At 32.8% G+C, this 72,089-nt stretch overlaps 1 protein-coding gene and 2 long non-coding RNA genes across 3 annotated transcripts; 1 reads left to right on the top strand and 2 right to left on the bottom strand.

Moving 5' to 3' along the window:
* Positions 1-12,108: 12,108 nt before the first annotated feature.
* On the bottom strand, positions 12,109-18,020 carry LOC143083767 (uncharacterized). The gene is made up of 5 exons (XR_012980874.1): positions 16,056-18,020; positions 15,069-15,233; positions 14,720-14,774; positions 13,855-13,940; positions 12,109-13,207 (listed from the first exon to the last, which is right to left on the bottom strand). It is a non-coding gene; the product is annotated as an uncharacterized LOC143083767 (long non-coding RNA).
* A 15,829-nt stretch (positions 18,021-33,849) lies between these two features.
* Positions 33,850-39,225, bottom strand: LOC143083766 (uncharacterized). Its single transcript, XM_076260077.1, has 7 exons — positions 39,144-39,225; positions 38,415-38,509; positions 36,621-36,732; positions 36,088-36,203; positions 35,294-35,383; positions 34,429-34,695; positions 33,850-34,178 (listed from the first exon to the last, which is right to left on the bottom strand). Exons 2-7 carry the CDS (start codon positions 38,459-38,461, stop codon positions 33,920-33,922), a joined length of 891 nt encoding a protein of 296 aa, XP_076116192.1. The 5' UTR covers positions 38,462-38,509; positions 39,144-39,225; the 3' UTR covers positions 33,850-33,919.
* A 12-nt stretch (positions 39,226-39,237) lies between these two features.
* LOC143083765 (uncharacterized) lies at positions 39,238-40,377 on the top strand. Its single transcript, XR_012980873.1, has 2 exons — positions 39,238-39,927; positions 40,186-40,377. It is a non-coding gene; the product is annotated as an uncharacterized LOC143083765 (long non-coding RNA).
* Positions 40,378-72,089: the final 31,712 nt, after the last annotated feature.

Genomic DNA, 72,089 nt, shown 5'->3' with positions numbered 1-72,089 from the left:
TCGCCATTTTTTTTCAAAATTTTATAAAATAAACAGCATGTAACAGCTTTATCAAAAGGAACCAATGTTCGATTCTATGCTGCCTTAAGGTAAGACAAGGACTAAAAACCCGAGCATCCAACGGTTATTTGATTTTCAATGTAACAATCTTATAAAATATATTTTTACCAAGTCGGCCTACGCTGTCAATGAGGTCGCCATGCATCTTGAAAAATGATACCAGATTTTCTGAAAATGACTGATTTTCAAATCAATTTGGAAGGGACACAATAAAAAATTAAACTTTTGCATATACGATATTTCAAATATTTATGAATATAGTAATAAGCATATATTCCCACAATTATTCCATCTGTTTTGTTTAAATCGCAATTTTTATCGGAGTTGGATGATTAACAGTGTGAACTTATCGAGGCAACAAGACAAATTTTCAAAAGCATTTGAAAGGGAGAAGACCAAAATTTAAACTTTTTCAAAAGGCATAAATATATTTCTTAATATATGAGGAATTACTATCTATTCCCACACTTTTTGTATCATGAACTTAAAGTACTTTATTTTATCTATTCTTGAAAGCTCCTGTGCATTTCTATACATTTTACTTGGGCTTACTACGGGTTATGTGTGACGTCGTCAAAGTCACGTGATGACTGCTATAGTTGGATATGAAGAAAATTATCTTGTTATTCTTGTCAAAGTTGTATTGTTGGAAATTATAGCACCTGTATGAACGATGCACAATTGGGAACATATAATAAAATATAAATGGTGAAAGAATCGGAACATAATGACTCTGATGCCGATTCCGATAACGACGAAGGGGTTGATGACGAGACTAACATTTGTGACTTTGTTTCAAATGGAACAATTTTTGCAGTTAAGGCTGATGACACTGATTGTCCATATTATATTTTAAGAGCAAGCAAAGACTCAATAATTTTAAGAAAAACAGCTACCGACAAATGGGGTGCCTCGTATCATCAGGGAAATAAAGTTATACATGATTACTACTTTAACACTATTGATAATAACCCATTCAAATTGAAGTTATTAAAACGAATTCCGGCAATCGTTCCCGCACTTTCAGTTATATACATTTGTTCAGAGGTTGATATTGATTTAAATGAGTCTCTGCATGGCCGAATTCTGCGGTGCTTAGACCACGAATAAAATGTATTTATAAATAATGTTTCTTTTTTTGTCCATCGCCATTATGGAAATTATCCTTTCAATCATTCAAATATTTATTAACCTTCAAACCTTCAACAATTAATATAATTAAACAATAACACGCACATACAAAATCTATAATTTGTAAACTGCAATTTTTATTGACTCACAGTAGACACAAAAGAAAAAAAAACTTAAAAAAGATTTAGATGCAAACGTTGACACAGGCTTCAATAACGTTTTCTCAACGTTCCGTCGATGAACGTTTTCTGACGTTACAAACGTAGCACCAATGGTTTGAAGATGACAATTATTTTTATGGATAATGATTACAATGCACTAATGTGATACGGAACGGAAATGTATACTTTTGCTGAGTGTGTGATATCCCTTTATGAAAAACCATTACACCCCTGATCTGATGTCAGCAATAAAAGGTCCTGTTTGACAAATGTAAAACAATTAAACAAAAAAACAATGGCCTACTTAATGTACAAAATAATTAATAAACGAACAACAAAAATGTAACATAGCACAACAAATGACAACAACTGAAAACAGGCTCCTGACTTGGGAAAAGCACATACAGAATGTGGCGAGGTTAAACATGTCAGCAGGCCCCCAACCCTCCCCTAACATGGGACAGTGATGTATATAAAAAAGAAGATCTGGTATGACCGCCAATGCCAGGGACAACTATTCACAAGAGACCAAATGACACAGAAATAATCAACTATAGGCTACTGTGCGACCTTCGACAAGGAGCAAATTCCATACCGCAAAGTAACATATAAAAGGACCCAGGGAATGGGTCAATGGGACAATAAGGTTTATTTCAAATGGGGGTATCTAAATTGTTTTTGAATGCAGATCAATTTGAGATTGTAAGAAATTTTTTTTGTGCACTTGAAAACATGGGTTGATAAGATTTGTAGGTAACTATGCACTATCAAACTACAATGATTTTGATTTACAAGAACATCTAGCGGGATCTTTTCAAAATCTTATATCTGCCTCTTCAGTCACTTATACAGCCCGTAACAGAGAAGTGATCGAATTGATGTTTCTTTACCGTCAAAATTAGCTACGTTATCGACAAACTTAATTGAGTAGTGACCGAACTATTGGTACTTTAACGTTAAAAAGATTGACAATGCTGACAAACTTTCATGTGTCGATAATCAAGTTTAATACCGATAATATTGAAAATAATTCTAATCATATGAAACAAAATATGTCCATGCACCATTTCGATTGGGCGAAAACTAGTCATTTCTTCAAAGTCAGAACAGAAAAAAAAGATTTATGGAAGGACGTCTTGATAGTATTATTTCCTTTACAATTTTACCCAAAACTAAAAGAAATATAGTGGTAAACAACTAAAAAGGTGTTTGATAGGAATGAAGTCCTTTATTTTTACGGACTACAATGTGTACCGTATGTGTGATGGATTTGAATTCAATCAATAACTTTGATATGTTTTCTCATATGTATACACAAAAGGGAGGACTGGTATTTGTACTTCTGTTAGAATATGTCTTCGTCCGTTTCACATGCCAAACTTTTTTGGTCTGAAGCTTTATCAAGGTGAATCGTACCGTGTCTCCCCTTTTCAGGTCTGTCATTCGTCTACTTCCTGTTTGGCGGGGGCATCTGTGTCTCAGACACATTTTCTCTATTTTCTATTACAGTTTATGCAGGAAAATTTTGTTGACAATTTTTTTTTTTCATATGACAAAATATTGAGGCAGCAGATTTTTTAAGTCAAAATCAGGGTCAGAATATTGTTTTCTAAAAACTACCAGGCCCCTTCCTCCATGAAAATTAAATGGTCCGTGGCAAAAATAAAAAATTCCCACATGTTCAACTTCAAAATTTGATCAGATTCTATTCTTAACTGTCGGATAATATACTAGGATAACACAAAAAAATGTCCTGTATGGGACGATTCTGTACTCATACTTCATGCGTAGTTGAGTACAAGTGTCCTCGTAGTGAACGCACCCGACTACGCGTGCAGTAAAAAGTGTACTCTTACGTCGGATACCGGGCAGTTTCTTTGTTATATCTGTACTTTATCAAATACATGTACATGTTAATATTTACTTAGTATTAAATAGGTAAAAATTATTGCTGAAAGCCTGTTCAGGGTTTCTTTCTTGTGTATGATTATATAATTTTTCACATGCCTGAACTCATTGACGATAATGTAAGGTGCTCTATTAGAAAAAAAAAAATGATTTCTAGTTCGGGTTTGAAAAAGAAATTTCGCCTTTTCTTGAGCCTGTTTTGTACATTTAGTTTAACAGATATGATCCAATGGAAATTTTCACATGGAACCTTCGGTAAATAGGAAAATGAAAAGATATGGGGTAATTTACAGAGAGACCACACTCCATCCATGAGAAAAACGGAGGGAATTTAAAAATCTAGAAGTCTTCACAAGGCTTTCAACAAGGCTGGAATCTCACTACATACGTTTGGTCATCAAAAGATTCTGGTTTCTCTTTTTGTGTGTCATAAACATTCAATTCGGATTTGAATTTAATTTACCGAAACATTTCCGTACATTAAATCTTAGGACGGTCAGAACATGTTAAGGACGCAACAGATCGAAGTAAAATTTTAAGTAGTACATAGATGTGCAATAATTCAGCTTCCTGTACATGTTCATGAAGTTCTAAATCTTGAATGTTGATTTCTTTAAAAAACACCATTTTTTTACAATAAAAAATCTCAAAATGTCCGTTAACCATGAAAAAGTTTGACCAAGAAAAATCACACATCTAAGAAAAGCAGTCGTTTAATTGATTATAAGAAAGTTTCAGTATATCATGTCAAATTTCTTTAATTTGAGAGTTTTCCTTTAGTTACAAATGTAGCTCCATGTCTGATGGTGAAATAAAAATGAATGTCTCAGAAAGTGGTGAATTAGTTTCCATAAATGACAGATGAATCGGGCCAAGCTTAGTAAGTTACAGTAAACAGACTACTGTAACATTGACGCACTCGTCGAACTGTTTAAAAGATTTGTGTTTATGACCAAAAATTTATATACAACTTAATTTATAAATTAATCTGAATTTCATAGCGCGTCGTCACAATAATGAAAGTTATAAAAAAAATCTATAACCAGCAGATCTATACTTCTATAAAGAAAGTATTCTTGTACAAAAGGGTATTTATTATAAAATGGTCCTAACTATAGAATAGATAGTTTACTACAGAAATCTTAAACGGAAGTTTCGACAATTTTAAACAGATGAGATTTCAAAATAGATTTAACTTTAAATAAACACTGAAATAATTTTAATACCTCGAAGGTGTAAAGAATAAACCAACAATCTCAATTTTTAAAAGTGTCTTCATTGCGCTAACCGTCGACGAGTTCATGTTTACAGTAGAAACAGTTGATGTTACTCCAATAAATTCATTATATAAAAAAGAAGATGTGGTATGATTGCCAATGAGACAACTATCCACAAAAGACTAAAACGACACAAACATTAACAACTATAGGTCACCGTACGGCCTTCAACAATGAGCAAAGCCCATACCGCATAGTCAGCTATAAAAGGCCCCGATAAGACAATGTAAAACAATTCAAACGAGAAAACTAACGGCCTCATTGTAGTCATGAATATTTATCGCTTATATTAAATTGATAAAGATTTTATGGAGGTCGCACCAACTGTTTCTACAGCTAAGATCGGTTACATGTAACATGATCTCGTCGATTCGCACGACGAAGCCATTATTTATGACAGAACACACATTCTAGATTATGTATTTTTGTTTCCGTCAGTTCGAAAGTATTTGATCATTTCAACTCCTTTGTATTTCATAATATGTGTCATGAACAAAGACATATGTTCGATTGAATAATGATTTCCTCGTAACAAATGATAGAAATTTCGGAGATCCCGTATTTGATCCTTTACCGTTAAAATGAAAATGCCAATGACAGAGGTTGATTATAAAAAATGTTTTACTGTGTTAAAAAAAACTTCGACTTAAACAATGAAAACTTACACTTTGGACATGAAATATTTTGTCGATGAAGAAAATTAAATTATGTCACTTCTGAAATAAGTTTGTCGATAACGTAACTTTTTCTGACGGTAAAGAAACGCGAATTCGATCACTACTCTGTTACGGGCTGTAGATCCTAGCTGCTAAAATTGCTTCATAGTGTACAGATTTTGAAAAGATCCACTAGTTGTTCTTGTAAATCAAAAGCTATAGTCTGAAGCAATTCTGTGCAGTATCTGTAAGTGACTGAAGAGGCAGATACAAGAAAGCCACTGTTTGCCAATGAACAGATATTGAAAAGTTATTTAAACAACTTAAAAATCGTAGCTTAAACATTGCAACGTTAAAAATAAAAGGTCACCACACTTAAATTGTGAAGGACTGAAAGACCTTTAAACGTATGCCCTACCTATCATATTTTATCCTTCCAATCCTGCAGTTAAGTTTTGTTATACCACTTTTGCGTGTACTTGTTTTTAGAAATGTATAGCTGACATTTTAATACATTTCTCACTAAATGTATCTTCTATATGCCACAAATCATTTACTAGTATGAAGATTTGTCATTTGATGTAGCTGCTTCGTGTGCAGCGACAAATATATCAATCATAATACAACAGATTGTTTATGTGTTGCAAAACATTGCTTTAGTCAATTTGAAATTCCAGTTAATAGATTCTTAAAGGTATTCAAAAAGAAGTTTTAATTGATGAAGCTGCTGCATGTCCAGCGACAAATATATCAGTCATAGTACAATAAGGTAGTAAGCATGTATGTGTTGCAAAACATTGCTTCAGTCATTCTAGTTAATAGATTCGGGTTTACCAAACCAAAAATTGGTGTAGAAAACGTCTGAAATACACAATGATTGATTTTATTGATATTTTGGTGTTTAATGCCACTTTCATCACTATTGGCTTTTTCATTGCGGATAGTTTTTATTAGTGGAAAATACAAACAAATTAAAAAAAAAAAAATGGTAGCATCAGTCAAATGAATTGTTAACTCTGTCTATTCAAAAAACTTAAAAAAAAAAAAAACAAAAAAAAACAAAGCTTCAAATTTGCAATTTCTTTAATGAAAAATGCACGAAAAAAAATAAAACTACCCATAACACTTCGGTTTTGTACATTTCATGAGCAGAAGATTTTATGGTTGAGTCAAATACAAACTTTTAACCCAATCAAAGTATCATAATTTACATAAATTTTAAGAAAAACAACCAAAAACTGACCAAAAAAAGACTCATTTTATCTCCCCTTCCTATGTTAATTTCCATAGGAAATTAGAAATGCTGTTTTTGAGTTTTCCTCAAGTTAGTTTTTATGGGACTTTTTTTCAGTGTATATTAAGGGCATAATGCTATAGATTAGAACTAAAACTTTTCTGTTGCAATTAGCTTGAGGTTAAATCTTAATCTGAAAGAAATCGTATCCTGAAAATCGGAAAGCAATCGTTTCCCACAGAATGACGCTACAGGTAAACAATTTGAAAGACCGCGCTTCCTGTGATTTTTTTCGAAGAGCATTTATGGTTAGATTTTATGAATTTCGAAAAACGAAGACTATAAATGAAAGGAGAATAAATAGAGGACTGGAAACCCGAGTTAATTCTTAATGTATTTAATAGTTTCAGATGACAGAAATACCTTCCTGTGTTCAAAAACACGAAAACGAAAACATTTCTAGTGTTCCGTGAGATACAAGAGGGAATACAGTTACCATCAGATTAAAGTATTGTGAATTCCAAAGTCGTGTCTCCTGCTTCTTCGTCAATATAAATCTGAAAGAAAGTGTAATGTGTATTGGAAAGCAAGCGTTACTGCCGACTGAATCGGAAAGCAAGCGTTCGACTATATACCGTGTGTCAGGAGTCGATAAGAATGCAGTAATGATTTTTTGTTAGAGTATTTCCATGTAATCTAGCCCAATTTCAAAAGAAAACCTTATGCATTTCTCCTTTCTGTCACTTTAAAAAGAAGACACGGAAGCCCCGTACATTGTACCATGTGTAAAGTCAAAGAATATTTTTAACGCTCACTATATTATTTTGTGCGCACAATATGATTTAGTCAATTTAGTATTCATATTGGCTCGTTTTGTTGAAGACATGGCATATGGCTATTAATTGGTCGGGTCTTTGACATATTCCCCACTTCAATTCTCAATGATTCTCAATCTTATATTCCTTTTCTCTATGATATGCAACATTTTTTTGAAAATCGTCATCGGAGTTTCGAAGACAGTTATACTTGTGCGTTAGTGTATGGATCTCTCCGAAATTGTGTACACTGCAAGGTTCCATATCACAAAGAGAATTTAATCCTAGCCCCGACCTTAAATGAATCTTAATTCTGTAAGGCCCCTACTGACAATTTCGGTCATGTCTCATTTACAATGTATCTTGCCATGCTGATGATTTTCGCTGTTTACAGTTTTAATCTACAATGGTTCCAAAAAATACACAAAAATGGTTTAAAACTCGTCTTTCAAAGGCAATTAATTACATCTATAACAAGTGGACTGATAGACACCAAATGAAAAAAGAAAAGCTCACCTCGTCATTTCAGATAAACAAATTACATGACATAAAGCAAGAAAATGACGGACAGAAATTCATACCACAAATCCTTGAATAAAAAAAAGAAAAAAAAAAGAAAAATGATCATCAGATTAGCATACTTATGTCTTGCCACTCTCACATTTGATATACATAAATCTATAACTGCTTCAATTCTAATAATTTTATCCTGATCGAAAGTCGTCTCATTTGCAATCATACCACATCGCCTCTTTTTTTTTCGGTAAAAGCAAGTATACATAGTAATCTTCGAGATTTGTACACCCGTCTTTTTTTTCAAGACTACGAGTCTTCCAACCGACCTATACTCTGTTCTCCAGTGTTATTACACCACTTGTTAAGGTTAGAGGGAGGATTGCGCACTCTCAAACATATTCAACCCCTCTGCAAACTCTACATGTCTGTCCCAAGTTGGGAGCCTACTATAGTGGTTTTCAGAGGCGGATTTAGGGGGAGGCACAGGGTCCCCCTTTTGAGGAAAACATTTGGTTGTTATATAAGAGAACCACTGAAGCATGACGAGAGCGGGCCCCTTATTAGGCAGTCAGTGGGCCCAACTTATGAAAATTTCTGGATCCGCCACTGGTTTTGTTGGTTGCTGTCTGTCGCATTTCAGGTTTTTTGATAATTATTGAAACATGCGTCACTGATGAGTCTTATGTAGACGAAACGCACGTCTGGCGTACTAAATTATAATCCTGGTACCTTTGATAACAATTTACACCACTGGGTCGATGCCACTGCTGGTGGACGTTTCGTCCCCGAGGGTATCACCAGCCCAGTAGTCAGCACTTCGATGTTGACATGAATATCAATTATGTAGTCATTTTTATAAATTTCCTGTTAACAAAACTTTGAATTTTTCGAAAAACTAAGGATTTTCTTATCCCAGGCATAGATTACCTTAGCTGTATTTGGCACAACTTTTTGGAATTTTGGATCCTCAATGCTCTTCAACTTTGTACTTCATGCTTGTTTGGCTTATATAACTATTTTGATATGAGCGTCACTGATGAGTCTTATGTAGACGAAACGCGCGTCTGGCGTACTAAATTACAATCCTGGTACCTTTGATAACTATTGAAACATGAATAAGGCTCTCCTTTTAATTGTATTAATCAAACATTATCTAACTATATTGTAGAGGTTTTACTCATTATTGAAGGCATTACAGTTACATGAAACTATTCACACCCTTGTCCTTTGGAATTATTGGTAGTTGTTTCATAACCATATCAAATCTCCATATTCTTCTATTTCTTTTTAACTATATCAAGAAGAATAAAAATCCGACATGTTTAGTCAAATTAGTTTTTTTAAACATTATTATCCTGCTCAGGAAAACCAGAGAGCACATGCTGAAATGCCTGCTTTAAAAATAAGATTCATCATTTATTTTATGCTGATGGTTTATCTGAACATGAATCAAAACTTAGAAAGACACATTACACTCATTACAACACCAAATATAGTTGACATACAAGAAACATACCAAATCATAATTACTTCGATATTGATAAAAAAAAAACAACGAAAATGAGGAAATCTGCCAGATATGTACACCTTACAATCTTTCTATACATAATTTACACTGATGTAAAAGAATTATTTGTTTTTTATTTATGTACAACTTTTCAGTATGTTCATTTCTTTTAATTGGGCTTGACTGCAATCATCTAACTATGTATTCCACTCAAACCGCCGATAGGTGTCATCTTAAATTTGCAGTGCAAGTGGGGCAATTTGTTTGCTCTGTGTTGAAAGCCTCACTCCGACAATAACAGCTCTTTTCCTTTGTTTTCCCAGTTTAGGAGAGGATTGAGCCCTTGTTAACCCTGTCAAATTCTTAAGTGTATTTGACGAAGCCAGGAACCTGTAGTTATGACTGTCGTTGGTTCATATCTTGTAATTGTTTTTCACAAATAGTTTTGTTATAAACTAGGTCGTTCGAATTCATAGTTTTCATGTCGGGTCTATTAAAGCAGACTACAGTATTGGGTTTTCTAACTGCTGAAGGCTGTTCTGTTGCTTATAATACTTAAATCCACTTCATTTGAATTAAAGTGGATAAAAGTTGTCTCATTGGCAATCATACCACATCTCCTTATTTTCATATTAACCAGGAAAAACTGACATTCAGACGATGAAAATGAGGCCAAAGTCAGATAATAGCTGCCACTGACATGTACACCTTACAATCATTTCATACACCAAACTTAAGGCTATGTGCATATCGAACAAAGGACACAGATGGATTCATGCCAAATTGTATTTTGGTGTTGATGATGTGTTTGTAGTCTAGATCTTACTTTACTGAACATTCTTGCTGCTCACAATTATCTCCATCTATAACATGTATAATGAACTTGGCCCAGAAGTGACAGTGGAAAATATTTTGTAAAAATTTTCAAAAATTCCAAAAAACTTAGTCCGTTTCTGTGTGTTACATTTTAATGTTGTGTCGTTGTTCTCCTCTTATACTTAATGCGTTTCCCTCAGTTTTAGTTTGTTACCCCGATTTTGTTTTTTGTCCATGGATTTATGAGTTTTGAACAGCGGTACACTACTGTTGCCTTTATTTGAAAATTGTTAAATTGACTATAAAGGGCAATAACTCCTTAAGAGGTCAATTGACCATTTTGGTCATGTTGACTTATTTGTAGTTCATTCTTTCCTCTACATTATTACTGTTTACAGTTTATCTCTATCTATAATAATATTCAAGATAACTAAAGGCTGCAAAATGTTTTGAAAATTATCAATTCAGGGGCAGCAACCCAAAAACAAGATGCCCGATCAGTCTGAAAATTTCAAGGGCAGATAGATGTTGACCTAATGAACAATAAATGCCATTAGATTTGCTCTAAATGCTTTGGTTTCAGAGATATGAACCTAATGATGATTGTGGACAAGTTTGGTTAAATTCCTCCCTGCAGTTTCAGAGAAGATCTTTGTAAAATATTACAAAAGTTTACGAAAGATTGTTAAAAATTGACTATAAAGGGCAATAACTCATTAAGGGTCAACTGACCATTTTGGTCATGTTGGCTTATTTGTAGATCTTAATTTGCTGAACATTATTGCTGTTTACAGTTAATCTCCATCTATAATTATATTCAAGATAACCAAAAACGGCAAATTTTTCTTAAAATTACTAATTCAGGGGCAGCAACCCAACAATGGGTTGTCCTATTCAACTGAAAGTTTCATGGCAGATAGAACGGACATATTTTTAAACTAGATACCCAAATGATGATTGTGGCCAAGTATGGTTTAATTTGGCCCTGTAGTTTGAGAAGATTTTTGTAAAAGTCAACGAAGGACGACAGACGAAGGACGCCAGACGCAAAGTGATGTGAAAAGCCTCAAGTCCTTCGGGCCAGGTGAGCTTAAAAAGATGAATGTCTGCTTACATTGTCAGGGAAGCAGATCCAATCATGTAACTTTCACCTTGATTAATGAGTTTGAGGTCAGGTGAACCCTGCCTAAAGAACATATAGACATTGCAATGACCCATAAATCAAATACTATTACCCATCATTGAGAATTTTAAATAAAAAAAAATTTTTTTCAAGCAGTTGCTGAACCATGAAAATGAGATCAAGGACAAACGACATGTGACAGACAGAAACTTCCAAACATGGCTTCTGTCTGTATTAATGGTATGCATCCTCCAAGCCTATCAATTTCTGAAATATATAGCTTAACACAAGTAGGTTCTATTGCCGCCAGATTCATATGTCTTGCATTCTGAAGTGTTCGTGGCATGCGAGACAAAAACATTTTTAATAACAGTGAATAACAAGAAAAATTCACCTTTTTTTAAATTACTGATAGGAAATTTAATTGTTAAAAGAGACATTCAAAATCACAATATAGCAAAATTAAAGACACTGTTACACAGTATACAGAGATGATAGGTTTTATTTCAAAACATCTAAAATCGGAAGAAGAATTCTACTCCCATTTAACCATTCAAACTTTAAGGAAATTTAAGAATTCAAAATATATCTACTTTTTACACCACCCTTAATGTTTATGGTCTAGAACTCTGTTTACAATTTTGTTTCCATATTAATTTTTGTTATTTTTATTTTTCTACATTTTTTTTTTTTTTTTACAGAGTTCTATATAATAAACATATTGGATGTCCAAGGCTATAAGCAAAGACATTCGAAATAAGAATATTGCAAATTTAAGACACTGTTTTAGTTTAATATATGGGGAAGATGGAGAGGTTTTGTCTTCAATATCTAATATTAAAAGAATTCTACTTCCGATTAAACATGTAAACTTTAAAGCCACTTTCAATACATAAGAAAAATGTACAGGTTGCCAAACAATTTAATATAACTAATGAAAGGAAAAATCTTATCGAACACAAATCATTCACAATAATATATGTTGTATTTAATTTCATAAATATATTTGGGGTGGGGTTGGGTGTGAATTTTGAAGCATACTCACTATTTACACCATCCTTAATGTTTATTATCTAGAACTCTGTTTACAATTTTTATTTCATTTTTATTTTTTTTAACATTTTTTTTTATACAGAGTTCTAGGCAATAAAAATATTGGATGTCTAAGGTTCAAGGTATAAGCAAGGATAAGTTTTAAATTTCATAAATATATTGGTGAAAAAAAAGAAAATTTTAAATATGCCCACTTTTTACACCACCCTTACTGTTTATGATCTAGAACTCTGTTTGAATTTTGTTTTCATGTTATTTTTCACATTGTTTTTCAACAGAGCTCTAGATAATAAAAATATCAGATGTCTAAGGTTAGACACATCAACGCAAGCCATGTGTTTTGGTTGAAGACAAATTTACAAAAGTTGCAATATTTGTTTCATCTCTCATCATTATAAATGTTCTCCCTCTCCCTCTCTGACCATTCTATATCTTTCTCTCTCTCCCGCTGACCATATACTATTATGAAAATTCATTCATATATTTTAATTGACAAGAATATAAGTCTTGGATGTGTTGATTGTTTTTCTATGCTGTTAATATGTTAAAGTTTGTTCTATGTTCATCAGTTGAGTCAGCTCTAACCTCTAAGTTGGTGATAAGGTAGCTGCTATGTTGATTGTTTCTCTTGTTAATTTCAGTATTTTTCTAATATCATCTACCCTTTAGTCTACAAGTTCATTTTTCTCTTCCTTATTCCATGTGTTCTGTTATTCTCATATTGTATAACCTTCAGATGTTTATATGATCATCCGTTGAGACTGTCAGAGACCTAACCTCTGTCTGTATTGTCTGTATTGGTGATTATTTATCTTGTTAATTTCAGAGTGTTGCTAGTTTCTTTTTCAATTTACTCTTATGATTTAATCTGTCTCTTTCCTTATGCTATGTGGTCTGTTTTTCTTTCTTTCATATATTTGTAAGTTCATCAGTTCAATTGTTCCTCCTCACTACAAACAACAATTTTTTTAATTAGTTAATTCAATTGGATAATAAAAATTTAAAAGGAGAATGGATGCATAACTTGAACCTTGAAAAAAAAGTTTTACAGCAATCATGATCAGTACAGTACTGTTCTGAAGACTTAATTACAACACCATAGAAATATTTCCCCTGATTTTGTCCCCTAAAAGCAGGCTTAGTACATCATAGTCTCAATAAAGCCATGCAGATATGAATACAACGTGAGGTGTACGAGAAAATATTTAATGCAGTTGATACCTCCAGTTGGAGTAATGTTACCATTATTGAATATTTACTGTTCAAGTTGACCATAGGGTTCATAGTTCATAGCTGAAAACACTGCAGCAACTATCTGTTATAATGAAGAACAACAACAAAAATACATTTACTTTAATCAACAGGTTATTTTCCAGTACATCATATTCACAAGTTGAACAAGTCAAACAGCTAGTTTATAAGCAGCTCTGTCTTATTGGCACCATGAAATATATAGTAGCTAACTTCTACATTATTTGGTCTCTTGGTAGTGAGTCGTCTCATCAGCATCCATACCACATCATCTTATTTTTATTAGAACATTGTGACATCAGATGGACGGATAATTAATTTCCTAAGGAAGTTAAAGAATACCAACCTTGTATGAAGTAAGATTCAGTGCTATGTTTTACTCCCATCAGTTTATTTTGCTGGTTTGAACTTGTAGCACAATTTGTTGTACATCTGAAACATGGAAAATATTTCATAGTTTTGGGGATGATTTGCATGAATAGTATTTATATATAATTTATACCTTTGAGAATTTTACAGTTCTTTGTAATAGTGAGAATACCTTTATAAAACTGATCACTTTGAGCTCATAATTTGGTCCCAATACATATCACAATTACCCAGAAAAATATTTCTATCAATTTGTTAAAATTTACCAGACTTGTGACAGATTTACAAGATATTTCTAGGAATTTTGGAATAGACTTCAGACTCGGACTTCTCTTGAACTGAATTTTAATGTACGTATTGTTATGCGTTTACTTTTCTACATTGGTTAGAGGTATAGGGGGAGGGTTGAGATCTCACAAACATGTTTAACCCCGCCGCATTTTTGCGCCTGTCCCAAGTCAGGAGCCTCTGGCCTTTGTTAGTCTTGTATTATTTTAATTTTAGTTTCTTGTGTACAATTTGGAAATTAGTATGGCGTTCATTATCACTGAACTAGTATATATTTGTTTAGGGGCCAGCTGAAGGACGCCTCCGGGTGCGGGAATTTCTCGCTACATTGAAGACCTGTTGGTGACCTTCTGCTGTTGTTTTTTATTTGGTCGGGTTGTTGTCTCTTTGACACATTCCCCATTTCCATTCTCAATTTTATTGAATTAAATATTGGAAAGAGTATGCTGAATTCTATTGTAGTGCTGTAAAATTGTTTTATTTATGTATTTATTCAGGCATTATGCATAAGTGACCACAATCAAACCACTGGATTACTTCATGTAAACACTTACCATTAATTAATCAGAATATTGTCCATCCTCTTTAGATATTCAATGCTGCATTAATCTGAAGAACAAAATGGCATCTGATTAAAGTGATCATTATCAAAGACAGAATCATTATCAACCTTTAATATCCGAGCATGAAAAGATTATTTGTTGGCATTTTAAGGAAATTTCATTTTGTTCGATTGAATAATATGAAAATGCTGAACCTCAAAAAAAAGTTTCTAGGTAAAAGGTGTTGTTTGGCAATACTTGTTTTTGTACGAAATAATTCATTTTCTACCCCTTTTCAACATTGATAAAAAAAAAATTATTTCTCAATAAATAGTATGTGTTTAAAGTAATGTGTTTATACCTAGATTATATAATCTTATACTCCAAAGTCCTAGGATTTTCTTTAGAACAAGTTGTGGAACAGGAAATCTGAAGTCATCAAGTTTGCAAAGAATCCTCAATTCATGATCTCCACCAGCTTAAATTTCACATATTTCTCCTTTCAGGAAGAATATGAACAATTAATCTGCAATAAAATATTTCACCTTTTATGAATGGCATGTCTGAACAATTAATTGAAATAATCTGCAAGTGTAACTGTTCAAATTAGCTTTTTGTAGTGTTGTTTTTTTAATTCTTTAGCTTTTTGTAGTGTTTTTTTTTCTCAATTCTATAAGAAATTTAAGAGATCATCAAACTAATTGATTTGATGTGGTCACTGAAGTAAAGTTGTCTTAATTGGCAAATTCATACCACATCTCATATTTTCATAATTGAGATGGTATTTGTTTTATACATTTCTGTTGTCTATGTTATTTCTCTCCATCAGTGTTAATTATTCTTCTCATTGATCAAAGAATTCCTTCAAATTTGGCCATGATCTATAACTTGTAATTAGATGAAAGCTTACAGCTTCCACTCAAAGTTGTTACTTTTTGTGTTACTAGGAATATTTTTTTCATGATTTGATAAATTATTTCTCTTTGTTTGCATTCAATAATTTTTTTTAAGTTTGTAAAATAAAAAATCATGTGAATCTTGCAAAAAACAAAAACAAAAAAAACAACCGCTGTCTTATGTCTTACAATTAACTCAGATAAAATATATAGATTTCATAAACAGGACAATGAAAAGTCAAAAAGCATTTATCAGAAGTAATATATAGTGTAACTTTGCTTCCCGTTGAACCAGTTATAAAATTCAACAATACAAAAATATATTTTCAAGCATACATATAACCAAAACAAGAACATCATAAAATAAATCCAGACTAACAGGTTTGATCCTTGAAATTCAAAATTCATATTCAGTGAAAATAACACACTATTTACAGACTATTTATTAATACCTTAGTTTTTTCTCAAGAAAACATCAGAATATGAAATGGAGAGCTGAAAATCTGACCAGCTATGTGTTCTGGATACTTCATTGTAAAAGGAATCTGTCTGTCTTCTGAATACTCCGTGCAACTTAGGAACATCTGTCTGTGCTATATAACATCTGTGTTCACTATAGAGATTTTGTAGGAACATATCTTCTCTTTAGCACATTATGTAGAAGCATTTCTTCTTTATAGAACATAAATGTTATTATACAAGTCCTTTATTTTATTTTAAAAGCTATACTTATAGCATGAGTGTGCCAGTTGTCCGACTGTTCATGCAATTAATCCACCAATCTCATAGAAAACTTCATTTTGAGCTTTTAGTATTTCTCAGTCTTTCATCTCTTTAGATATCATTGAACACTTTTGTTGGATATTTCTTTATATAAAAAAGTCAGTTTCTTCATAGCAATATTCTATTGTCCTCCATTGCCATGACAATCATTGAAGACTGAATATATACATCCAATATAAAAACAGTTCCAAAGTTTCACAATTTTTCCAATACTTCACAATAAAATTTTTTACAAACTATACAGTGCACTATACATAATAATAAACATAATTTTAAATATGCCTACTTTTAATTAAAACCACCCTCAATGTTTATTATTTAGAACTCTGTTATTATTATTTTTTGTTATTTTTTTATTTTCACATATTTTTTTTTCTTTTTTTACAGAGCTCTAGATAATAAAAATATCAGATGTTTAATATCATAGGTTTAAACAAAGTCATTCAAAATCAAATTATTGCAAAATTTTAAGACAATGTTAGCATTTAATATTTGGAGAAGATAAATGTGGTCTCCAAATTATTAAAATCAAAAGAATCCTCCTTCCAATTAAATATTCCAACTTTTAAGACATTTTTCGATATCATACAAAATGTACAGCCTGAAAAATTAACAAGTTTATGTATATTCTAATGAAAGCAAAAACCTAAATATATTGAATAAAAAGAAATTTTAAATATGCCTACTTTTTATTCCACCTTCAATGTTTATTAACTAGAATTTTGTTTACAATTTTGCTTTCATATTATTTTTTGTAATTTTACTTTTTTTTCACATATATATATATATTTTTTTTTACAGAGCTCTAGATAATAAAAATATCAGATGTTAAATGTTATAGGTTTAAACAAAGTCATTCAAAATCAAAAAAATATTGCAACATTTTAAGACAATGTTAGCGTTATTTTTTTAAAAGATAGATGTTGTCTTCAAATAACCAAAATTAAAAGAATTAACACTGGACACTTTAAATTTGCAAAACACTCATTTGCAAATCCGCCGCCGCCTCAAATAAGAGCTACAGAGTCATGTATATAACCAAAATGTGCGGAATTACATGGGATTCAATAATTTCATTGGTTTTCTACTGTGACTTTTATATTTATTTTGCTATTTGATTTATAAAAACATGGGATTTTCAATATCCCATGGGACAGGGCAAAATCCCATGGGATTGACCATTATCCCATGGGATTTTGGTTAAATCCCATGGGATTTTTTTTGGTCCCATGGGATAATTGTAGTCCCATGGGATATTTGTTGTCCCATGGGACAGAAAAAATCCCATGGGACTATAATTATCCCATGGGATTTTTAATATCCCATGGGACAAAATAAAATCCTATGGGATTCAAATTATAAATATATAGATATAAATATACAGTTATGTGTATGTTACAATGAATGCTGTTTGGTAGTAAAAAGTTTTAAATGTATACAAGTTTTTTATTTTTTTTATATATATTTATATATAAATTAAATTTTCTATTTCATTTGTCACAAACATGTTTTTTATTTGTTTATATGACAATAAAGGTTATTCTTATTTTGGAATGTATAATAATATTTATGGTCAAAGAGTAAAGTCCTTAACTGAAACAAAGTGATGACATGTCTAAATAAAAGAAAAAGTATTGTTTTGAAATCTTTGTTTTGTTTATTTTATTATGAAAATAGAACTGAAAAATATATATTTCATATTCTGACTGAATAGTTTACTCTTTTCATGAGGTAAGGTTTTCTTTGTTATAGTTTCATTGCAATTCATGAATATGCAAACAATTTGAATTATATACCTTTGTGGTGTACATAATATTATGCTTATATTTACAAATTAATAATATAAACACTTTTTCTGTTAAAGTTTTAGTTTTCTTTTTTCACTGCTTACTATATACAATTATTCAGTCCACTATATAAGAGTCAAGTCAATAAATTATTTCATCCACTAGAATATTCCTGCAATCTTGGACAAAACATTTTTTCAATCTGTTCTTCAAAGATCTTCCTCCGTACATCTTTATTGGATGGAGCTATTCAAATGAGAAGACAAAGCAATTTTATTTGAACAACAACATACTAATAATTTTTTTCATCGTTCCTCCTTTCAATTGATAATTGCATTGTTGCATTTACATGATCAAGTTCCAGTGCATCTATGATAATGATGATATGACGCCTTTTTGTTTATAGTCGTTATGTTGAAATTTCCTTTTTCTAATAACTGTAGGAAAAAACACATTCCATTTCAAATTAATAAAAAAAGTCGCACTATGGAGAAAAATATCAACTTTAAGTTTTCTGTTCATTATTGATCTGTTGAATGATGACCTTGAAAACTGAGATGTCTGACCTACAAATACACAAAACTCAAAAATTATCAATGAAAAGAAATACAGCAATAAAATGGCTATTTTATCATGTTTATGAACATTTTGATAAACTTTCATTTGAATATTCATTGTTAGTACTCTTATTGCAGTGCTTTGTGTCTATGATTTACATATTACCGGTTGATGTTTGGTTCCTTGTTGCAGTCTTTTGAGTTAAGCCCATTGCAACAAATGTTTACAATTCGTTCAAATGTTGTGCTGTTATTTAAACCACTGTCGGGAAAAGGGTTTGTTCATTGTCAAAGGCTGTACAGTGAACCATTTTTGTTAAATTAAAGGGGCTCACAGGTCTAAATCAAATTTTTTTCTTAATATAGGATTTCACTATATTTTTCTATAAATGAACTTTATCTTATACTTAATAGAAAAATAAAATTTAAAAAATGGGGTCACCGTTCATTTACGCTCACAATCCGCTTTCAAAAGAAGCATACATTTTTGTAAAGGTACTTTTTTTCTGTTGAACTAATCATGCTAATAGGAGAAATAGATGTAATATCGAAATAAAAAAAGAACTAAATTACAGAAATCGCTTAAATTTTACAATAGTTAAGTACAGCTTATTTGAAAATGATAATAAAAAATATAGGTCACTGATGAGTTCAAAAAGATATAACAATTCTAATGCCAAAAAATGGCATTTTTGCACCAAAGGGAGATAATTTGGAGCTTTTTCAATGATATATACATTTTTAAAGTCATCTTGGCCAAAACGAATTGATTGTTTTGAATGATTTTTGTACCATATGATAAAGTAACAACTAATGAAGTTATAAATTAAATTAGTTATGAAAAACAAAAATATGTAATATTTTTTTTAAATTTTTATACCCTTAAGCCCCCTTAAATGTCATTTGATCTCTATTGGAGAAAAGTCTCATTGGAAATCAGACTGCTTCTTATTTTTATATCAACCCAGCCATATTATGCCTGTCTAATATCAGGAGCTTGTACAAAGTTCAGTGGTTTATGTTGGTTCATATCCGTCATTTTTGTTTTTCATAATTTTTTGTTGTTATAAATTAGTCTGGTATATTTGAAGTTTGAATTGATGCTTTGTTTCAAATTTTGTTAGTGTTGTCTTTTATAGATTACTATATCATGTATAGGGTATGGGTTTTCTCATTACTTACAGGTCATTTATATTGGCCTCTAATAAGTAATTACAATTCTTACATCCACTGAATTGAACTCTGATGGATAGTTTTCTCATTTATCATACCACATCTTATTTTAATAAATATTTAATAGTATTCAAGGGCAAAAACTTTTTATAACAGTAGACTTACCATTTAGGCTTTGTTGACCTCTGTAAATCTATTTTTGTTGATAATTTCTTCTGTTTATAGTTTCCCTTTATCTTTAATATTCTTGCCCTACACATAAAAGGGTAAACATTATCATTTAATGACAAAAATAACTACTATTACATAATTAGTGGGTAACTGAAAATTTTGCCTCATTTGTATAACGTTGACTTGCTCATCATTCTTGCTGTTTAATATTATCATTATTCTATGAAAATGAGGTCACAGTAAAATTAACCTTGGCAGACAGACATCTTCTTATTTATATATGACACCTTACATTCATTTCGTACAACAACAAGTAGACCTATGCTTAATAATATCTGATAAAATGACAAAACCAAGAAAACTTAGCATTGAACAAAGAACCATAAAATGGGGTCATGGTTATATAAATCTGCCAGACAGACATGCACACCTTACAATTGTTACATATCCACCAAATATAATCTACCTGTAACTTTAAGCATATGATAAACTGACAAAACAATGCAGTGTTTCATAAAAATGAACCATGAAAATGAGGTCAAGGTCATATAAAATATGGCAGAGAGACATGTACATCTTACAATCATTCCATTCACTAAATAAAGGGGCATTACTACGTACAGTATCCGGAAAATATACCAAACCACAAAAACTAAACATTTTCATAGTTCCTTATACCCTGCCACATTCGTTATGTATAAATATATATATGTACCAAGTCCGGAGCCTATAATTTAGTGATTGTCGTTTGTTTATATGTAACCTATATGTTTTTCCATATTTTTTTTACGTTAGGTTGTTAGTTTTCTTGTTTGAATTATTTCACATTGTCATTTCTGAACTTTTTATAGCTGACTATGCAGTATGGCCTTGTTCATTGTTGAAGGCTGTACAGTGACCTTGAGTTGTTAATTTCTGTTTCATTTTGTCTCTTGTGGAGAGTTGTCGAATCATACCCCATCTTCTTTTTTCATATTGTCCAATGTACTATGAAAATAAAGTAAGATGAAACTTCTCAGTCAGACATATGCACCTAGTTGACCTTTTGTTAATTTGAAAATAAGAAAATAGAAAAACTGGCCAAAATAACAAAAAGGTAACATTAAGCAATGAACCACAAAAATGAGGTCATGATTGACTAAAACATGCCAGACTAACATGTACATCCCTAATAATTTGTATACTACAAATATACAGGGTTCCAACCCCTGGACCCCCCCCCCCCCCCTTTTGGATCCGCCACTGATAATAGAAATTAAGGATACTAAAAAACCTTAACTTTTTTTCGATGCTATCACTTAGCCATGAAATGAGGTCACTCAAGGTCAATGAACTTATGACAGATGTAAACTTCATAACTTAAGGCATGTATATATATATATAAAAAGTATGAATGGTCCAGGTCTTCTGCCTTCTTAATATTAGGCTTTAATTAAGAAGTAAGTTAACACTTTATCACTAGTTTTTTGAGGTTCGTGAGGATAGAAAACCAGATAAATTGACACAAATCCCTGTGGTATGACAATATGTGCCATAATATTAGTCCAAATGATAATGACGTCTTGCATGGCTATTTTTCTGGGACGCCGTCATGGTAAAAAAAAGCCATGCAAGACGTCATAATTGTTTGTATTACAAAAATAAGTAACCTAATTCTTACTTGTTAGTTGTTAGGGGCTAGCAAAATTCACATTGTCATTTATTTAAATTCAGTTATACATATATAACAATACAACATAAGCTCTGCAGAGCTTTTATCCGACATACATATATGACAAGCACAATACATAATACATAAAGCTCATCACTGAGATAGTAGTCTCAGATACTGGTCTCGGGAGACTGGGCAACCAAACCCCTATTCAATCTGTCAAAGAGGCTTGGTACTTAAATGGCTTCAATTTGCCAATAAATATATATATATCCTTTGCATGATTAAAATCTTATACATTTTCATTTATCAAAGTTTATGAGCAATAATTCCTTAAATTAAAAAAGAATATATGTAATTAAAAGAAAATATTTCAAAATCTTTTTCATTTATATTCAAACAATTGTCAAAAATTGTTTCTGACTTTTTGTCCTGTGACTTTTTGTCCTAGCTAGGCCTATCAAATTTGTGACTTTTTGTCCTGTGACTTTCTGTCCGTTTACCTTCCATCTAAATCAGTGAAATGAATAATTGCTTTTGCAGTAGTCCGGGTAACGAGTCGATATCTGTTATTAATCATGAAAATTGAGAGTCAACACTTACACAATACCTTTTTTAGAATGTCAGCAAAACAAAGAATCACTCGTGATAGGGGAGTGTAACCGATGAATTGATCCTGAATCAAATTCTAACAGAACTGTAACTTAATGATATATCAAGTTCCAGCACCTCACCCACATCCTGGCCCAGCACACTGAGTTAGCAAACTGGCGTATGTCAGTCTTATAATATAAAACTGCGTAGGTTCATATTGTTTGATTCGACGTTTGTTAGGATATTTTTTTAGGATCGTTGTAAAATTATATCTTAATCTTTTTTACAATACGATTTCATTTCTATTTCATAATTTTGTCAAAGTGTACTTTTTAAAGTTAAAAATTTTTAAAGATAAAATGAATATTCCATTTTAATTTGAGGAAAATCTGTTTGAACTGTAATGACATGGTCGGTCAACTGATTTGTTGCAACGCTGATTACAGGTAATTATATAACTTACAGTAATTTTCCATTACGACAGTGCGTGTATTCTCGGGTGTGTATAACGTATAGTTTTCTAGAGAACATCCTGTCTACGTGTAATACAGATTGATGACATTACACAAAATTTCTTTTGTTAAATTGCTTAGGTATCTGTGTCCATTCCCTATTTCAACACCACAAATTTTTCAAAGAAAAAAAATTAAAAAATCATTTATATGAAATAAAAAAGAATAGTGGCAAATATAAACTTCAGTAACTGCGCATTGAGTAAACATAATTTCAATATTGCATGAACCACAGGCCCGTACCCAGAAATTTTCAAGGGGGTGGCGGGGGGGGGGGGTGTTATTTGGACTCACGAACTCGACTTTAACAGTCACAATTCGAACAGAACGTTGACTTTAACAGTGCTTATTTGTTTTCAAGGGGTTTCGGTTCGTCCGAACCCACCCTAGCTACGGGTATATGAACCAACCCATGAGAAAACGTATACATGTATGTAGATGTGTTTGAAAAGACCAATTCCCATTGACTTTATTTCACACTAGGACCTTAGATAACTAGAACTAAGCAATGGTTGATCCAGAATTTTCATAAATAGGGAAAAAGTAAAAACACAAAAATACTGAACTCCCAGGAAAATTCAAAAAGGAAAATCAAAAATCAAAAGGCAAAATCAAAAGTCCAAACACATCAAACGAATGGATAACAACTGTCATATTCCTGACTTGGTACAGGTTTTCTCTTTCGTATGTAATAAATGAAGACGTTTTGAAATATAAAAAATCTTCTCATAGTTGGAAAATTTTCAATTCAAGCAAGGATTTGTATAGTAAGATCTTACTATACAAATCCTTGATTCAAGTAATATCATTAAAACGGGAGCGTCTAAACACCACCTAGGCCGCCTTGGTGACATAAGCTCATGAAACTGCACTAAGCGCATGATTGGATGGTGCTATGAATGAATAAAACATACCATCGGACGTAGTTTTTCATGAAGATAATGTATCTGAATTTTTTAGTCATTAAAAATTGTAGTTACGTCGTAATTTGATTTTTTCTGTCATCAAAGGTTTTGTCCGACGGCACGTGCCAGTAATTAACCAGGTATTAAAATCACTGATCCATGAAGAAATAAAGAAACATAACAATTACACGGCTTATATATAATTACACCTACAGAGGCGGATTTGGGAAAAAATTTGGTTGCTTATATAGGGAATCACTGAAGCGTGCCTGGAGCGGCCCCTCTTAGGTCAGTCAGTGGGCCCCCACTTATGAAAATTCCTGGATCCGCCACTGACCTATTTGTTTATCGTGTTATATATTTTGTTTATTTTTTGTAATTTTATTTTTTTTTTTTCACATGTATTTTTTTTTTTACAGAGCTCTAGATAATAAAAATATTAGATGTTAAATTTTATAGGTTTAAACAAAGTCATTCAAAATCAAAAAAATATTGCAACATTTTAAGACAATGTTAGCGTTATTTTTTGAAAAGATAGATCTGTCTTCAAATAACTAAAATTAAAAAAAAATGCACTTCCAAATAAATATTCCAACTTTAAAACAATTTTTCAATACCAGTCAAAATGTATAGCTAGACAAAATAAGTCAATATATACAAATGAAAGAAAAAACCTGTTCAGTACAAAAAGTTCACCAATAAGTAATGAGTTGTAATCATAAATTAATTGAATAAAAAGAAATTTTAAAATATGCCTTCTTTTTATTCCACCTTCAATGTTTATTAACTAGAACTCTGTTTACAATTTTGCTTTCATATTATTTTTTGTAATTTTTATTTTTTTTTTCACATATATTTTTTTTTTTTTTTTACAGAGCTCTAGATAATAAAAATATCAGATGTTAAAGGTGACATGTATAAACAAAGTCTTTCAACATCAGAATAATGTAAAATTTTAAGTCAATTTTAGAGTAAAAAATGTTGATAGGTTTTGACTAGAAATAGCTCAAGTTAAAAGAATTGTACTTCTAAATGTATATTCCAACTTCGGAGCCATTTTAAACCCCCGAAAACATGAAGATTTTTTTTTTCATTTTGCCATGTTGTTGACATTCTTATACTTTTACCTCAATCTTTCCCCCCCCCCCCCCGAAAAAACAAAACATCTTTTTTAATCTTTAGTGACCCCGCATATAATCAACAGATAATCAAATAATTTTACAAAAAAATAAATTCGATGTGAAAATTTTCACCTATGGGTATACTGAAAATAGTTTTCTAATATTCTATTTGTTGTGTTTTATTTTTGGTAAACCCATGGCCAAATATTTTGATTTCTTTTTTATCTTTTTGATTCGATATGTCAAAACAGAGAAAAAATGAATACTTGAATAATTCATTGTTTCAATTATGCCCAGTTGCAAATATCTCATGTATATTCTGAGAACTAGAAAAAAATGTATGTTATATCCGTTAATTCAGTTGTCTTTTATCGCTGTCCTTCATTTATTTTCCAAGGACTGATTTCATCACAAATAAGGCTGTTGATTTGATTCCATTGAATAGATTGTTATCTCCAATTAAGCCTCTTACTGCTAACCTATATTGGATTTTCTCATTGATGAAGTCCTTCAGAAACCTATTTTTAACATCAACATTTTTTGGTCTCTGTAGAATAGTTCTCTTACATCTCTTTATTCCATATAACATCAATTTTAAGTGTGCAGAAGATGATGTTAAGGGAAATTTCAACTGCCAACTGAGAGGAATTTAGCCTTGCTTTAGCCCACCTACTGACCCTCAAAAGAGTTGTAGCTTAAGGGTTCTTTTATATGCAGAGTGCAAACATGATAATTTTAGAAGACTTACAGCCAAGGCGTCATAAAATTATTAAAATAATCAACATTTGCACCACCCTCAATGTGAAAACCCTGTATCACAGTAACATACAATTAAATAGACTGGAGAAGTCTTGATTACAATATCCATATTGCTTTTTCCCTTTCAGCACTATTGGATCTTGAGTCACACCAGCTCTAGATGTTTGATGGAGTCGGAGTATTTGGAGGTGTTAAGAATTGCACATGAGGTGTTCCCTCTACCGCTCTATATGTAGAAAATGTATCTGCTGTTGTGACGTTCTTATTTCTAAGCCTTTATTTATGCCTGTTACAAGGCCCTTAGGGAGGAAATAGTGGCAAATATTACTACACCCTCAAATGGACTGTAGAAGTCCAGATTACAATAATGGTACTTTCAGCACCATTGCGCGGTTCGGTTGTCTTGCCCAGCTCTTAATTGTCCAAAATGCTGTACAATGGATTATGTTTTAAAAATTGAAGATAAAAGATTAAGAGGCCGTGCCAATAAGTATAGAGCTTCATACTGTACAAACATGGAATGTGCAAAAATTTAGATTTTGTTTAAAGTGCTCTGAATTGATTTGTTATACCATAAAAAACATGTTAGAGAAAATTTTTTTTTTCGATCACATCATTACATCTCGTATCTAAGGAAAATGTTTCCTTAGTTACGAGTCCAAAAAGCGTACCAAAATTAGACAAAAATCAACACATTTGCAGGCTTCCTAGAGCAAAGGTGTGACTAGGAGTGTGTTTGTTGTTAAAAGTAAAAAGTAAGGTTACCACTGCAAATCATATAACACATTTTTATCAGTGATGATGTTTTTGTAATACGTTGCTATGGCAACAGGAAAATGCAAAGGAATTTAAATTGGAAATATTAAGGAATACGACCTGATTTGTATCATATAAATACAAATTTCTGGACAAACAGTGATATGATGTATTATGTAATCCTAATATTAAATATCTATACTGTTAATCAAAAAATAAAATCGGGTAGACTCTCAAAGAGATTTTTTCTGCTGACGGTTTCAAAAATGCCTTTTTCCCGATTTTTTCTGAGGTTTCTGAAGTGTGCAAGATATGGGGTGAAGACTTGAGATGACCTGGCGTCACCCTACTGCTAATCTAATAACATTATTACACTGTTTTGTTTCATGATATAACTGTTTATAGATGGAATATGCCAATTATCAAGTACTGGGGACTAATAAAGGTGGATTCAGGGTTTGAAAAAAAAGGGGGGTTTTGAAATTGGTTTAAAATGTATAAAAATTTTACCATATTAATGGGCATCTAAAATTCACAATTTTAACCCTGTTTTATTTCACCAACCCTGGTTATATATGCCCCTCTAATGTAATACTAAGTCCTGAATTTCATAAATGATTTTGATTTTTTTAAATATCATGTTAATTCATACCAGAACTTTCACGATCGTCTCTCAATACTTGACCACCGTTAGATATTCTTTCACGATCATTTCTCTCGATAAACCGAATGACACCCGTGTATTTGACCTCGTTACCTGATCACCTTTATGTACATTGTTATGCATCATTAGTTCTATTGTTAAAGACAAGCTAAGGACACCTCATCAAAGGTAACAAACCTGTAATCAGTGAATGATTTATGGCTTCAATATAACTTATTGAAGGGATAATTGTTTGACAGCTTGTTGTTATTTAAATAAAAGTAAACGTGTTTTTTCTACTTTATATTGATGTACACAAGCTAAAGACTAAGCCGTACAGTTATGTACCCAGAGAATTAGACTAACTGAGACACTTCAAAGAATCTTAAATATAATGCATCTGTTGTAATAAACCCAATTATGACCGAAATATCTGTGTGAAATAGTATGCCCAAGCGGACATGTCAAAAACCCAAACGGACATTTTTAATGATCGATAGTTGGTCAAAATTGAAATGACCGTTTTATGAAAAATGCCTTGAATAACAAAAAGTGGCAAACCAATTCTATTTGTCCGTTTGAGGCTGAAAGCAGTCGGACTTTTTATGAAAGTTTCGGTCATGTCCGGAATATATGACCGTTTTGGAAGCCTTGATTTTTTTCCCTACTGATTACAAGTTATACCACTCATCTATAAGTAGACTTAATAAATAAATAACATAAGGAATGATTTCAACAATGAAGCAAAGAGAAAATTTCCAAAATATAAAACAAAATATTTTCCTATCACAGATAAATAAACTCTATTTCTGATCATTCCTGATTGTATGGTCAGGACCATCTATATTTTAACTTTTACCATGTTTACAGCTGTGTTTAAACTTTCAATAAAAGCATTGCCAGATGTAAATATTACATCTTTTCCATTTTTTCAAAGGAGAATAATTTGCATGTGCGTATATGTATACATATCTAACAACAATGAGTAAAAGAAAAGACAAAAAATATGAGTAAATGCTTAAACAGCTAAATAAATAATAAATATGCAGATAAATAGAAAAATAGTGAATAAATAAATCATATCACATTCTTTGTAAAATCACAGTGTAAGAACTGAAGCACTTCACCCCAAGTTATAGCACAATTCATAATTTGGAAAAAATTAGCACTATATTCAAGTGACTCATATGCGAGCTATTAATGGAAAACTAGATGCGTCAAAGCGACATGAATGGCCCCGTCCCAAAAAATTGAAAATCTGCAATTTCAATATAAACACATGTGGACACAAACATGATGGTAGTCTCACATATCAAAAATGAGCTAAAAATCTGGAGGCGTATAGAAAAAAAAACCTTTGATTTTCAATAATTTATCAAAGTACAAAGCCCGTAATTTCGACAAAAATGTAGAGCGGGACAAAACTTAAACTTGACCTGTAACTCATCATGGTTAACTCACATACCAAAAATCAGCCCAATATCTGAAGGCGTTTAGAAAAAAACTCCGTATAATGGTTTTTTGTGGAATGATGGAATGACGGAATGACGGAATTTCAGAAAAGGGTAAAACTATATGGCAACAACAACTTCGTTGCTGGGCCATAAAAACCTTTGCACACCTATTCATCTGTTTCAGTGTTTGTACAACAATTAAACATTTTGAAAACCTTAGATCAGACACCCAACAATTCCATACAGTGAAATAATTCACACAACTTTATATTGTAGAGGATTATTGCAAATTTGATTAATTAGTGTTCAATGGTCAGAGTGACACATCGGACTATAATGTAATAAAAAAACAGACAACAACTAGAATTGCCATTGCAAGCAATAGCGGATGTCACCCTTCCCCCCATTGCCACTAAGCCGCAGCCATTCAAAACAACTTAACAGTGAATGCAGATCATTGAATTGCGATATATCTTTCTGTTAATTTTCAGTAAAATAAGAGCATTGTTAAAAGTTTCACATTTCTGCTGTTTCCATGGCAACGGCAGCCATTTTGAAAATTCCAAAGTCAAAAGTCTCATCTATACATGCCAGTTTACAATAATATTGAGTTTGGTTAAGTTTGGAGCATTTCCGAAATATTTGACATTTTTCCAGTTTCCATGGCAACGGTGGCCATTTTGGATATTCCAACTTCAAAAGTCTCATCTAGACTTGACAGTCTACAATCATATTAAGTTTCATCAAATTTGGAGCATTTTGAAATTTTTGAAATTTTTGACATTTGTGATGGTTCCTATGGCAACAGAGACCATTCCCAAAATTTAATGGCATATACCACATTGGTACATGGGAGGGACCATACCATCAAAGTTTCGATCCATTTGACCTACCATTTTAAGAAAGTAAATGCCACTTTAAGGTTTTTGGACCATTTTGACCTGTTTTGCATCGTTTCCATGGTAACGGCAGACATTTTCGAAATTCCAACGCCAAATTCCACCTCTACCAATGTTGCTCATCGTTACTGTGAAGTTTTACAAAATTTGGAGCATTTCCATATTTTGGAAATTTTTGGTGTAGTATCCATGGCAACATAGCTGTTCCAATGATTGCCAAAATCATCCCAAAGCAGTATATAGTGGGCACCTACATTGTATTAAAATCTAAAGATTTTAAGGTTAAGCATTCTCAAACAATTCACCTAACTCCAAAATTATATTTTTTCACCATTTTTCCGTTTCCATGGTGATGGCAGCCATTTTTTTAGTTCCAATACCGGAAAGCAACAGGAAAGTCAGGGTTCCTTGTTATAGTGCACCATCATTCAGATTGGTTCCTTTGGCTCTGAGAAAGCGGGCGGACAAAATTAGGTGGAAGAAAAATAATAATAACTAGAATTGCCATTGCAAGCAATAGCGGATGTCACCCTTCCCCTCATTGCCACTAAGCGGCACCCATTTTAAAACAACTTAACAGTGAATGCAGATCTATGAATTGCGATATATCTTTCTGTAAATTTTCAATACAATAACAGCATTGTCAAAAGTTTCACATTTCTGCTGTTTCCATGGCAACGGCAGCCATTTTGAAAATTCCGAAGTCAAAAGTCTCATCTATACATGCCAGTAAACAATAATATTAAGTTTCATTAAGTTTGGAGCATTTTGAAAATATTTGACATTTCTGCAGTTTCCATGGCAACGGTAGCCATTTTGGAAATTCCAACTTCAAAAGTCTCATGCAGACTAGACAGTCAACAAATATATTAAGTTTCATCAAGTTTGAAGAATTTTGAAATTTTTTGAAATTTTGGACATTTTGGCTGGTTTCTATGGTAACACAGACCATTCCAAATTTCTAATGGCAGATACTCCATTGGTACATGGGAGGGAACATACCATCAAAGTTTCAATGGATTTGACCTACCATTTTAAGAAAGTAAATGCCACTTTTTAAGGTTTTTAAAGCGTTTTGACCTTTTTTGCCTCGTTTCCATGGTAACACAAGACATTTTCGAAATTCCAAAGCCAAATTGCACATCTTCCAATGTTGCTCATCATTACTGTGAAGTTTCATCAAATTTGGAGCATTTTGATATTTTGGAAATTTTTGGTGTAGTATCCATGGCAACATAGTAGTTCCAATGAATGCCAAAAATCATCCAAAACAAGTATATGCCCGGCACCTACATTGTATCAAAATATAATGATTCTAAGTTAAAGCATCTCAAAATAATTCCCCAAAACCAAAAAGTGGAATTTTTCACATTTGTTCCGTTTCCATGGTAACGGCAGCCATTTTTAATGGTCCTATGACCTACTGCAACCCGAAATTTTGTGTTCCTCATTATAGTTGACTATCACTAAGATTGGTTCCATTGCCTTCAAAAAATCTGCCGGACAAAAATCATTGGAAGAATAAGAAGAATAATAATAACAAAGAAACGGAGGAAAAGCAATATGTCACCCGACATTGTCGATCGGGTGACATAATAACTAGATTTGCCATTGCAAGCAATAGCGGATGTCACCCTTCCCCCCATAGCCACTAAGCGGCAGCCATTTCAAAAACTTTTAACAGTGAATGCACATATTTGCATGGCTATACATTTTTCTGTAAATTTTCAGTACATTTAGATCATTTTTAAAAACATGACTTTTTGCTGTTTCCATGGCAACGGCAGCCATTTTGAAATTTTCTAAGTCAAAAGTCTCATCTATACATGCCAGTTTACAATAATATTAAGTTTCATTAAGTTTGGAGCATTTTGAAAATATTTGACATTTTTCCAGTTTCCATGGCAACGGTAGCCATTTTGGAAATTCCAACTTCAAAAGTCTCATGCAGACTTGACAGTCAACAATCATAGTAAGTTTCATTTTTTTTTTAGCATTTTGAAATTTTTGAAATTTTTGACATTTTGGCTAATTTCTATGGTTACACAGACCATTCAAAATTTCTAATGGTAGATACCACATTGGTACATGGAAGGGAACATACCATCAGAGTTTCAATGGATTTGACCTACCCTTTTAAGAAAGTAAATGCCACTTTTAGGTGTTTTTTGGACCATTTTGACCTGTTTTGTATTGTTTCCATGGTAACGGCAGACATTTTCAAAATTCCAACGCCAAATTCCACATCTTACAATGTTGCTCATCGTTTCTGTGAAGTTTTATTAAATTTGGAGCATTTCCATATTTTGGAAATTTTTGGTGTGGTATCCATGGCAACATAGCAGTTCCAATGATTGCCAAAATCATCCCAAAGCAGTATATAGTGGGCACCTACATTGTATTAAAATCTAAAGATTTTAAGCCTAAGCATTCTCAAACAATTCCCTTAACTCTAAAATTATATTTTTTCACCATTTTTTCGTTTCCATGGTGATGGCAGCCATTTTTTTAGTTCCAATACCTGAAAGAAACAGGCAAGTCAGGGTTCCTTGTTATAGTGCACTATCATTGAGATTGGTTCCTTTGGCTCTGAGAAAACTGCCGGACAAAATTAGGTGGAAGAAAAATAATAATAATAATAATAATAATAATAATAATAATAATAATAATAGGGAAAAAGAAACAGAGGAAAAGCAATATGTCACCCGACTTTGTCGATCGGGTGACATAATAATACGGAAAAAGAAACAGAGGAAAAGCAATATGTCACCCGACATTGTCGATCGGGTGACATAATAATAGACAACAGAAGACAACTAACAATCCCTATGTTACCACTCTACTACACACAAAAACTTCATTACCATTGAGAAATATAGTCTTAAATTATAAGTAAGCAAACTGAGTAGATGGGGGTATCTCTCAACCTGTCTTATTCACATGAGAGAGAACACAGTTGTACACTATTGTAATAATGGGTGAAATGCTTCCTATTTTTGACATGGACCACCAATGTCATGTAATTATAAACTAATCACAGACAATATCTATTGTGAAAACAAATATAACAGACATGATTCCTTGTGACGGTAGGATGAATATATATCTTCTAAACTTAGACAACATGATTACTGAAATAATGAAAAATATTGACATGTACCATACTAAAACAGATCTGCACCAATTAGTAGATTAAAGTATGATTTAGTATCTAAATGAACAAGAGTGCACACGCTGAAATGTCTCGCCTTCTATACTAATCATTGATATTATGTTGATAGTCCTAAGTATAAAGCTAAGCTTTAATACAACTGTCACATAAACTTAACATTAACCAAGATAACTAAACAAAGACCAATGAACCTTGAAAATGAGGTCAAGGTCAGATGAACCATGCCAGGCAGACATGTACAGCTAACAATGCTTCTATACAACATATATAGTTGACCTATTACTTATAGTTTAAGAAAAATAGACCAAAACACAAAAACTTAACACTGTGCAATGAACCGAGAAAATGAGGTCACGGTCAAATAAAACCTGTGCGACTGACATAAAGATCATAAAATATTTCCATACACCAAATATAGATGACCTATGGCATATAGTATTAGATAAAAAGTCCAAAACTCAAAAACTTAACTTTGACCACTGAACCATGAAAATGAGGTCAAGGTCACATGACATCTGCCCGCTAGATAGGTACACCTTACAATCATTCCATACAAGAAATATAGTAGACCTATTGCATATAGTATGAGAACAAAAGACCAAAACACAAAAATTTAACTATAACCACTAAACCATGAAAATGAGGTCAAGGTCAGATGACACCTGCCAGTTGGACATGTACACCTTACAGTCCTTCCATACACCGAATATACTAGCCCTATTGCTTGTAGTATCTGAGATATGGACTTGACCACCAAAACTTAACCTTGTTCACTGATCCATAAAATGAGGTCGAGGTCAAGTGAAAATTGTCTGACAGACATGAGGACCTTTCAAGGTACGCACATATCAAATATAGTTATCCTATTACTTATAATAAGAGAGAATTCAACATTACAAAAACTCTGAACTTTTTTTTCAAGTGGTCACTGAACCATGAAAATGAGGTCAAGGACATTGGACATGTGACTGACGGAAACTTCGTAACATGAGGCATCTATATACAAAGTATGAAGCATCCAGGTCTTCCACCTTCTAAAATATAAAGCTTTTAAGAAGTTAGCTAACACCGCCGCCGCCGCCGCCGCCGGATCACTATCCCTATGTCGAGCTTTCTGCAACAAAAGTTGCAGGCTCGACAAAAATGTTCTCTTTAAATGCATACTTTGCTAAAGTAATCGGTGAATTAAAAAGATCAGAAAGGGTGTTTTTTTCAAATTCTCTTCCTTCTTATATTACCCTTCCATAATATGCATGAAAAATGTATGTATAGTAATTCTTGGCACTTAACGTAAATGAAAAACCTGATCTTCAATGAAAAAACTATTACAGGTAATGCTGACATTTTTGCATGATATTTTTAGTAATCACATTTAAGACTTAAGTTTTCCTGGGCGTTGATTTCATAGTAGGATTGGTTGGTGATGATTCACTGTTTATTGCAATGGTGCTGTTGAAAGACATGTCACTACATACAGAATTGTCTGGTGAAGTCTCAAAGGTAACTCCAGGGCTAGCCAGATCTTTAATGACTCGTCTAGGTAATTCCCTGAAGCCACATCTGGCCAACATGGCCTGTGCTTGTGTTTGTGATTGGGCAATGATTTCATTAATGGCTTCCATTCTGGATTTGTATCGTCTAGAAAAACAAGAGGTGAGAAATGCTCGTAAATTCAACCAAATATTATATTACAGATTGTATTCATGTAGCATGAACATCTCAAAAAGTTCCGTCAAATATAACTGATTTCTATAAACTTTTATAAAAAAAAATTATTTGAATCTGATTTGATCTGAATTCCAAATTTGCTGTGAAGTAAAAATCATCACATAGATTCAAAAAACATAAGATCTTGAAAAATGGAGTAAAAGATAAAGATGACATTTACTTGTCTGAAGTTGAATTATTGCGTTTCCTCATTGCCTGGCACTGTTGTCTGAGCCTCACACAGTCCTCCTCTAAACTCTGCAATGAAGAGGCTGTGATCTTGTGTAGAGCTCTTTCAGTCTGTAGCTCTGTGTTCAGGTCATGGATATGTTTTTTGTACCGCTGTGCCACCTTTGCGTCCTGATCTTTACTGTCGCTGGTCTTTTGTGACTCTAAATGCATTGACATCTGTTGACTCATCTCATGTATCATCTTGTTCATGTCATGCCTGAAATGTCAAATGTACAATTAAGTAAAACTCTTTAAAAGATGTCAGTTTTCAAACATGCATATCATTAGTTACAGTGTGCAATTGTCCTTATACGAAATTTTTATTGGGTTAATAAAGCCAAACCCCATATGAATTTTATTGACAGGATAAATTGCGTATTAGGACAATTGCACACTGTGTAACGAATTTATCCTGATTTAATTATATTACATATTATTATATACAAATTCAATTATTAGGACATAAAAACCAAATTTATTTAGATATTTAATCTAAAACTGTGAAAAATGAAAAATAAAGACTATAAAGCAACTCAAAAAAATATTGTTTTTATTAGTTCAATGGTATAAGGGAGATAATTTTAATTGACGAAATAAAAAATTGTGCTGAAATTTATTACGACAATATCAGCCAATCAAATTACGAGAAATAACTTAAAAGTAGGATATCAACAAATATTTCCTTTAATAGCTTAAATACTACAAAATAATTTGGCATTTTTTCTTTATTGCTAATCTAATCTATATGAGTACAGCATTCATGGCAATATTTAAGGAGGTTCAGTATGTTAAATGAGTTATACTATAAATATTACCATGCCGACTTCTCTGCCTCTCCTGCCTCCTCGGCTTTCTTAGTCAGGAAGTTCCTCACTCGTTTTAGTTCATCTTCCTGATCGTCCAATCTAAATAACACAAAATATATCACATTACAACAATTTAATTAAGGAATGACTGTAATATTTTTTCTGTCTATGAAGAAATAACATAAAAAATTTGATGCACACTGAATAACGCGTGTAGCGGGTTATTTAACAGTGTGCACTACATTTTTTATGCTATTTCGAATAGACAGAAAAAATATTACAGTCATTTCTTATAATTTAATTCTAAATTCCATTTTAAACCGTAGAAAACCATCTAAACGTTGATGACGTCACGGTCACTTGACTAAATTATGTCTATGGGCTCGTAACAAAATAACGGCAGCCAATCAGAAGACGCGTTACATCCAAAATTAAATAATATGACAATAAAGTATGCTTCTTTTAAAAAGCTCTTTTCTGGATTTACCAGATAAGGACTCAAAGGCCAAATAAACTTTTTTTTAACAAGTGTTTGTTATAAATAGGTGATCAAGATCTGATCTACCTTTTGTCAAAACATAAGTCAATCCCTTGGATTGTTTGATAGGAATACTATAATTCCACTGCAACCTTTGGCTCATTGGTATTGCGAAAGGGCGAACCTTTGGAATACACATAGTAGGTACAGTTAATAAAGAATTTAACACAGAAAAAACTTATTGCACCTGAACATTACATGAAAACCATATAATACAAAGACAAGGCAAGAAAGTCATGAGGAGGTAATAAACAATATGACTTACTTCTTTTGTAATTTAGATTGGAGTTCTTCTTCTGTTTTCTTTGCCTCATCTGAATGTTTTAATTTAAAGGACAATTCCTTCACTTGTTCTTGTAGCTGTAGCATATCTTCTTGTAACTGGAAATAAATAATAACATAAACAGTAAAAATAGGCTTTAAAATGAATCAATCAAATTAAACTCCATTAACTTACTAACATATAACAATCAATAAAACATGAATATTATTCTGAAGAACACACTTTGGAATGTCACTGCAACATCAACAATACATGGCTGGTTCTTTGTTTTATGATCAAATATGAATACTTCACAGTATGCTGTACACAAAATTACTGTTGTAAATACTTTTTTCATGTTGAGCCTCTTACATTTAGCTCTCTATTTTTTTTTCAAATGTCATGGTTATTCAGTTTAGTTTATGTTTTCATAAAAAAGATGCCCAAATTTATATTTTAGTGGCAATTTATATTCACTTTATTTTTGCTTTACCAAAACTGATGAAAATACAAATCCAAAATAAAAGATTACCAACCTTGAGATTTTCCTTGTTCTTGATTTGAACTATCTCACGAAATTTCTCCAGGTCAGTAAATAGCTGTGTATTCTGTTGTGACACCTTGTTCCTGTCTGATTCTATCAACTCCCTAAAAAGGTAAAAACATATATAATATAGGATATAATAAAACACACTAATTAATACATGTAAAATGATGAAGATAAAATGTTTTCTATTGTTATAATATAGAGCAGGGTACACAAATTCAATCAGAAATCTGATAGCTGGGTAAAACAGTAGGTTTTCAATTACTATCAATTCTAACATTTTAAAATACATTTAGAGAAAAACTTACTATTTTCAAGATACTTATCTCCTAGGTTAAGATTGTAACCCCTCTAACACCAACAGCAAATTAAATGTAATTTATAGCAGTGGCAGATCCAGCCATTTTAAAAAGGGGGGGGGGTCCCAACCCAGAGTAAAGGGGGGGGGGTTCCAACTATATGCTCCCATTCAAATGCATTGATAGGTAAAAAAAAAGGGGGGTTCCAACCCCCGGAACCCCCCCCCCCCCTTGGATCCGCCACTGTATAGATATACATTAAACCAAAAAATGAATAATCATTGCACCTAAAATAAATGAACAGGTACGACAGGATGGACATAGATATAACTTGTATACTCCTTGTTGTACAGTCAAACACAAGGCAGACAGTCAGGATTCTACTTTGTCAAAATTATCTCCCCATTACGCCAGTTCATTTTCACAATCGTAGAAATAGAAGCCATTGTAGGGATGACGTGCTGCCAATTTTGCTCTTGGAAAGCGATAAATTTATCCACATAGCACCATTACGATCCTTATATGTCAGTTGTATTTAAAAGAAAAATGTATCAACTAGCTAATGAGCACCAGTTAATGATCGTGTCTATATTGATTCAACTTAAAACTATTGTCTGATCGGTTGGTTATCAGGTGGAATTTTCGAAAATTCTTAAACATCTAAAAAAATTCTAATTAAATACTTCGTGGAAGGGCAGACTAGATTTTTTTAGTGGTTGAAGATTTTAAACCCTAGTTATCACACACATAAAATTTTTATTTTTTGAAGATATGCATTTTCATCATCCAACTTGTCGTCAAGTACTTTTAGTAAAAAAAATAGCTACTCTGTTTTTTGTGATTCATTAGATAGGTATTTCACTTGACCCATATATTTCATCTTTTAGTTCTGTGATTTTTTTATGTTATAAAGTCAACCTGTAGCTTTGATATATAAAAATGATAGAATCTGAAGCAATACGATGTATGTAATATTCTTGCTTTGTACGATATCAAAACAAAATATTCAACTCAAACACGCCTTAACCTAAAAAGGTGCACTTGATTTCCTCTTTTCAATACAATGTACCCATTTTTTGGAATTTTTTCTTGAGTCAAATAATAGAAGGGTTGACACGAAAATTACTGAACTAATAGATTGATATGTTCTCCGTCCGGGGAGGTTATGCATTTTCTACATCCAACTTGATTGAAATCCATGTTGTCAGCTTGATATCTAATTGTTCTGCATTACTATGTAATAGATAAATTGAAAACTTATGCAAATGGTGTTTTTAAAAAAAAAAACCACTTCATAATTGAGAAGAAAATTGTCGTTTTATTTGTTTCTATTAACTTTTAAAAATTTTGTTACTATAGTAAGCATTACAGTATACATTTATCGCCTTCTCTAACAAAGAGCTTCGATTCTTTTGTTCTATTTCAACTGGGTCCCCACCTGCAGATTTGTAATTCCTTTAATATATTCTGGTATGTATACTTACATCTGTTGTGATAAATCCTTGGCAGATTTCTTAAGTTTAGAATTCATCTGAACCTTCTGAGTTTCAAGTATCTGTTTTAACTTGCCAACCTCATTCTGAAAATAGAGAGGTCATCATACATATGTACTCTCATTCAGAAATTAAATTTAACTAGTCTTGGGCTATTTCTGGAAAGTGTTTGCATTATTTCATGGATTTTTAAGTCTGCTTATAACATAAAATAGAAGATGTGGTATGATTGCCAATGAGAAAACTCTCCCCACAAGAGACCTAGAAGCCTATATTGCTTCATTGAACATCTAAATTTGTGGTAAACCCACATTATGTATACCATGACATCAAAATTGTTCAGTGGTTGTTTGTTGGTGTAGTTCACATGTGATTCTTGTTAACTTATATAGATTAACCCGCTGGTTTTCCTGTTTTATAGTCATTTTGGTGCCTTTATAGCTTGCTGTTTAGTGTAAGCAAGGGCTCAACATTGATGGCCTTATTTTGGACTACGGATCTGAATGTTTTCCTTTTTTTATATAACTTGTCACTTTGATGGAGAGTTGTCTCATTGGCACTTATTCTACATCTTCTCTTTTAAACATTACAATGTGTATTCCATGAATAATAATAAATCCTTAATAGCTCATTTGGTGCAATATAGCATATAGTTATTTTCAATGCCAAAATAGACCAGTCATGTACTCTATATGACGATCAGTGGACCTTACTGCATACCTGTAGTACATCAACCTTTTCTTGTTTAGCTCTGGCATTAGATTCCTGACCATAGGCTGTAGCCTCATACTCCTGACTAGCTTCTATGTGTTATGTATTAGGGTTGAATTCTGTTCGAGGTCGGGGCTATTCCAGGTAAGGGTGTAAGGTCAGACCCGTAATGCTGTTTTTGATGTTTTTAGTATGAGCGTGCTTATGGAGAATAAAGACGTGTTTTTGTAATGATGTCTTGTCCAGTTATTTAGTCCCCGTAAAAGGCAAGAACATCTCATGGTGGAGGACTTCAAATGGATTAATTTGTTTTGTAAACCGCTTTTGACAATTTGTTTCAATTTTATACTGTGTAACTGAAATATTTTTGTGAATTACCACGAGGATCGATTTGCGTGCACTGAAGCGTGACACTACATGTAGGCGGCAAGCACATGGTTTTTACACAGAGACACTTTTATTTCCGTTGGTTGTTGAAATTTTTGTACCCGAATGAGTCTTATTTCTAAAGCCGAGAAAAATCTCACCAACCTAAGTCCGAGGTTAGAAAATGTGGGAACTTTGAAAAATATACCTGTCGTTTTATCTGACAGTAAGGGAAGGTATTTAAAGGATCAGACTGTAGATAAACACCCTGAACGGAAAATTATATGGTGGATACATCCCGGCACGACAGTACAACAGAATTTACAATGGTTGAAAGAAAAAGCTGTGAAGACATTTCAGGACTTCAGGCAGATACACATTACTCTTTTTATATGGTTGGGCACCTGTGACTTAACATTCAAGACTGGTAAATATATTTTTTTGAAATCATCTGATTTTCAAGTGGTAACAGATCTTTGCCAGGATTTACGGGATATCTACACCTTTATACACAAGTTCCCAACAGTGCGACTTATTTTTCTTCAAGTTCCGTTTTATTCTATTTACTGGTGGAACAAGTTTCATAACCACCCTGACCCCGACCAGTTCTTAAAGAAGGACGATATTCTACATGAGCAGTTATTAGAAGTGAATAAGTACATCATCACTTTAAACGAATTTTTAGGACAAAACTCACCGGATTTCAATTTGGACATTTTGGCATCCAGAAAGCGGCACTACGATCTGCAAACGAGTTATAGTACATCGTTCGCTCTGTACTTGGATGGGATTCATCCGTCACCTACACTAGCGAAGCTTTGGCTTCTCAGACTTTGTTTAAGGCTTAATAAAGATTGTAATTAAAACATTTACCTAACTGATTGGTATGTTTTTCACAGATTTTCAGTTTTGTATGTGAGAATTTATCTCGCTGCTCTTTGTATTGATACATGAACATGGTTGTATGTATAGTGGTTCAGTGTATGTGAGAATTAACTCGCTACACAAGGCATTAAACAAAGCGTAATACATTTAGACTGAAGTATACATATAAATGCGTAATATCATTCTAGCTCGCTAGACCCACAACTGTTGATTTTTGCTCTTTATATTAAAATGGCATCTTATGAATGTGTATGTGAGAATTTACTCGCTATATAGGGTAATCCTGATCGTTGGTAACATAAATTTGTAAATTTTGTAAATGACTTCAAATCAACTCTAGGCAAATTTTTCTGATGACGAGTACGACAGTGAGGTTGAATTTGGATTGATATCAATTAAGTCGCCTGTAACCCCACTACTGCCTTTACCCGTTTCTATATCACCATTGTCCCAGTACTCTGACGATTCCCTAGAATTTGAACTTGAACAACCAAACTCTGCTCTATCAGACGAATTTTTGTCGCTAAATCAGCTTCGGGAGCCAGATATTAATTATTTAATTACTCCGTCCCCAAAACTACCTTTGAACTTTTCAACATGTAATTCAAATCTTGCCATTTCAGACACGATGGAAAAACTAGCAAACTGTCGGAAATTTGGCGGCTATCCCCATGAAAATGCTGCATTATTTATTGCTGAGTTTGAATCATATGCAACCCTACATAACATTTCACCACTGGACGACAACCGCATAATAGCGGCGCTTCATTTACATTTGACTGGTCCAGCATTAACCTGGTTTAATTCACTATCGTCTGAAAATAAGGCATCATGGGAAGCTATAGTACATTTGTTCACAGATAAATATGTTTATTTAGACTGGCAAAATCCTACAGTTATGCTTGATAGTGAAATCTTTGAAAACATGTCTTTATCGTCAGGCCAGTCAATTGATGATTTTTATTGCCAACTTGTGGAAAAAGCAAATACATTGAAAAAACCTGATCACGAAATTTTAGTTAAATTCATTAAAGGGTTACCCGAACAACTAGCATTTTTTGTAAGAGCCGGTCACCATAGAGACAGTCCATCGGCATTAGCAGCCGCTAAAATGGGCGAAGCTTATGGGTATAGGACGGCTGAGCTACAAGTAGCTGCGGCAAGTAAACAGGCAAAACCTAGTGATAAACGTGACTCCGAGTTCGCCTCCTTACAGTCACAAATAGACACTCTCACTAAGGCAGTCCAAAATTTAACTGCATCTAAAACTGATGAAAGTACAAAACAAAACAGACTGGGCGATCGATTTGCTTATAGTCGTCAGCAGGCAACTTACCCCCCTCAGGCAACCAACAGTCGTCAGCAGGCAACCTACCTCCCTCAGGCAACAAACAATCTTTGTTTCAATTGTAATTCGCCAAATCATATTAAACGTTATTGCAACTGGAACGGACAAGGAGTTAACAGTTCCGATATCACATGTCAGTTGTGTGACCAAATTGGTCATTCAGCGGTTAATTGTAAGAGACTTTCGGGAAACTGAACAGTCCCGGGGGACACCAAGCACGGTCTTTCGGGAGGACTGATATGGGTGCCAGATGTCGTAGTCGTTCGCCTTCTAGGTCATTTATTAACACTGTTCAATCTGAACATTTTCAAACTTCCGATGATGAAATGCAGTGTTCTACATCAAATATGGAAAGCCGGAATAAGTTTATTTATTTGCCCGAGTGTACAGATTTTGAATTTGAAAATTGCAGCCCTAGTAGATACGGGAAGCTCAATAAATGTAATTTCACAACAATTATTTAATTCAATACCTGAAACTACAAGTCATGGGTAAATTCAACTAGTGAGAAAATTGTTTTAGCTAATAACCAATCTGTTAACATTATTGGTGTTTCACGAATTAAAATACAAATTCCACAAGGAAAACATTGGATTTTAGTACATGTATTTTCACAAACATCACATCCGTTATTATTAGGCACAGACTATTTGGTCGCGAAGAAAATAATGCTAGATTTTTCAAAGTTGACCGTATGTTCCCGTTTCTGTAAAGTGAAAAATCAAAAGCGTTTGTCAGTTTTGCCAAATTCTGAGATGATAGTATGGGGCAAAGTTCATAATGATATTTTACATGGTATGCAAGGAATATGCACGAACCATAATTATTTGTTTAAATTAGGTGTTTTGACAGCGAAATCGGTAGTTTCTGTAAATAAAGATAAACTGGTGCCTGTCAAACTGTTTAATTCTACAAATGAAATAGTTGATATTCCAAGGGGTCAGATTGTTGCGAAATTTGAGATACTTGACAACGACTCTGATTTAATAGCTACATGTATAGGAAATAGAGAAAATCCAGAGGTTAATAATGTACAGTTTTCGACCGAAAAGTGTGAAGATGGGGAACTTAGTGGGACAAAATTTTTCTCCTATTTTGATATTCCAAAACATTTATCTGAGTCTGAACAAGGACAATTGAAAGGGTTTTTAAAATCGCATGACAACATATTTGTAACAGATGAAAATCCTGCTTTAGGTTTCACGGACGTAGTGCAACACAAGATTATACTAAAACCGGATTTCAAGCCAAAATATCAGCGATCGTATCGCCTTACCCCAGATAAAAAACAAGTACTTCGGGATCATCTCGATCATTTGCTAAAACAAGGAATAATTTCCCCGGTTGGTGAAACCGAAGATATACCCATCACAAGTCCCATAGTGTTAGTTTCAAAAAGAGCCAAGGAGTCCCGAAATAGCCAAAATAGCGATTTCAATCAGTCTTCAAACAGTCTCTCTCAGTTCAAATTTTGTTGCGATTTCCGTTATTTAAATTCTCAGTCTCAGCAGTTTTTTTTATGGACTACCAGAATTACAGGATTTAACAGTCTTTCTCAAACAGGACCCCGAATTTCATAACTCATATCGATTTAAGTTCAGGATTTTTTCAGATGCCTATATCTCCAGACAGCCAACGATATACCGCATTCAACACTTGTTACGGTACATATAAATTTCTCCGCCTACCAATGGGTTTAAGTTCATCGCCAGGATCATTTGAACTTTTAATGGACAAAGTGTTCCATGGGTTAACATTCAATTCTTGTCTGTGTTATTTAGATGACGTTTTAATAACATCAGAAACCTTTGAGCAACACCTTAGTGATTTACATGAGGTATTTAATCGTTTACAAGCCGCTGGCCTAAAATTGGGCCCTAAGAAATGTCATTTTGCACAGAAATCTTGTTTGTTTCTTGGCCACCTTATTTCTAAAGACGGTATACAACCACCGCCTGATCGAATTACAGCAGTTCAAGAATATCCTTCGCCCCGATCAGTACGTGAACTTCGCCGTGCACTAGGTCTGTTGAACTGGTTCAAGAAATTTATTCCAAATTTTAGCGCTGAAATAGAACCTCTAACCAAGCTTCTTCGGAAAAACGCCAAATTTCGTTGGACATCAGAACAAGAAAATGCATTTACCAAGTTGAAATCTTTATTGACAAATTCTCCGATCTTAGCATTTCCAAATTTTCATACTGAGTTTTATTTAGCAGTGGATACCAGTTCTAAAGGTATAGGATACATGTTGTACCAGTATCAGGAGACAGCTAGCGATAGTAAGGAGGTCAGTGTAATTCGTTTTGGTTCTAAGTCATTAAGCAAATGGCAAAGATCGTACGGACCTACAAAATTAGAATTACTAGGGATGGTAACAGCTATTTTAGATTGTGCAATGTATTTGAGGGGTCGTAAATTTCCGAATTTTATGGATTCTGAAAGTACTGATTTTCAAGAACACAATCTTCCGGAAGTTAACAACGTAATGCAAAGTCACGACTCCATTAGGAATTTAAAACATTTTAAGCGCAGTAAACAATTTCAAAACAAACAATTAGATTTTGGATATGACGCTGATACAGAAGATTACGATGTAGCAGATCAAACAATTTCCAAAATAAAAAGTCAGTTACCAGATTACATAAAATATCAACAATTCACGAACAAATGTGACTCTGAAGACCGTAATATAACAGCAGATACAGGAAACCGTGATATACCGGAAACTTCATCTCAAAATATTGACACTGAAAATCAGTCAGAATCAGTTGATCACAAAACAAGTGCTAAAAATCAGGATACAGAAATTTCTACGGAAAAGGAAGATCATTCAAATTTTACAACGTTAAATACCGATGGTGACGAAACCCAAACTAATCTTAGTACAGAAACGGCTACAAGTGAGAACAATACGCAAGTTAAATTCACTGATTCAATTGAAATTTTTAGACATGGTGATTTTAGTAAGGACACTATCCAAAAACTGCAAGTGCGGGACCCATACTTTGGACCTTTTATATCATATTTTGAACAGAATACATTACCCTCTTCACAGAAAGCTGCTAGAAAACTTCTACTCGAAACTCCAAATTATGACATGGTGGATGGATTGCTTTTTCATACTCGTACAGCAAAGTGTAAACGGACAAAACTTTTCACTTCGTATCAATTAGCGTTACCAGAGGTCGCTATTAAAACCGTTCTTCGATTGTACCATGACTCACCGTTAGGTGGACACGGTGGCATTCAACATACAGCGGACATGTTAAAAGAACATTATTATTTTCCGAAATTATTACAGAGTGTGACGGATTATGTTAGAAGTTGTCACGATTGTCAGAGCCGAAAAGTTACTCAAGTTAAAACAAAAGCAGGTATCGTCGCTTTTAAGACACCTGAAGCGCCTTTTCAGGTTCGGACCTGTACCAGTGTCAGCAAAAGGAAACTCTTATATATTTACAGCCGTCGATGCGTTCACAAAATGTTTAGTTGCAGAGCCTATACCAAACAAAGATGCGTTGACAGTTGCGGGTCTTGTTTAAACTTGTATCTCAATATGGAGTTTGCGATACTCTGATCAGTGACCGTGGTTCGGAAGCCACCGCTCGTGCAATTAAGGAAGTGTGTCGATTACTGGAGATAAATCAGCAATACACACCGAGTTTTACTCACCACTGTCTTGGTTTGTGTGAAAGAACGCATAGAACGGTACGTTTGCAGAACGCATGACGCCTTACATTCAACAGGGAAAACATTGGGAGGATATGGTACCATCTATTTTATTTTCATTAAATTCAACTGCCAATGACAGTGTAAAATATTCACCTTTTGAAATTCTTTACGGCAGTCGTCCTAAATTTCCTTTGTCGGGACACGTTCGTGATTTGAATTTAGCGTCAATCCCAAAAGATTATCATGACTATCTTAAACAATTTTCCGAAAGATTAGATATTATTCGGAATGAAGTAAAGGATCACGCACTAAAGTCGCAAACAGCAATGATGGAACGCGCTAATCAAAAAGTTCATAACTTTACATTAAGACTTGGCGACTTTGTATACATGAGTAAAGACCCGACAGGTCCAGGACATAAATTTAAATTCAAATTTGCAGGACCATATGTTGTTGAAAATTGTGAAAGTCCACACTTATATACATTAAAAGACCAGACTACATATAAAATTTTCCCGTCAATCCATATTAACAGACTAAAGCCGGCATATGTTCGCAAACCTAATCAGTGTAACTATTTCATGGATCCAGTTATAACAAATGTCAATCAGTATACAGTAGAACACGATTTACTATCAGATGAACATTCGGAACACAGTGAGAACGATAGTCCATGCAATGATCTTGTTTCATCCGAAAATAAATTATCCAATGTCCCGGATGTAAGCAAATCAGAAAATAATTTACCCGTGCGACGTTCTAAAAGGACACACAGAAAACCCATGCGTTTCCGAGACACTAATTTTACGACACCTGAATCGTCCACAGATAGTCATATCAAAGACAATGTTAAAATCAAACGTATACTAGCTTGTAAAATAGTGAACGGAACACATAAATATTTAGTTCATCTTTGTGGCGAACCTGCACAGAACGCACGTTGGATGGATATTTCTGATCTCAACGTTAAAGCCAAAGAGATTATTAGTAAAAGGCCCCCGCCTATAATAAATTAAGTGTATTATAGCTTAGGCGTGTGGAAATTATTCCGCCTCTTACAATGATATAAATGATCAAAGTAGCGTCTGCTCGTAACTGCATAAGCGTGTGGGATTTTCACTGCCGCTAATTCATAAGTATCCAGAGATAAAGTTTGCGTAACAAAGTAATGCAAGAAAAAGAAAAGAAAAGAATCACCAGCATCATCTCTGTTGCACCTGATATTTGTGTGAGGGTTATCTCGCCGTCATTCGTATTCTTGTATAGATGTCCAACAATTTGATAAATTTTGAACTGTTAATTGAAGCACTTTATTAATGTTAATTGTTTGTTCAAATTTATTGCATTTCATTATATTTTCGGTTGACTTGGAATAGCCCATTTTTTTTAATAAGTGTGCATAAATTCATTCAAGATTTGCATATCAGTTTTCACTATTTGCACATAACTGATTTTCATCAAATTTGTTCATGATAACGGAAATCATTTGATAGCGTGTACATTTGATACAGTAGAATGAATGTTCTTGTGGAATATTGTCAGTAGCGGTGTGATAGAAATCATAAATTGCCGTTTCAAGAGGTGTTGCTTTTCTGAAACATGTTTCATTAACTATAAATACGGATCCACGAGTCTGTGAGAGAGAGTAGGGGGGTGGGGTATGAGAGTGTGAGAGAAACAGTTATGGTGGATGAAACCTATTGTGGAAAGCTCATTTTCAATAAGAGGTAGCGGTCTCTGTTGGTTCCTTATCGATGTATAATAAACAGCTACAGTCATGACATCATTTTTTCACTTATATATATATGCTATTTTACAAATAATTGTATTGTGATTTCATAACGTAATCAAATTTTACTAGAGCATATGGAGTAAGATGTGAGATTGTAGAGCAAAGAGTTGAAACGTATTTCAATAAGAATTTTGCATATGGAGTCGTATTGTACTGAAGATTGTTTTTTATAAATTGATATTTACATAGTATTATGGTTTGAACTGAATTAATTCAACCTGTGGAAAAAAATTATCAAAATTTTTGCTAATTTTGCTAAGCGGGGGGATGTTATGTATTAGGGTTGAATTCTCGGGGCTATTCCAGGTAAGGGTGCAAGTTTAGACCCGTAATGCTGTTTTTTTATGTTTTTAGTATGAGCGTGCTTATGGAGAATAAAGACGTGTTTTTGTAATGATGTCTTGTCCAGTTATTTAGTCCCCGTAAAAGGCAAGAACATCTCATATGGCAGCCTTTAACTTTTCTTTACCTAACTTTTGTTCCCTCTCAAGTCTACTGACTGTTGACAGTGACTGATTTAGTTTTTCTTCTGTCAGGAACTGGCATAAAATATGTTGATACAAATTTATCAAAATGACAAACCAAACATCATGTTTCAAATGAACATAGCACATACAGGAAAAAGTAATGATGTTCAAACAGATTCTAATGGTTTAAGCCTCATAAAGTATTTCTATTTATCAATTGTCAGAAAAATAAAGCTAACATTTGAAAGAACCTTATTTTAGACTTCATAAAGAATGACTGTTTTTCAATAAAAAAAAATATCAACATCATTCATGAAAGAAATTAATAAAACTGCAATAGTGAAATACATTTTTTTTTACATGTGAATCAAAAGACCACTTTCACTCTGAGTAAAAAGTCATTGGTTGAAAAGGACACTTATGAATGTATTTTTCGAGATGTGTTTCCAATTATCCAATTTTATATTTGAGGTGATTATATCCCAAGTCAAACTGAACTGCTATTAATAGCTGTTTATTAGCTGTTATTTACCAGTTCTTCATATTTTTAGCAGTTCTTTAGCTGTTCTAAGCATTCAATCTAATAACAGTTTGAAAAACTGCCACAATTCACCATTTCTTAGCATTCCGCTTAGCATTCATCTTAGCATTCGTCTTAGCATTCGTCTTAGCATTCATCTTTTTTTTTTTAAATTATACATACTTTATTGAAAACTTTCACATTTATTAGTTTGATACAGAAAGTACCGGTACCTTATCCCGGCCTCGTTAAACATTAGATTGTATATTTAGAAAAATTGTTAGTAATTGTTAGTACTCAAAATTATAAAATATATATACAGTATATTATTGTGTATCAATTATTTCAATATTGATCAATAAAGTGAGAATTTTATTTAAGAGAGAATGTGAGAAGAGAAGAGAAAATAATAAATAAATAAAACACAAATGCAAAACAAAAACAAAAAAAATAAAAACTAGAGAAAAAAAAATAAAAATAAAAAATAGAAAGTTCTTGAAATTTGGAATTTGGCAGCAGTATTTTTTTCTTAAGATACAACATTAAATAGATTTGGCAAAGTTGGTTTTCCATTGTAAATAATTCATACAAACACAAAACAGATATTAGAGAATGTATATGCATTTTAGGCACAAAACAAGAACAAAAGACAATAAACAATAAGCAACATATAACAGTATATTATATAAAAACATATATGTTGGTGTGAGAAGGCTAAAATAAAATGCACAATAACATTACATAGGGTAATGCTAATTAAGTTGCTTAGTGTAAATTATTCTAATAATGGAAGGCAGGGGTCCCAGTAGAGGTTGGCAATGTGAAGAGGCTTTGTTTTAAAAAATATATTCTTTTCTATTATTAGATTTTCTTTTAGATAGTTTTTCAGCCCTGCAAAATTTACTTGATTTTCACACAGTTTTGTTCTATAGATAAAGAATTTTGATAAAAGTATTATTAAGTTTTTAATTTTATTATTTTCTGTTTTTCCTAAATTTCCGAATAAAATTATATCCATGTTAAATGGAATAATTATTTGTGTTTGGTTATAAATCCAGTCCATGAGTCTTATCCACAGATCTGCTATTTTATGGCATGTCCAAAATATGTGTTCAATATCTTCAGTAACTTCACTGCAGAAAGTACATTTATCGCTTTGTTTTATTTTTATCTTAAATAAAAATTTATTTGTTCCCAATATTCTGTGTATTATTCTATATTGGAACCAGTGGAGTTTTGAGCTTTTTGTGGAGTAAAAAGACATATTATGCACAGTTTTCCAATCAAAATTTTTGTTGAGTGTTAAGGACCATTTTTCTTCACATCTAAGTTTAGTACTGCTTTTTTCAAATAAAACATTATACATATCTTTCGAGCCTTTTCTTGATAAAAAAAATATTCTTATATTATTTGGCATAATTGGTCCTAGTGTTTTATAACAATTGTTTATGGATATATAGTTTTTTAAAGCCTTTTTATATGATTTTATTGATGAAATGACCCCATTATAAGTAAGAAAGTTTGACTTAATTTTATAAATGTTTTGGAATTGTTGAAAAGTCATTAGTTTTCCCTCATCGTTTAATAAATCATTTATCGAAAAGATCCCTTTACCTATCCAGTCTTTATAGAAAAATGGATGTTGTTCCTATTTTTATGTTTTCATTATTCCAGAGCGAATCTGATAAAAACTCCTCTTCATTTTTTGGTATGAATTTATTTTGTAAATCTGTCCAAGCTTTAAAAACTTCTTCCCAAAAAGGGTTTTTACATCTTTTTGTTGGGCCTAAATAAACTAGGTTTTCAATACTAATTTTTTCAGTACTTTCTAATAGCTTATTTAGTTTTGGGTTGTTTTTCAGCAACCGTCTTATCCAAGTTAGTTTCAATCCTTTTATATATTTGTCAATATCTATCATTTTCAGCCCTCCTAATTTGTGTTCAGAACATAATATTTCTCTTTTTATCTTGTCAGGTTTGTTTTCCCAAATAAATGAATAAATTTTGTCAGTTAGTTGTTTTAAAGTATTTTTGCATGGTGCTTGTAATGTTAAAAACAGATGGTTCAATTTTGAAATAATTAGTGTCTTAATGATAGTTATTTTTCCAACTGGTGTTAATGTTTGTTTAGACCAAATTTTTATTATATTTTCAATTTCTTTAATTCTTGGACCATAGTTCAACAGTTCCATTTCATGCAAATTGACAGAAAAGTTTATTCCTAGTAATGTAAACCTACTGGAACCCCATTCCAATCCCCATTTTACACACATTGTGTCTTGACTATATTTTTTTTTGCCTATCCACACCACCTTTGTTTTGTCCAAGTTCATATGGAGACCAGACATTTCAGCATATTTTTGGAGTAAGCGAAGAGATGCATCTAGAGATTCAGGTGTACCGTCAAGTATTATTGATGTGTCATCTGCGTATTGGGAGATAAGATATTCTGTGTCATCAATTTTAATTCCTTTAATTTCTTTGTTCTTTCTGATTAAAATTCCTAGAATTTCAGCACATAAAAGAAAAATATAAGGTGATAAAGGATCCCCTTGTCTACAGCCTCTTTGAATCTGAAAGAAATCTGATAAAAAACAGTTTTGGGATACTGATGAGCTTATATTTGTGTAAAAAGTCTTTATCCAAAGTTTTATAGAGGGTCCAAAATTGAAAAAGTCTAATACTTCATTTATGAATTTCTATGATACCGAATCAAAAGCTTTTTCAAAATCTATGAGAAGGAGAAGACCTGGCAAATCATTTACCTCTGTATAGAATAGAATATCATATATGAGACGAGTGTTTTCTCCAATATATCTTCCAGGAATAAAACCTGTCTGATCATTGCTAATAATAATGGGTAGAACAGATATGATACGCTCTGCTATACAACTTGATGCTAGTTTATATGTTGTATTCAAAAGACTTATTGGTCGCCAATTTTTCGTAAACTGTCTAGGTTTATCACCTTTTGGTAAACAAGTAATAATACCGTTTTTGAGTTATTGATAATTCCCCCTTTTGTAACCATAAATTATAGATCTGAAAACAAATTTTCCTACATTTGTCCAAAAGAATTTAAAGAACTCATTTGTAAAGCCATCTGATCTTGGACTTTTCTCATTTTTCATTCTACGCATAGCTGTTGTCTATTCATTATAAGTTATCTCCCCCTCTAAAGATTCTTTTAAAGTATCATTTAATTTTTTAATATCAGAATCAGGTATTTCACTATTAAGATTTACTTCACTCAAGCTTTCTGTTTTAGTATACAGTTTTTTATAGTAATTTTTGGCCTCTTCTAATATTTTATCTTGTTTACAAATTGTCTCCCCTTTTTCATTAACTAGTTTGGGGATGGTTTTATTTATAAAATGTTTAGTTTCCATATTCAAAAAAAAAAACTAGATGGCTTTTCCCCTTCTTCAATCCATTGCATTTTTGACCTGATATAGTATCCCCTCATTTTTTCTTTCCTTATTATTCTAAGATCAGATTTATGGTGTTCAATTTCATTTAATATTTCCTCTGTTAAGATGCTTTCCTCTAATTTCTGGATTTTTTCTGATAATATTTTTTCCTCTTTATATCTTTCCTTCTTTTTATAAGATGCATAGGAAATAGTTTTTCCTCTGATTTCTGTAAGTAATATTTCTAAAAAAAGTTGGTCATTTATTGTAAAGTGGATGTCTAAATCATTAATTTCTTCTAACGTTTCTCTATTATATACTAATGATGCATATTGGTCTTTTACTTTAAGTATAGTGTCTTTTATAGTTTTGGAGTATTCAATATCATGTAAAAGTGAGTTGTTAAATTTCCATAATCCTTTTCCAAGTATGAAATCATTCATCTTCAGATTTAATATTATTGGGGAGTGATCTGATCTATAGCTGTTGTGATTTTGTACATCAACTACATTTTGATTAAGGTCTTGGGATATTAAAAAGAAGTCTAATCTTGCTTGTTTTATGGGATTAGCTTTTCTCCATGTGAACTGTTTTAAATCTGGATTAATTTCCCTAAAGGGGTCTGTTAAATTATAAAGATCTTTTAAGTCTAGAACTTTCTCCTTAGCTTTTGGGTTATTAATATTTTGATAATTATATGTATCAAGACTTTGGTTTTGTACTAAATTATAGTCTCCAGTTATAACAACTGATGGAGTGTTTAAAGTTTCTATCATTCCACTCAGTTTTATATAAAAATCTGGTGTATCTTTGTTTGGACCATATAAGGTTATTAGGGTCATTCTCTTTCCTTCGATTTCCATATCAATTCCTAACAAATTTCCTTGATCATCTTTTTTTACTTTATGTATTTTATACTCAAAGTTTGTTGTCAATAAAATTGCTACCCCTCTTTGATTTGTAGCAAATGAATTAAATATGCACTCTCCTCCCCATAGATTTTTTATTGATATTTCATCATTTTCTGAAAAATGTGTATCTTGTAAGCAATATATATTACAGTTTTTTTTATTTAAGATAATCAAAAACATCTCTTCTCTATTGAATTAAGACCTTGACAGTTGTATGAGAGAAATTTTATACTATTATTACTCATTTTCAAATGATATTTCTATTTTAAAAAACAAAAATATGTATTTTGTTAAATGCATAAAAGAAAACCCAGAAAAAAACCCATACAGCTGTGTACTTAAAGTGTGTGAATGTGAAAATATCTTTGAGATGTCTGATCTCACCTGCCATGTCTGAGAAGAATTCAAATTGTAACCAGAATACACCAACAATGCTGCATAATATATTATACATTACTGTGCCAATAACATGAAATAGAGAAAAAAGACATACAATTTGTAAAATGTAAAAATAGAAAGAAGAAAAAAATGAGATCATATATAATCAAAAAGAGACAAAGCAAGAAAATCAAATGGTTAAAAACAAATTATGTTGTTCAAAAAGTAACATATCCACTATTGTTCTATTTTCTTTTAAATAACAGAAATGATGTTCTCTATGTGTAATATCTTTATCATTAAAACTAGCTAGAGATGATTATCTCCCTTACATCATAAATCAATATAATGATTTGTGAGAGTCATTGATTGATATGATAGTTAACTCAGTCATTTAAATATATATATATATATATATATCTTATATTAATTTATCCAAATATATATCCAAATACATTGTAGTAAGGTTTGTTCAAAAAAGTTAAAGATAATGAAGAAAACCAATTTATTTCTTTTTTATATAAAAAATCAGCCATCTATGTATGATTTGTGTGTACAGAGATTTCACTCTTTTGTCCAGCTGTATATGTTTTAGAGAGAAAGAAAGCTGGTACTTTATGCATTCAGGTTCATAGTTTGTTTACCCGGTACTTAATATTTCTTATCTTAAAACAATATATAGTTTGATTTTGACCAGACTATAAATAGTGCATACAAGTATATATGTAGTCAAGAAACTTGCAAAGTAGTGGCTCTTGTCAAATGCACATGTATGTTAAACCTAAGTACAGCAAAATAGCACTAAATAGTTAAAGTGAAAGCTAAACATACAGCATAAGGAAGCATTAAATTATGATAGAGCAATGAATAGAATTTCAAAAATCCTGTTAAAACTAATAGTTCTAACAGTATATTTTAGTACATTTGTACATACATGTATCAAGGAGGAACATGGTTGGTACATACAGTAATATGTAGTCTTAATTTTGATAAAAGGGTGCAGATGCTGATGTAAAACATACTAGGTAAAGAAAATTTAAAGTTTGAAATATCAACAATTTAGTCCAAAGAATATATCCCTTTCAAATTCCAAAACACTACAGATTTAAACACTTTGTGTTTGTTTGATTTAAGGCGTGTTGTTGGGTTGTTGTCCCTGTAGTTCAAATCTCACAGGATTGGTCATTATGAAAGCACTAAATATTAGAATGCTAAAAAATTGATCTAAGTTTATTTCTTTACTCATCTATAGATAATTTTTACATCATTTTTTTTCCTTTTTCCTTTTTTAAAACATCTGTTTTTATAATGGACTCATAAGGCATTTTCTTCAGTATTCGGGTCTTCCTGTATGTACCAAAGAAAGATGATAACTAACACATGTATTTATGGTTTAAACTAAAGAAGAGAAAAAATTAAGCTTAAATAATAAGACTATGAACTAACATGCAGTCTATGTATATATATATATACATTGTACTTTATGATTGCAACTTCAAACAAAAGCATAAATGAAAGTAAAGCACACAAGCAAAAAACAGATGCACAAGCAAAAACAAATTCAAAGCAGCAATATACTTACTGGCAAGCAAGTCCTACAAAAGATTGAACAAATTTAATATGTATAAGTTGTATGATAAGTATTTCAGTCATAGAAACAACAAAGAAAAGCACAATATACTATCGTGTAGCCTGTATTTACAGTTTCTATAACTAGTCACAGTCATACATGTACTCGTATCATCTCATACAATTAATTGTTTTGCGCGTGTTCCACACATCTTTGAGTTGAGTCGTGTTTCTAGGACCAGGACTATGCCTCTTACTTTTATTCTGGTTTGTAATTTCTCGTCATTTCTTATTTTAAATGCAGCTTTTGCGAGATCATTTCGTGCCTCTTTCATTATGACAGGTAAATCATCAACTAGTCTGATTTTTTTATTTGCAACTTTGTATGCATTTTGCATTATCACTTGTTTGTCTTCGTAATGCATAAATCTCACAATAATAGCATCTGGTCTTTTTTGGCCAACAACTGGGGCTCTTGATATGATCCTGTGGGCATTTGCAAGGGGGAAACAGGTGCAAAAATGCGGCAGGGTTAAACATGTTTGTGAGATCGCAACCCTCCCCCTATACATCAAGCCAATGCAGAAAAGAAAACACATAACAATACACACATTAAAATTCAGTTCATAGAAGTCCAAGTCTGATGCCAGAAGATGTAACCGAAGAAAATAAACATAAGAGAGTGCACACACTAAAATGTCTCGCCTTCTTTACTTATCATTGATATTATGTTGATACTCCTAAATATAAAGCTTTATTACAACTGTCACATAAACTTAACATTAACCAAGAAAACTAAACATTGATCAATGAACCATGAAAATGAGGTCAAGGTCAAATGAACCATATGCCAGGCAGACATGTACAGCTAACAATGCTTCCATACAACAAATATAGTTGACCTATTACTTATAGTTTAAGAAAAGAGACCAAAACACAAAAACTTTACACTGAGCAATGAACTGTCAAGGTCAAATAAAACCTGCACAACTGACATGTATATAGGTCATAAAATATTTCCATACACCAAATATAGTTGATCTATAACATATAGTATTAGATAAAAAGACCAAAACTAAACTACTTAACTTTGACCACTGAACCATGAAAATGAGGTCAAAGTCAGATGACATGCCCGCTAGACATGTACACCTTACAATCATTCCATACAACAAATATAGTAAACCTATTGCATAAAGTATGAGAAAAACAGACCAAAACACAAAAACTAACTAAAACCACTGAACCATGAAAATGAGGTCAAGGTCAGATGACACCTGCCAGTTGGACATGTACACCTTACAGTCCTTGCATACACCGAATATACTAGACCTATTGCTTATAGTATATGAGATATGGACTTGACCACCAAAACTTAACTTTGTTCACTGATCAATGAAATGAGGTCGAGGTCAAGTGAAAACTGTCTGACGGGCATGAGGACCTTGCAAGGTACGCACATACTAAATATAGTTATCCTATTACTTATAACATTTGTATATTTAACATTACAAAAAATCTGAACTTTTTTTTCAAGTGGTTACTGAACCATGAAAATGAGGTCAAGGACAATGGACATATGACTGACGGAAACTTTGTAACATGAGGCATCTATATACAAAATATGAAGCATCTAGGTCTTCCACCTTCTAAAATATATAGCTTTTAAGAAATGAGCTAACACCGCTGCGCCGCCGTAGCAGCCGCATCACTATCCCTATGTCGAGCTTTCTGCAACAAAAGTTGCAGGCTCGACAAAAAATTGATATTTGAAAAGCATTACTGGCAAAGTGTTCCATAGTTTTCAAACCATCAATGAATACCTTGTCATGATTAAATATCAAATAATTGAACATTGAACTAAAAGCTGCAAAATTTTCATAAAATTACCAATTCAGGGGCAGCAACCCCAAAATGGGTTGCCTGAAGTTTCCAATTCATCTGAAAATTTCAGTGCAGATAGATCTTGACCTGATAAACAACTTCACTCCATGTCAGATTGCTCTAAATGCTTTGATTTCAGAGATACAAGCCAAAATCTACATTGTACCCTTGTGTTCTATTTTCAGTCATGGTGGCCAACTTGGTTGGTTTGCCAGGTCACCAGACAAATTTTTTTTTAAACTAGATACCCCAAGGATGATTGTGGCCAAGTTTGGTTACATTTGGCCCTATAGTTTCAGAGGAGAAGATTTTTGTAAAAGTTAAGAACGCTGAGTATTCAGTAACAAGAAAAGCTCACTTTAAAGGGCAAGGTGAGCAGTAAAAAGAAACTTTTTCATAACAAAGTTGTTGACTTTATTCATTGTCTTCCTTTTTAATGTGACTATTGACTTTATTCATTGTCTTCCTTTTTAATGTGACTATAAGTATTGATCCTCAATAGCTATGAACTCTAAATGCTAAAAACAAGCAGGTGCAGCAAAAAACAAAACACAATGAAATATTATGGAGGTTATAATTTAAAGTTAAAAAGTCTGTCCCGGGTTGTAAGGTAATTAATACAACATAAATACCTACATACAATGATCTTTTACTGGTAAGGGTATAGAATAAGAAGTATACCTGTTCTTTCCTAAGTTTTTCTTCTAATTCTTTAATAGTTTGTTCATATCTATTTTTCAATTTTGTCATTTTTGATTTTTCCTTTTCCTCTTCAAGTTGTGTTTGTATTTCATGTACTCTCTTCTCTAAGAATAATTGTCTTTCCTTAAACAGTGTTAGGTTTCTTTCTTTTTGATTAGCTAATTCTTCTATTCTGAATATGAAATCAACATACATTGTAAGTCATATTGACATTAAAACATATTACTGGAAAAAAGAACTTGCTTGTATTTTTGTCCATCTGATGAGTTAAGCCTTTTTTATCTGATTTTTATAGTTAGTTCTTACATGTATGTTGTACTGTTATACCGGACTGTCCCAGGTTAGGGGGAGGGTTGAGATCCCGCTTACATGTGTATAACCCTGCCACATTATATTTATAATGTATGTGCCTGTCCCAAGTCAGGAGCCATTAATTCAGTGGTTGCCGTTTGTTTGTGTGTTACATATTTGTTTTTCGTTCATTTTTTTTTTATATAAATAAGGCCCATTAGTTTTCTCAATTGAATTGTTTTACATTGTCATTTCAGGGCCTTTTATAGCTGATTATGCGGTATGGGCTTTGCTCATTGTTGAAGGCCGTACAGTTACCTATAATTGTTAATTTTTGTGTCATTATTGATTTTGGTCTCTTGTGGAGAGTTGTCTTATTGGCAATCATACCACATCTTCTTTTTTATATATACATTGTAAGTCATATTGACATTAAAACATATTACTGTAAAAAAAGAACTCTATAAATGTATAATGACGACTATCCTATACATTTTCAAAAACATGTCCTGCAGTAATATTTTGGCTCAGATAATTGATATTATCACTCTTGAAGACATTTTTAATTTAATTTGTTAAAATGTAGCTCTTGATATGTGTCAAATGCACAACTAACTTAAAAATTTTGAAATAAAAGTTCAGGACGCGTTGGACTCACATTGGATGCAGGTTTAATTTAATTTTTTTATGACTTTTTTCAACAAGCAGGGAATCCCAAACAAGATTTTGATTTGGCATGGTCTTAATGTGTTTTTGTTTTCTTCTGGAACCAAATCATTATTTAGTTTTGAAATACAGCTTTTCCAGTGTGTTTATGTGAAACAAAGGCAATCTGTAAAGTAGTAGGTCCGGTAAGGGCCGTATTTGGGCTCAAATTTCAGGTTCATCTAACGAAAGATTTCGGACACTTTTTTTAAACACTAAAGTGTTTATTTCAATTGATTCAATTAGTTTTTGTGAAAGATTTTAACTGATTTAGTCATTAAAAACGCTCTGATTCAAGCTTAATTATAAAAATCTATCAAATATGCCAAAAAACGTCACTTTTCAGATGGTTTTTGTCAAAAACGAAGTGGACTCATCCGTGTTCATCCTCAACCTTTATATATGTTATGTAGTATCATCAAATTCAACTTACATTTCAATATTATGAATGAACACGAATGCGGCCACTTTCATTTAAGACGGAAACCATCTAAAATTTAAATACAATGCTATATTGTGAAGATTTCAGTAATTTAGCATGACTTAATGATGCTAGTACCCGTATATGTGCATCATATTGTCAAAAACAGCCTATATGTATGTAGCAGAAGCATTGTACTTTCCAGTAAATAGCTAAAAGATTTCATTTTCACAATTTTGTAAAACTGCTATATTTTGGGGCCAAAAAGGGGTCTTAATGAACCTACTCCTTTGAATTTGCTTGTTTATCGGTTACCTTTTTACAGTTTCCATCTATTCCTATTTGTTTTCAATGTTATACAATAATATCAAACAAAACATTATTTATTTATAAACCTACTCTTCTTCTATATCATTGATTGTTTGCACTTTTTCTTCTTCCTCTAAAATTTCCTATATCAAAAAGAAAATATTGTTTAACATATTAATTATTTTATAATAAAGGGCTGCGCTTTAGCGCATGATACGCCCATTGCTCTTTTAACTTGTCTTTTATGCTTTAAATGAATTTATATGATCAACTAGAAATATATATACAAATCAAAAGGGATGTTACATTAATATATTCATCAAAGTTTCATAAAATCCCCCTTTTTTAAGTATAAAAATTCATTACTTAAGAAAACGTAAAATCTAAAATTTATAAAAATGGAAAGGGAGCTTATGTCAATAGATATAAACAATTTATCAAAGTTGCATAAAATTTTGTGAAAGTGTTAGTTATTGTCCCAAAATTGGAAAATCCCCCCTTTTTTAAGCATAAAAATTCATAACCACGGAAATGTAAAATCTGAAATTTATAAAAATTGAAAGGGAGCTTACATCAATAGATATAAACAATTCACCAAAGTTTCATGGACATTGGTGAAAGTCTTTTTGAGTTATTGTCCGAAGTGTTGAAAATCCCCCTTTTTTTTATGAATACAGCCCCATAAATCCAAAACTGAAAATCTGAAATTAAAAATAAGACGAAAGGGAGCTTACGTCAATAGATATAAACAATTCACTTAAGTTTCATGGAAATTGGTGAAAGTGTTTTTGAGTTATTGTCCAAAGTGTGGACGACGGAGGGAGGGAGGGACGGACGGACGGACAACGGTATACCATAATACGTCCCGTCTAAAAGACGACGGGCGTATAAAAAAATAAATGAGATGATGCCCCTCATCCTTATTTAGCCAAAGTGGCTATTTTTTTCCGGACATACAAGGAAATAAAATACAAAATTTACACTGATTAAGTTTAGCTGAAATTGATTCAGCAGTTTCATTTAAGTTAGAACATTTTTCAAAGTAAGCAAACTGGATGAACAAATAGTGAAAAAATTCTTTAAAGGCCAATAGTTCTTTGAAGGGTCAATTGACAATTTTGATCATATAAACTTATTTGTAGATCTCACTTTGTAGAACATTTTTGCTTTTTACAGTTTATCATTAATAATATTTAAGATAACCAAAAACTGCAAAATTTCCTTAAAATTACCAATTTAGTGTCAGCAATCCAACAATAGGTTATCAGATTCAACTAAAAATTTCATGTCTGAAAGAACTTCACCCAATGAACACTTTTACCCCACGTCACATTTGCTTTAAAATGCTTTGATTTTTGAGATATAAGACATAACCTGCATTTTACCCCTATGTTCTGCTTTTGTCGAGCCTTCGACTTTAGTCGAAAAAGCGAGACTAAGCGATCCTACTTTCCGTCGTCGTCGGCGGCGGCGGCCACAAATATTCACTCTGTGGAGTTTTTGAAATTTTAATAACTTTCCTAAACTATACTGAATTTCTACCAAACTTGGACAGAAGCTTGTTTATGATCATAAGAAAGTATTCAGAAGTAAATTTTGTAAAAATAAAATTCCATTTTTTCCGTATTTTACTTATAAATGGACTTAGTTTTTCTGCGAGGAAACATTACATTCACTCTGTGGTTAAAGTTTTAAAAATTTTAATAACTTTCATAAACTATCCTTGATTTGTACCAAACTTGGACAGAAGCTTGTTTATGATCATAAGATAGTATCAAGAAGAATATTTTGTAAAAATAAATTTCCACTTTTCCGTATTTTACTTATAAATGGACTTAGTTTTTCTTCCAGTTAACATTAAATACAGTCTGCAGTTAAAGTTTATAAAACATTTATTACATTCATAAACTATCCTGGATTTTTTACCAAACTTGGAAGCTTCTTTCAATCAAAAGACAGTATCGAGAGGGAAATTTTTATTGATGTTTTTCCTCATTTTGTTGAGTCTGCGATTAACAGCAAAAGTAGGCGAGACACTGGGTTCCGCGGAACCCTTACGAATTTTTAGCCATTGCCACCATGTATTTTCTAGATACCGTAAGGATCATTCAGCTGAAGTTTTGTTGGAATTGGTTCAGTAGTTTCAGCGGGGAAGATGTTTGAAATAGTTTACACCAGACGGAAGTGGAAGACAGCGGGATGCCAAGTGCCAAGTACCTTCGGAACGGTGAGCTAAAAAGCCACTTGTGAAAAAAAGACATTTTTCTACTATGGTCATAGAGCAAGAAAAAAAAAGGAGTTCTGGCAATGTCATAAAGACATAAGTCAACACTAATTTAGTTAATATAAAACTGAATTCTACTGTCAGAAGCTGTTTAAACCTTGATACTGATAATAACAACTTACATCTTCTTCTTGTAAAACATCTTTTTCAGCCATCTTTTACTACAATTTCCTGAAAAAATTAGTTGTATATCAATATCTTTTCTATTTATTTTAGGCCAACTAAAATTAATTAGTAGATTTTCATCCGAACTTTTGAAAAAAATGGGGCGGGTGGGAGGATTTTATGTTTTAAATTTTATTTCACATGAAACCTTCTTGTCACGTGTTATTCATATATGCATGTGTAATAATAAGCGTATATCATGTAAATACATGCATTATAAAGGTATCGTGTATAAGACAATATACAATCAAAACCAAGGAGTAAACAAAGACTCATAAAATCAAAAGACGTTTACAATCTACAGTTACAAATAATAAATAAGAAACAACAAGAACTCCACTAAAAACCGGGAGCGAAATCAGGTGCTCCAGAAGGGTAAGCATTTCCCGCACCCGTCGTGTTATTTCTTTGATGGTAGGTTATTATGACTGCGGAAGAATATCAGATATGATTTTTGACACACGTTTGTAATAATGGCCAATCAGCTCAGGATGGCGCCCATAAAATTTCTTGAGTAATGACCTTTATTTGATTGATTCATAGCCCTGTCTTAGCAACTTTTGAGAAAGCAGTATTCCTCGTTCAACAAAATCAACGTACTTTGAGCTAACTCTAGAGTAATGTATCAAGTGAGACAAATATACTCCATATGATGGTGCCTCTTTTTCAAATTCGTAAATATACATCTCTGATTGGCAAACCACTGTTCTACATGTAATTGCCGCTTTAGAAACCTATTTTATAGTAAACAGAAGACACTTGGAGAAATGCTCTCTTCAGTTGGACTACCTACACCAAAATTGTGCTTTCTAAGCAATGTTTTGTTGTCCTATTAAAATGAAGCAAATACATCAGGTATGCAACACAAATATGATAAGTACAGAATAAAATGAGAACTCAAACAGTGTTGAAATAATAGGGTTGGTTCTAGTCCAAATAATTATGACGTCTGCCTTGCCAGACGTCATAATTATTTGGACTAGAACCAACCCTATTATTTCAACACTGTTTGAGTTCTCATTTTATTCTGTACTTATCATATTTGTGTTGCATACCTGATGTATTTGCTTCATTTTAATAGGTAAAATTGTTTAAAAAAACTTTAACCACAGAGTGAATGTAATGTTTCCTCGCAGAAAAACTAAGTCCATTTATAAGTAAAATCAGGGATGATTCCAGGTGTTTTCAAATGGGTCCCTTGCACATCAAATTGGGAATTTGTATTCTAATTGGGAATTTTTAAGCATAAAATCCAAGACGAAATAACATTATTTTCCTGTAAAAACGGAAAATGTATATTATTAAGTTTAACCTGTACACTGATGTTCATGTAAGTTGTGACATTTTGAATAATTCTGGATTGGCTACTGTTATTACATGAATATCATTGAACATGATTCACCAGTCTATCATCTAGCTAGCTAAGCTATAGTTACCTAAGCCTTTTACAAAAACATATATTTCAGCTAAAATAACCCACTGAAAAAAATCATTCATTGGGTATTTTTTCAACAGCAGGTCGTCTCTATAAATTTATCTTGATTCAAATGGATTTCAAATTGAACTGGTCAATTGTCGAATTCAGAAAAGCAATTACAAAAGTTCGTATACTTAATTGATAAGATATGTAAAGTGTTGTACCAGTGTTCTTTAAAATTATTTGGATCATCTTCAAAACTTTTGAAATAGTTCCATAATGATGACATCGTATTTCATGAATGGTCTATCATCAACATTATTTTCAAAAAACGCTCAAACTTTTGTCTTTTGAGGAAATAATTTCTTTTACAAAACAAGTTTTCATCATATTATAAACGGCTCTGCCGGGCGATCCGCTTTTACAAGATCGGCGCCCATTTCACTTTATCCATCAATGCTATATACAAATTTGAATTTGCTCTCTGCCGAGGTCTGTTTTTACACCTATTTTGATGAACCTGCTGGGCGATCTGATTTTACAAGATTGAATACTCCCATAACATACTAATCAATAGACAACTTTCGAGTTCGATGCATTTCCGTCAAAAACTCTGGTTTTAGTGAACGTCATTTGTGCGTTTAGGGGCGTCGTCACTTCCATTCCAATGTTGAGCGAGTGGTTGGAAAACTATAATTCTATATTGTACGAATTATACGACAAATTGAATTCTCAAAATTGACAATCAGCATTGATGTCATTAGGGAATTGTCATTCAGTACCTACAGAACAACCATTATTTCTAGTTTATCCTGCACAATGACGATCACCAAGACGCTTGATGAACGTAAATAGTGCAGGGATACAGGCGACCCCCTCTATCTGGTAAATGACGTCATAAAGGCGCGTATAATTGACGAGTTTTTTCCGGTGACGGATGAACTCGAAAGTGGTCTATTGAATTCGGCTGTTAAAATGTTTTTCCACATGTTGACATAATTAAATCGTTGTTAATAAAATGCGATCGTAAACATCATTCTTATCCGGATTTTAAAACGTTTTGACAACAAACTATGAAAAATTATAGTTGCCTTAATCGGTGACAGAAACTTTTCCGGAAATATTGTTTTTTATTTTATTTTCCTGAATTGGGAATTAATTTTCATGTACATTTTTGTGGGGCCGCTGGCCGATTTAAGGGCCGCTAAGCGGCCCTAAACTATATAGTGGAATCATCCCTGAAAATACGGAAAAAATGGAATTTTATTTTTACAAAATTTACTTCTGGATACTTTCTTATGATCATAAACAAGCTTCTGTCCAAGTTTGGTAGAAATTCAGTATAGTTTAAGAAAGTTATTAAAATTTCAAAAACTTTAACCACAGAGTGAATATTTGTGGCCGCCGCCGACGACGACGACGGAATGTAGGATCGCTTAGTCTCGCTTTTTCGACTAAAGTCGAAGGCTCGACAAAAGTAGAACATAGGGGTAAAATGCAGGTTATGTCTTATATCTCAAAAATCAAAGCATTTTAAAGCAAATGTGACGTGGGGTAAAAGTGTTCATTGGGTGAAGTTCTTTCAGACATGAAATTTTTAGTTGAATCTGATAACCTATTGTTGGATTGCTGACACTAAATTGGTAATTTTAAGGAAATTTTGCAGTTTTTGGTTATCTTAAATATTATTAATGATAAACTGTAAAAAGCAAAAATGTTCTACAAAGTGAGATCTACAAATAAGTTTATATGATCAAAATTGTCAATTGACCCTTCAAAGAACTATTGGCCTTTAAAGAATTTTTTCACAATTTGTTCATCCAGTTTGCTTACTTTGAAAAATGTTCTAGCTTAAATGAAACGGCTGAATCAATTTCAGCTAAACTTAATCAGTGTAAATTTTGTATTTTATTTCCTTGTATGTCCGGAAAAAAATAGCCACATTTGCTAAATAAGGATGAGGGGCATCATCTCATTTATTTTTTTATTTATATACTTATAGATAAACAGTTGTTTAATGACTCTATCTTGGGTAATGGGACAGAGGATGCTTAAGCTGTTTGTCTAAAAACTGTTTATCTATAAGTATATAATACAGGTATGAATGTCTGACAAGTACAAAATAAGCAAAAAATGAGCGCACACAAATTGTCCGCGATCTCCTGTTTTGGATTAATAGGCACTGCTTTCTGTCTCTTAGATGCACAAAAATAAAATAAAATAGAAAATAGCAAAATCAATAAAAAGCAAATGTAAATATATGCATTATAGGGACAGAAGAATTTGGTATAGGGAAACAGGAAATAACATGCAGTATTTTTGCAATTAGGAGCAGGATACAGGATTGACAAAACTATAAGTGGGATCCGGGATCAGACCCCCCCCCCCCCCCCAATGAGACACTGAAAGTACTGGCAACTGGGGTAGGAATACTCTCTGGGACTTGCAGTTCATGAACAGAGATGTCAACTTGGCAGGGCCAAAAATAAAATATTCTTTTTTTCCCCTCACCCGACCGACCCGGTAAAATCACTGCGACCCGAAAAAGTTGTATTCTTGTCCACTATTTTTTTTTTTTTGCTATGTTGGTTATTGGTGATATCTTTCTGATGTAGTCAACGAGTGTTGGGTCTTTGTGATACCTTTCCGATGCTGTAGTCAATGAGCATTTTAAATCAAGGTATTTTTGCATTGACGCATCTACATGATTCGGAATCAAGAAAAACAATTAAAATGCTTTGCCACACGATTGGTCCAACTCGTGCTTTAAAATCTACTTTGCCTTTGAACAGGTTGGGCACAAGTCAGGAAATGTGGGATACATGTATTACCTGCTTTTAGGGAACGTCCCTGTTTTCTGGTGTAAAAAAAAACAGTTTAAATGGGGTTTCCTTTTTTAATTTATGGCATGAAAATTACAAAAGGGCACGTTAATAACTGCATCAGTAGAATTCGTAAATACTTATTGAAAGTATTTTAGGAAATACAAAACATGACTGTGAAGGATATAGTCATGTTTAAATGGGTTTTTCTTCTGTGAGACTGTAAGGACTGTGCATTTGTCTGGATGGAAAACCATCAACCTGAGTCTTGCAAATCCACCTGCAGCTGCAACTACCCTTACTGAAAAATAAGCCTTCTGGCGAACTGTTGCGGCAGATCTGCCGCAAACACTGCGGTAAGGTTGCTGCAAATAGTTTGCGGCAACTTCACCGCGACTTTTTACCATGCAAATGAAGGTTGCGGCAGACTTGCCGCAAAGTTAGATAGCCTTATATAGTTTGTGGTGAACTTCTGGCGAATATTTGTGGTGAACCTCTGGCGAACTCTGATAGCCTTATATAGTTTGTGGCGAACTTCTGGTAATTTTTGCGGTGAACTTCCGGCAAACTTTCAAAGCCTTATATAGTTTGCGGTGATCTTCTGGCAAATCAAGTGATAATGATGCCCTATGACTACCTTTACATTTTTTTTTTTCAAAACTGTACGTCTTATTCAAAATGATGCACATGTCATGCATGTGGATCAAAATTAATTATTATGACCAATAACTGATATTTACCTGCTCACCTTCTGATCAAATAACATTTTTAAAGAAATGTGAAAGAGAGAAATAAAAGTTGTGACCACAATAAAAACAATGTAGGTACATGTATATTTATTAATTTACTCAGTGCATAATTCAGAATGAGCTGATTAATTTCTTAACAGATTCATATGTATGAAAAAATCAAGAACAGATCTGTCTTTATAAGGCCAATTATAAAGAAACTGGGATTAACATGATTAAGGCATTACAACATTATAAGCATAAAATATCATATCTAAAATATAAATCTGACAAATGTGATTAAACAATATAGAATTGCAAATTGTTTTGAAGACCTTTCCTGCAAAACATCATTATCCACAAAGTTTAAGATTACAACTGTGATGATATTTCTCTACGGGCAATAAGAGAGCAACACAATCGTTATTTCAAAATGGGGGTTCTTTGACATAATTTTTGTACCAATAAAAGCAAATTAACATGCAAAAACTGTCTAAATTAACTTATTTACAAAGAGATGATCAATGATGCATGGCCTGTTCCAGGAACTAATTGAATCATATATAACTCAGACATCTATCATATAAAACATCCATTTACTTTTAACATGAAAACACCAACATTAAAAACTCCCTCCTATTTCAAATTCAAAGAAGCAGGAAGTCTGATTTTAGTGCAGGGAGCATGCTCAGTATGCTATCAAGTTTGCGGCGAAGTTCCAGCAAACTTTAGGACTCCTTTAAAGTTTGTTTACAAAGTTCTTTCAAATTTAAGAAAGTTAAGAGTTTGCGGCAACCTTGCGGCAAACTTTTACATATGTTTGCCAAAAGGTCGCTGCTAGCGGCGAACACTAGTGAACAACTTTCAGGTCTTCTGGCGAACTAAAAAGATTGCCGCAAGGTTGCTGCAACCTTACCGCAAGGTTGCAGCAATGTTTCTCTTTTCATAAGGGTAAATCTAACTGTAGTGCATCACAGTCACTTTGAGATTTGATGGTTTTGTAGATGATACTGTCATCGGCAAACAGTCTGAGCTTACTGGATGATAGGTATTCTGGTAGGTCATTAATGTATACCAAGAATAATACTGGGTCCCGAACTGGGCCTTGAGGGACACCTTAGGTGACTGAAGCTTAAGGTCAGATGACTCTCCATCCAAGACAACTGTTTGTGTTCTGTCATTTAAGAAGGCAGAGACCCAGTTTAAAGTTTCATTTTGGATACCATAATTGTGTAATTTATAGAGTAATCTTTTATGAGGGACTTTGTCAAAGGCTTTGGCAAAGTCCATTAAAATTAAGTCTATTTGAGTGTTGTTGTTATTTGCATGCTGCATTAAAGTTCTTGGATGAATGAAATGGCACTCAGTTGAGTTTCGCAAGATCTAGACTGACTGAAGCCATGCTGGAGGTCATACAGTATATTGTTCTTTTCAAGATGGTTGATGATATGCTCCATAAGTTTACAGGAAATACATGTCAATGATATAGGATGGTAATTTTCTGGTTTATATTTTCCCCCTTTTTTGAATGCTGGTGCTAAATTGGTATGTTTCCAGTCTGATGGTGTAATGTCAGTTTCAAGTGATGTTTTAAAGATAAGTGTGAGAATTGGAGCTGTAATTTGTCTTTGTTCTTTAAGTATTCTGCTGCTGATGTTGTCTGGGCTGGTTGCCTTATGTGGGTTTATATTGTGTAGGAGTTTCTTGACACCTGAGGTAAAGATATTTCGAATGGTGTTATCACAGGGTGTGAGCTAGGACCTTTGTCTGGAATGGTGTTATTTGATTCAGTTGTAAACACTGATTGGAATTGTGTGTAGCCGGATGTCTGCCTTTTGCTTTGTATCAGCTATTAACTGTCCTTTTTTCAGTGGTGTGACACCAGTGTTATCTGTGCTCAGTGATTTAATAAAGGAAAATAGCTTTTTAGGTTTAGATTGATTGTTGCACTGTTGGTTGGGTTCATTTAAGGGTAGGTCTAATATATGATGATGATTTTTTCAATAAAACCCCAGTATGCAGTTCTTTGTTCTTTTTGTACTTGTTTTTTTTCAGATGTCGGTACTTTTCAGTATACTTGGTGTCTTGTTTCATTTTATAACATATAGCTTGTTTTTTCTATTTATCATTTTCCTTAGATTGTTGTGAATCCAAGAAACCCCCTAACTTTGTGCAATTTTCTTACTTTTACCTTTAATAGCTACTCCTCTGATTGTAAAAAGGAATATTATCTTTGGTTGCGACGAGGGACAAATTATGTTCCCACTGTATAGGGTTCTCTTACTTCTCCCCCGAATTTGACTATAACAAAATTTAAAAAAACATGAACATCCAGTGTTACTTAGTAGAATCTGAGACTACTTAGTAGTCTCAGGTAGAATGATGTCGAATAGGTGATGGGTTTTTTTCCAAATCTGCTACATAATGTAATATTTGTTTAGAAATCAATTGATCAAGCTGAATGCTTTAGGTGTCTGGAATTCACTTTCTTATTATGAAGACAACGTTATTAAAGAGAGTAGTGTCAGCCACAACCATTACCTTCAATATTCGCGCTGGAAAGGAATGGAGATCATCGACGGTTAACTCGAATAATTACTGTGTCCTCTATCGGACAATGTCAAATCGATGTGAAGCGGCAATCGTGGTCTATATAGTTCCCAATTATTATATGGGGTACTTCTTCCCAACTTAAGTATTCTGACTACTGTTTTCTTTGAAATGTTTACTATTTAAGTTGTCCTATAAGTTGCATAAATTATATTGAAATATTAAAATAAAATATGTGTAAAATTATTATTGTTGAAAGTGAAAGTTGTGATTTGGCCAAAATGAAAGTCATTTGAAAGTAGGATAGACATTAGCCTTTGTCATTTATTCTAGATTCAAATCCTACATTTGACATTTTAATACGGATCTCTAAAGAAAAAGCAGTTATGGATTGTCCTGGGACAAGCATATTGTATTCAAATAACAATGGTCTATTAGCAGTTACATTTATTTCATGTTTGAAGCGGTGCAAATTTTTAAATTCAATTTGACCTTTAACAAAAAAATGCATTGTAACCAATGGGAAGAATAGTTGTGGTATGAGGCCCGGATGGGATTTACTGTGACACTGAATTAAAGACATATGTACATGTTTCCGACGGGGGTATAGCTGGGAACAGTATATCTGTTTCGAATAGAAAATATAGAGCCGTTAATTATCAACCTAAACAGCGAATACGTATTTATACCATGTCCGTTTCCGTATGGCGTGTCATTTATTAACTACACGACAAGGAAATCTGCGATAATAAGGTTGTGTCAAGTCCCATTAATATATATGTTCCTGATTTATCGTTAACAATAACATATATGAACATTATGTACAGTGGCTTTGAAGTTTAATAAGTTGTTGTGGATCCCAGTGGCGGATCCAGAACTTTTCATAAGGGGGGCCCGCTCCAGTCATGCTTCAGTGATTCCATATATAATCACCCAAATTTTTCCCATGAAAGGCCACCTCCCCCCCCCCCCCTCCTGGATCCGCCTATGGATCCTTCAAACGTTAGAGTGGATAAGCCACTTTTGAAGGATTCCAGGCGCTAGGGTTCCAGTCCGAAATAGTGCGAGGATAAAATGAAAATTTATAAAAATCTTTATTTGTTGATATTGGCCTAAATTTATGTTTCCCCCTATAGTACTTCTATCAGATATTGTTAAATTGTCCTTAGGAACTTCAACTAACCCCCAATTTATTTTATATAGCATAATTAATCTAGCTTTTTTCCTCCTTATTTCTAAATTTTCCCATTCCAATTAAATTTGAAACTGCTCCAGGTCATCTGTCTTTATAATCATTGAAGACAAACCTGGCTGCCTTGCGCTGTACCTGCTCAACCTGAGTGATGTGTTGCTTTTTGTACCGATCCCAGACAGGGGAAGAGTATTTGACGACTGGACGGACAAGTGATGCAGTTTTTCAAGTTCCTACGAAAAAAACATGGAAAACCTAAGGTTTCATTTGCCTTACACAGGTAACATTGTTTATGTGTGTTCCCCAATCAAGATCATGGCTTATAGTTATACACCTAAATATTTACTGTCTTTTACTGCTTCTAAAACATGATTGTGCAATATATAATCAAAAGCGGAAGGTTTACTTTTTTAAAAATATGAATTACATAACACTTCTCAGGATTAAAATTCATTTGCCAGTCCTCTTCCCATTGTACTAAACTAGATAAGTCTTTTTGAAGTAATTGTGCATCAGAACTATTATTTACATTTCTATACAATAAACAGTCATCTGCAAAAAGTCTAGCATTGCAAGTTACATGTTCGGGTAGGTCATTTATTAATAGGCAGCACTTGGCTATTTGACCCAGCACCGGCAAAATAACAAACTTGCTATTTGACCGCAGTGATATTGTTGTCTTTTTTCAAAACTACCTCTACCGTTTTTTATTGAGAAAATTATTGAAATTGGGAAATTTGTATATTTTATTATAAACACATCTCCGATTTTTTGCTGACCTTTGCTGTCTTTTTTGCACTGTTTTTTTCATGTATATTTTGGTTGTCAGACTTTTCAACCTGAAAGGTACTTTTCGGAGAGGGGAAAGAAACAGAAGCAATGATGGTACTTAATGCATTAAAAACCACATGTGTTACAAACACCATGATGATTCTGATCAGAAAACTGGATCTCAAAAGTGCCCTCTATTATCAAAATAATAACATGAATACGATATTTACAAACATTACTACCAATGGGGAAAATGTAAAACTTTTTGGGTGGAATTTTAAGCCATTTTTTTTAGTAATTGGGAATTGTCTCTAGGGGTAAAGGCCGAATTTCGGCTGTAATTTGAGGCAAACAATATCACTGGACCGGCACCGGTAAAATAGCAAATTTACTATTTAGCCGGCACTGATTAAATTGTATCTCAATAATCTCACTGGCATTAAAATGTAAGAATAATAATTAAATATCAATTTTTTTTATTCAAAACGTTTTGTTACTGTTGCTCATATAAACACTTAAACTTCTTATCTAACAACAGGGTTGTCTTTAAGGCCCGGGGGCCGGGGATTTCCCCCGGCAACTTCCGCTTGTGGACCCGGCTACTCTAGCGGCAAGTATGACCTGACTTTGAGAAAAAAAATGTCGTAAGGGTTCCACGGAACCCAGTGTCTCGCTTACTTTTGCTGTTAATTGCAGACTCAACAAAAATGAGGAAAAACATCAATAAAAATTTCCCTCTCGATACTGTCTTTTGATTGAAAGAAGCTTCCAAGTTTGGTAAAAAATCCAGGATAGTTTATGAATGTTTTATAAACTTTAACTGCAGACTGTATTTAATGTTAACTGGAAGAAAAACTAAGTCCATTGGTAAGTAAAATACGGAAAAAGTGAATTTTATTTTTTACAAAATTTACTTCTGAATAATATCTTATGATCATAAACAAGCTTCTGTCCAAGTTTGGTACAAATCAAGGATTATTAGTTTATGAAAGTTATTAAAATTTTAAAAACTTTTACCACAGAGTGAATGTAATGTTTCCTCGCAGAAAAACTAAGTCCATTTATAAGTAAAATACGGGAAAAATGGAATTTTATTTTTACAAAATTTACTTCTGGATACTTTCTTATGATCATAAACAAGCTTCTGTCCAAGTTTGGTAGAAATTCAGTATAGTTTAAGAAAGTTATTAAAATTTCAAAAACTTTAACCACAGAGTGAATATTTGTGGCCGCTGACGGGGACGCCGCCGACGACGACGGAATGTAGGATCGCTTAGTCTCGCTTTTTCAACTAAAGTCGAAGGCTTGACAAAAACATACAGAGATCAATATTTCTCCGTTACAAGTTTTTGTTACGTGATTTTAATTGTGAACAAGAGATACATCGAGTAAT

Source organism: Mytilus galloprovincialis, chromosome 7 (genome assembly GCF_965363235.1).
Source record: "Mytilus galloprovincialis chromosome 7, xbMytGall1.hap1.1, whole genome shotgun sequence".
NCBI classification, from domain to species: domain Eukaryota; kingdom Metazoa; phylum Mollusca; class Bivalvia; order Mytilida; family Mytilidae; genus Mytilus; species Mytilus galloprovincialis.
The sequence above is the reverse complement of the archived record's forward strand: the minus strand, read 5'-3'. Positions and strand labels throughout refer to the sequence as shown.

What these genes read in the sequence shown, in the direction of transcription:
- LOC143083766 (XM_076260077.1), bottom strand. Translation starts at nt 38,461, where the DNA reads ATGAATTCTAAACTTAAGAAATCTGCCAAGGATTTATCACAACAGAT. An exon ending in AGAACAAGGAAAATCTCAAG is followed by an intron (nt 36,204 to 36,620) that starts GTTGGTAATCTT and finishes ATTTATTTCCAG; the next exon opens with TTACAAGAAGATATGCTACA. An exon ending in CAATCTAAATTACAAAAGAA is followed by an intron (nt 35,384 to 36,087) that starts GTAAGTCATATT and finishes TGTGTTATTTAG; the next exon opens with ATTGGACGATCAGGAAGATG.